Genomic DNA, 66,149 nt, shown 5'->3' with positions numbered 1-66,149 from the left:
ACACAAAACCGCAAGTTTTGAGCTAAAATTTTCAAATCTGAAACCCACCAAACCCACAAAAATATTTTGCAAACACCGGTAAAGGGTTATTCCGGAAAACTTATCTAGGGTAAAAACTAGATTTAATTTTCAAAAGATCAAATGCTTTCATAAAGATCCAATTTCCTTAATGGATCTAAATTTTTATAGTCATGTGGGACTGTAAACCATATAGTTACTACCATTGTTTATACCGCCGTATAGAAATCACTGATGTACAAAGTGTGAAGAATAAAGAAGTGATTCTAGTATTTCAAGACAATATTGCTTGAGGACAAGCAACGCTCAAGTGTGGGAATATTTGATAATGCTAAAAACGAACATATATTTCATAGCATTATTCCTCAAGAAAGACAAGCTTTTAGTTGCAATTGTTCTATTTACAAGTAATATTCGTTTAAATAATAAAAGGTGAAGACAAAAGACAGATTCGACGAATTGAAGACGCAAACGACCAAAAAGCTCAAAAGTACAAAAGACAATCAAAAAGGTTCCAATTATTGATAAGAAACGTCTCGAAATCACAAGAGTACAAGATTCAAAACGCAAAGTACAAGATATTAAATTGTACGCGAGGACGTTCGAAAATCCGGAACCGGGACCAGAGTCAACTCTTAACGCTCGACGCAACGGACTAAAAATTACAAGTTAACTATGTATATAAATATAATATAATATATAATTAATTATATTAATTATATATATATTATATATATATTATTAAAACCGTCGGCAGCAAGAAACTCCAAGGGTGTGAGCTGTAAATACATCCTCCGCGACTCGCGGAGTTTGGAGAGGCTTTTGCCGCGAGTCGCGGAGCCCCAAAAATCAACTCTGGCTATAAAGCCAACCGAATTCTGATCAAAATTCATCATCTTTTTCTTCCTCTTCATACGTAAAATTTATATTTATATTTATAATTTATATTTTAATTTTAATTATAATTCTAATAATAAGGGTATGTTAGCGAATGTTGTAAGGGTGTAAGTCGAAATTCTGTCCGTGTAACGCTACGCTATTTTTAATCATTGTAAGTTATGTTCAACCTTTTTATATTAATGTCTCGTAGCTAAGTTATTATTATGCTTATTTAAAACGAAGTAATCATGATGTTGGGCTAATTACTAAAATTGGGTAATTGGGCTTTGTACCATAATTGGGGTTTGGACAAAAGAACGACACTTGTGGAAATTAGACTATGGGCTATTAATGGGCTTTATATTTGTTTAATTAAATGAAAGTTTGTTAATGTTAATATAAAGATTTACAATTGGGCGTCCCTATAAATTACCATATACACTCGATCGGACACGATGGGCGGGATATTTATATGTACGAATAATCGTTCATTTAACCGGACACGGGAATGGATTAATAGCCACTAGAATAATTAAAACAGGGGTGAAATTACATTCAAGGGTAATTGGTGTAATTGTTAACAAAGTAGTAAAACCTTGGTTTACACGCAGTCGATAACCTGGTGTATTCATTAAACAAAGTATTAAAACCTTGTTACAATTCGAATCCCCAATTAGTTGGAATATTTAACTTCGGGTATAAGAATAATTTGATGAGGACACTCGCACTTTATATTTATGACTGATGGACTGTTATGGACAAAAACCAGACGGACATATTAAATAATCCAGGACAAAGGACAATTAACCCATGGGCATAAAACTAAAATCAACACGTCAAACATCATGATTACGGAAGTTTAAATAAGCATAATTCTTTTATTTCATATTTAATCTCCTTTATTTTATATTTAATTGCACTTCTAATTATCGCACTTTTATTTATTTTATTTTATCGCACTTTTATTTTATCGTACTTTTTATTTTATCGCACTTTTATTTTATCGTAATTTTATTATTCGCAATTTCATTATCGTTATTTACTTTACGCTTTAATTTAAGTCTTGTATTTATTTTATATTTTACATTAGGTTTTAACTGCAACTAAAATCTTAAAATCGACAAACCGGTCATTAAACGGTAAAAACCCCCCTTTATAATAATAATATTACTTATATATATATTTGTATTTTTATAAAAGTAAACTAATATAGCGTTGAGCTTTGTTTAAAGATTTCCCTGTGGAACGAACCGGACTTACTAAAAACTACACTACTGTACGATTAGGTACACTGCCTATAAGTGTTGTAGCAAGGTTTAAGTATATCCATTCTATAAATAAATAAATATCTTGTGTAAAATTGTATCGTATTTAATAGTTTTTCCTGCTAAAATTTAATAGTATTTTATACCCCTTAGCTTTGACATCAATAAGTGTGGGGTGGTGTCAATTTGGATGATCGTTTTTGTGAACTTTTGATTGAATGGCATGTTTTAGGTTATCAATTGTTCAAGTATTTGTGAATTCTTAAGTTGATGCTTGATGTTCATGATGGTTCAAGTTGGTTAATTCTTATATTGAAATTGATTTTTAAGATTTGTCAAAGTTGTGCCTAGTTTTGTTTTGAATGATAATTCATGTTAAAGTGTCAACGTCATTCTTTTATGATGAATATTGTGAATGGTGATTACGAAATGTTTTATTGGTCATAGCATGGTTTATTTGGAAATAATTTATAAAGGAATGTGAAGATGAAATGAAAACGTGCGATTATTCTTATAAGCTAACTTTTATGTTTGCATTTGTTGTTGTTTGTTTGGTGTTTTTGGTTACAGAGGCAAAGAAACGCTCCCCGTATGACCACTTCTCAACAACGGGAGCAAGAAAGACTCGAGGAAATGCGTATGAATCCCACTAATTGGTTGCAAGCATTACGGCATGATGATTATGCTGATAGATTTAAGTAGATAAGAAGGCGTACGATTAATGGTACTTGGTATTTGGATTGGGCTCCACTAGAGTGAGAGGGGAGACACTTAAAGTCTCATTTTCAAAGCGTGCTCACATGCGTTAAACAACTCGGTAACCATTTCATTCGAGCATGGGAGCAAGCTTTTGCTTGCACTGATGAAATCTACGAGGAGTTGGTGTGGGAATTCTTTTCCACATTAAGTTTTAATCCTAGACGTGAACCAACGGATATAAGCTTTTTGAGGTTTCGGTTAGGAGGTGTTGATCAGGAGATGAATCGGATGCATCTTACCCGTGCGTTGGATTTGTACCCTGATATGGATGATTTTGTTTTGAGGCAGTTTTTGAGGGACACGAAGTTTTATGGCGCTGAGCAATTTAATGCACAACAATATTGGTTTGAACTTAGTGGTAAAAATCCTTTTTTTTTCAAGCGAATCAAAGGGGTCGGATATCAAAGATAAAGATGCAAGATTAAATCAGCGGTTTTTGGGTTGCACGTTTTGTGAGAGAATTAATGGGTACGATAAGGTTACAAATCACGATTTGTGGTTGATTTATCAAATTAAGCATGGGGAGTTTACAGATTTGGCTAATTTTGTTGTTGAATATTTTCGAAAGCATACACTTGAAAAGCAACGTTTCAAACCACTTCTGGGTGGTCACTATGTTACGAAAATTGCTTGGTTTTTCAATATCAACTTTAGTCACTGCACACCGGCTCGAGACACGATGAAACCTTTCGGGACATAGTTTTATATCAATTCACATATTCTAATGTGGAATTCAAATAGGTCGATGTTGGTTGAGTATCTTAAACCACCAAGTCGGGGGGTGAGTGGTAACGGAACACACCATGATGATGATGTCGCTGCTCACATTGAGGAGTGTTTTGGTCCAGAGACAGATGAACCGTATGTTTTAGGTAGTGGTTAGCCTTGGTCGGTTTTTGAAGAGGCTTGGAATAGTTTGGTTTCTGGGGTTGGTAATATTCAGATTGGGGTATCGAACAATTTTAACGAGTTTCAGAGAGATCAGCGATCACACAATGATCGCATGTGGCAAAGCCAACAACGCGTTAAAGCAAATACATTTCAGTAGGAGGAAATGATGCGGGAGTCACTGCATGATCAGCAGTGGATGGCTTACGGTAACGACTGGCAGAGTCACAATGTGCGCATTTACTATAACTACCCTAATGATAATATGAGTATGCCAGTACAAGAGCCGGTCTATTACCATAACCCGATTAGGCCTCGAATTTCTGCGCCAACCTACAACCCACGTGAGGCCATGGATGAGACCATGAGACATTTTCACGAGCATTTTCCGCAAGGCGACTGGCCTTTCGGAGATTTTTACTGATGAGGGCCTGCGCGCCCAATGATCATGTTGTATCTTTGTTTTAAAACTATTTCCTTTTGTTGGCTCTGTACAGGGATACTTTATTATTTGGTTATGTACTCTTGACACTTAATTAGGGGCAAGGCATTTAGGTTACCGGGTGGTGACACCTTGTTCCCGTTTATGTATTTATTTAGTTTTTCTGTTAGTAGGTTGGTTGGTGAAACGAATTTTCAATTCTGGCATTAAGTTCAGCAAAACTGCTTGATTGATGATATTGATGTGATGATCGGGAATGGAAGATGTTCTTATGCTGGCAGTCAGTTCAGCGCCATCTGTCACTGGCATTCCGCGATCAGTGGTTAAAATTCGATAAGTTTTTATTTTCTTTCTCACATTACCCTTTCGATTTTAATCTATTTTTGATCTCAAGTAATGGGGACATTACTTGTTGTTAAGTGTGGGGTGGGGATGTAAAACCTCTCGGGTTGGTTGTTAATTGAGTCATCATCATGTAAGTTTTGATCTAAAAAGTCTTGACGTTTCACGGGTTTTTGTAAAAAAAAATTAAAAAATTTAGGGGAAAACTAAAAAAAATAGAAAAGTTAGTTTAAAAAAAAAGTAGAAAAAAATCAAAAATTCGGCCAAAACCCTATGCTTTGAAAATGGCAAGTTGTTACCTACGAATTGACGGGCATAAAATGTCGTTTCCTGTGTTCTTTCCGCCCTAGGCTGAAGCCGGGTCTAGTTGGCTCAGAAATTACGCTTGTTCCATTTCGTTTCCCTAAAACCAAGGGGAACTGTGGGTGACACTTTCCAATACCCTTAGGATGTATGGTTTCAATCCTATTTAGGAAGTAAAGTCTTCCGAGTGTACGTTGTACTTAGTATAGCAGACTCCCTAAACTGTACTATTTCATACTAATATCATTTCACGATATAAGGTACTGTGGGAAGAGGAAGTCTTGAACTTCCAAAACACGTTCATTACCATTGAACGTGAAATCCTACGAATTCTTCAGAATTCAATCGTAGGTCACCTGTACCAAAATGGGTGTCAACCGTATGAACGATGATTGGATCGCGTGGTCAAAATCGGGCCATGCGCTAGATTGAAACATTTTTAATAGGGCGATCCTCATTATTTCTCCTAACAAGGACAATGTTGCGTCCGACCATCTTTTATGACCCATATGATGTATCCATTCCATCCTTAAGGGAGTCAAGTCTCTCGACCGACACACTTGCTGACTTGTTTCAGAAGTTGTAGTCTAGACCAGCTGTAGGTTGACGAACAGTCCTGAAAAGTCATCTCTAACATCGACTGGAAATCCACCAGGCCGCAACATCAAACAGGGAGCTGGTGGTCAGACTTATCTCGATGAGGGAGATCTGTATCGTAAAATGGGAGGGGGGCACCATGCATACACAAAATGCCAGTGATTTTTCAGATTCCCGGAAGGATGATCTCCTTAAAGACCAATCAGCTTTTAAGACTGATGAACCTCAATCTTTATGATTGACTTAACGGATTAAACAGTTACCTCATGATTGTCGATGATATCTAGACGTAATTTGTATCCTCCAAAGCACATTATTTTCTTACCGACATATCGCGATGTTAGGTACTGTGGGAGGCATTGGCTTGACCAATCGTGGGGTAGCCCGTATGGTTCGTTGTTTCACCTTCTTGGCTCATGGCTCCACTTGCTTCCTAGTTTATTTTGAAGACTATATTACGAGGTTTGAGATTCTTTTGCTTCAAGATATGATATAAGTTGTTCGAGATGTTACTTTTTCTTCAAAGTTCAAGTTATTATGGTTCGTTCATTGTTAAGAAGATCATTTGGTTACTTGTTAGTATTCACTCAATATTCGTACCCACGCTAGTTGATATTTGGTTTTTGGTTCCTTGTGTCTACACTTGTATTGAAGACAATATCATTTATTTCGAGTTAAGTTGCTTGAGGACAACCAAAACTCTAGTGTAGGGTGGTTTGATATTGCTTAATATGCACATGTTAATTCGTGCAATATCGGTCGCATTTTTGTCCATTGAATACGAATTGGAGCTATTTTGGAAGATATTTGATATATTTGGGTTTTGAGAGTCGAGAAGATTATTGGTACGATTTTTGGTTCATTATGAGGTACATTTTATGCAATCATACCATCGTTACCTTAATATTATGTTTGGGGTTGATTTCGAGCAAGTTTATTTAAGTTACAAAGTGGATTCTGCAAAAGAGGTAAGCCGCGGCGCAGCTGGAGGGCCCGCGGTGCGGGTTAAAAGACAAAAGCAAGGTCGACAGTTCAAGTTAAAATGGGAATCTGAGAACATGTTAAGCCGCGGTGCGGCTAATAAGCCCGCGGCGCAGGATATAAGGGAAAAAGAAAGTCGACCGATTTGATAGAAGTTGGAATTTTGGCATATGTTAAGCCGCGGTGCGACTAATAAGCCCGCCGTGCGGGTCGTCACTGTAGACGGGTTTGAGGGTATAAAAAGGGAATTTTAACCCTAACTTCCACACACTTTATCCTGGACGAATTGCAGCAGCTTTTAGGTGATTTGAGGTGATTTTTGGGGAATCCCAGCATCATCCAATCAATCCAATCATTCCGGAAAAGCTTGTCGATTCTTTCATCATTCAAGATCACTATTTTCATTAGGTTTAATTCTTTATCAACATAATGAATTCTCCTATTTATTTATTTATTTATGATTTTGTGTTTAGTCATGATTGTTGGCTAAGTTTTCAATGCTTATCTAGATTAATAACCGAGGTTTTGGATGTTATGATTTATGATTTATGAACTCATGCATGTTTATTTCAATAGTTTGAAAAAAAATATCAATTCTTATGTTTGTTTAACTTGATGATTTCAATTGATTAGTATATTTGTTTGATAAAGAGAACACTTGTCAATTTAATGTATTGATTTACAATCGGTTTGTCTTAATTGGTTGTTTGCTAACTGGACCAAGATGGTAAATTGAATTCAAACAGATTGACATCATAGGGGTGAATTGTGTAGAGCGAACGCAAAGGCAATTGTTATTCAAATCTTTGATCTAGTTAATTAATTAGTCACAAACGAAAAGGTCTTAGGTTCCAGGGAACCATACATCTAGTAATTTGAGTTTGAGTACTTGCTAAAGAGAACTCTTGGCGGGTCGACTGAGTAATTTGCATGTATTGAGTCTTAAATCGGGCTAAAGTATAAAAAATATCCAATTCCGAGGGTAGAAGGTCTAAACGAGCATTTCCATTCCATTTGATATCAAAACTATCTTAATTGCTTTCTTGTTTTAATTTTATAAATCTAAAAACCAAAAATATTGTTTTTACGTTTTATCAACTCTTGATTCGGCTAATCGTTAAATAGCCACAAAAACCATTAACTCGTATTTTCAATTTTAATAGATTAATGTAGTTTATTGTCATTAGTTACAATTTTAATTCTCGCGCGTAAACTATTATTGGAAAGATTACCAATATCTATACCGCTACACGATCGGATACACTGCCTGTTAGTGTGTAATCTTTTAATAACTGGTATTTTCCATTGATAAATAATATAAACGATTTTACACATCAGAGGGTATGCTTGAAGACCCTCATTTTGGATTGAGATGTGGTTGACGAGAGGTTGGCAAAAGGTTCTTACGATATCACCTTTTGACACAAATATGGGAAGACGATTAAGGTTTGGGCTATGGTTGAAGAATTTAACTCATTCACAGGGAACACACATTATTGTTGCAAACTCTTGAAGAGTCATGGAGTATTCGCTATGAAACAAACATAACTTGATTTCGTTTGTAGTAGTTAGTTAATAGTTGGCGTAAAATTCGCGAACAATGGTAGGGTGAACGGGACCATTGAGGGTTAAGAATGCATCCCATTGAGTTGTTGCTAAGTTTTCGACGAGAAATTCAGGAAAGTGGTCAACTATGACTTGGCTACCTTTGGCTATTGGTCATGAGCTAACTAATAGCCTATTTTGGTTAACCAAATTCTTAACATCTTCGGTCAAGACAAAGGAAGGTTGTCGAATGAATCAGAAACCGACTAGGTTAAGTCGATTAGAAAATGATCATTGGGTGATTTGTTTGAATGATTCATTGTGAATGATAGAAATGTGAAGAACTTGCATGTTGATACCTTCTTTATAAAGAGAAGAGTCTTTCAAGCATTTTTCCTTTTTGAAGTAATTGAATCTTTTAAGAAAATGAATCATAGTTAAGAATGATAGATTATGTTCATTATGATTCAGCCTATTGAATGCACACAAATCTTTGTTTGAAAAATTTATTGTGCATTAAATTCTTTTCCAAAGAAAGAGACAAAGAAAAATGACAGATGGTCTGCGGTCTTGACTGCGGTCGACCGTGGGGTTGACCGCACAGTATCTGTTAATTTTTTAAATCACTCATTCAAGTAACAACTATTTATTAAGACAAACTACTGAATGTTTAAAGAAACAATTAGTCATTACATCATTAGAAAACATGATTTTACTATATGCGTTTTCGGCTTCCCTCTCCAACATGCCTTGAATAGCTTACATCATCATTCCTTTGGCATGATATAGCTTTCATGACATTCTTTATCAACTTCTTGATCTTGGATTGGTATCTTTCACTCTTGAGCTGATCTAAGTAAATTCTCTCCATTTTTGAATCGGGGCCTAAACCTTAGAAAGGATCTCTTAATTCTTCTAAGATTTCTTCCTCATCACTGTCTGATATGTTGTCTAAGTTGACACGAGCATTCACCATTACTTCATATACTTGCTCGATTATATCAGAATCATTATCTTCAATGTGTCCTTCTGACTCATACCCCATTTTGTGATTGTACTTCTGCTAAGTGGCTGAAGAGATGGAGGATGTTGATCATTATCGGTGATCTCAAAGTAACCAAATAACTTGTTGAGATGCATTCTGTAGTGACCCGAACTTTTCCATGTTTATATATATTAATTGAGATTGATATTTACATGATTAAATGTTTCCAACATGTTAAGCAATCAAACTTGTTAAGACTTGATTAATTGAAATATGTTTCATATAGACAATTGACCACCCAAGTTGACCGGTGATTCACGAACGTTAAAACTTGTAAAAACTATATGATGACATATATATGGATATATATATAGTTAACATGATACTATGATAAGTAAACATATCATTAAGTATATTAACAATGAACTACATATGTAAAAACAAGACTACTAACTTAATGATTTTTAAACGAGACATATATGTAACGATTATCGTTGTAAAGACATTTAATGTATATATATCATATTAAGAGATATTCATACATGATAATATCATGATAATATAATAATTTAAAATCTCATTTGATATTATAAACATTGGGTTAACAACATTTAACAAGATCGTTAACCAAAAGGTTTCAAAACAACACTTACATGTAACGACTAACGATGACTTAACGACTCAGTTAAAATGTATATACATGTAGTGTTTTAATATGTATTTATACACTTTTGAAAGACTTCAATACACTTATCAAAATACTTCTACTTAACAAAAATGCTTACAATTACATCCTCGTTCAGTTTCATCAACAATTCTACTCGTATGCACCCGTATTCGTACTCGTACAATACACAGCTTTTAGATGTATGTACTATTGGTATATACACTCCAATGATCAGCTCTTAGCAGCCCATGTGAGTCACCTAACACATGTGGGAACCATCATTTGGCAACTAGCATGAAATATCTCATAAAATTACAAAAATATGAGTAATCATTCATGACTTATTTACATGAAAACAAAATTACATATCCTTTATATCTAATCCATACACCAACGACCAAAAACACCTACAAACACTTTCATTCTTCAATTTTCTTCATCTAATTGATCTCTCTCAAGTTCTATCTTCAAGTTCTAAGTGTTCTTCATAAATTCCAAAAGTTCTAGTTTCATAAAATCAAGAATACTTTCAAGTTTGCTAGCTCACTTCCAATCTTATAAGGTGATCATCCAACCTCAAGAAATCTTTGTTTCTTACAGTAGGTTATCATTCTAATACAAGGTAATAATCATATTCAAACTTTGGTTCAATTTCTATAACTATAACAATCTTATTTCAAGTGATGATCTTACTTGAACTTGTTTTCGTGTCATGATTCTGCTTCAAGAACTTCGAGCCATCCAAGGATCCATTGAAGCTAGGTCCATTTTTCTCTTTTCCAGTAGGTTTATCCAAGGAACTTAAGGTATTAATGATATTCATAACATCATTCGATTCATACATATAAAGCTATCTTATTCGAAGGTTTAAACTTGTAATCACTAGAACATAGTTTAGTTAATTCTAAACTTGTTCGCAAACAAAAGTTAATCCTTCTAACTTGAATTTTAAAATCAACTAAACACATGTTCTATATCTATATGATATGCTAACTTAATGATTTAAAACCTGGAAACACGAAAAATACCGTAAAACCGGATTTACGCCGTCGTAGTAACACCGCGGGCTGTTTTGGGTTAGTTAATTAAAAACTATGATAAACTTTGATTTAAAAGTTGTTATTCTGAGAAAATAATTTTTATTATGAACATGAAACTATATCCAAAAATTATGGTTAAACTCAAAGTGGAAGTATGTTTTCTAAAATGGTCATCTAGACGTCGTTCTTTCGACTGAAATGACTACCTTTACAAAAACGACTTGTAACTTATTTTTCCGACTATAAACCTATACTTTTCTGTTTAGATTCATAAAATAGAGTTCAATATGAAACCATAGCAATTTGATTCACTCAAAACGGATTTAAAATGAAGAAGTTATGGGTAAAACAAGATTGGATAATTTTTCTCATTTTAGCTACGTGAAAATTGGTAACAAATCTATTCCAACCATAACTTAATCAACTTGTATTGTATATTAAGTAATCTTGAGATACCATAGACACGTATACAATGTTTCGACCTATCATGTCGACACATCTATATATATTTCGGAACAACCATAGACACTCTATATGTGAATGTTGGAGTTAGCTATACAGGGTTGAGGTTGATTCCAAAATATATATAGTTTGAGTTGTGATCAATACTGAGATACGTATACACTGGGTCGTGGATTGATTCAAGATAATATTTATCGATTTATTTCTGTACATCTAACTGTGGACAACTAGTTGTAGGTTACTAACGAGGACAGCTGACTTAATAAACTTAAAACATCAAAATATATTAAAAGTGTTGTAAATATATTTTTGAACATACTTTGATATATATGTATATATTGTTATAGGTTCGTGAATCAACCAGTGGCCAAGTCTTACTTCCCGACGAAGTAAAAATCTGTGAAAGTGAGTTATAGTCCCACTTTTTAAATCTAATATTTTTGGGATGAGAATACATGCAGGTTTTATAAATGATTTACAAAATAGACACAAGTACGTGAAACTACATTCTATGGTTGAATTATCGAAATCGAATATGCCCCTTTTTATTAAGTCTGGTAATCTAAGAATTAGGGAACAGACACCCTAATTGACGCGAATCCTAAAGATAGATCTATTGGGCCTAACAAACCCCATCCAAAGTACCGGATGCTTTAGTACTTCGAAATTTATATCATATCTGAAGGGTGTCCCGGAATGATGGGGATATTCTTATATATGCATCTTGTTATTGTCGGTTACCAGGTGTTCACCATATGAATGATTTTTATCTCTATGTATGGGATGTGTATTGAAATATGAAATCTTGTGGTCTATTGTTACGATTTGATATATATAGGTTAAACCTATAACTCACCAACATTTTTGTTGACGTTTAAAGCATGTTTATTCTCAGGTGAGTATTAAGAGCTTCCGCTGTTGCATACTAAAATAAGGACAAGATTTGGAGTCCATGTTTGTATGATATTGTGTAAAAACTGCATTCAAGAAACTGATTTCGATGTAACATATTTGTATTGTAAACCATTATGTAATGGTCGTGTGTAAACAGGATATTTTAGATTATCATTATTTGATAATCTACGTAAAGCTTTTTAAACCTTTATTTATGAAATAAAGGTTATGGTTTGTTTTGAAAATGAATGCAGTCTTTGAAAAACGTCTCATATAGAGGTCAAAACCTCGCAACGAAATCAATTAATATGGAACGTTTTTAATCAATAAGAACGGGACATTTCAGTTGGTATCCGAGCGTTGGTCTTAGAGAACCAGAAAATTTACATTAGTGTGTCTTATCGAGTTTGTTAGGATGCATTAGTGAGTCTGGACTTCGACCGTGTTTTCTTTAAAAATGATTGCTTAACATTTTTTGTTGGAAACTATATATTTTTAACATATGAATATTATGTGATATATTAATCTCTTAACGTGTTTGATATTATGTGATAGATGTCTACCTCTAGAACAAGTCCCATTGACTCACCTAATAATAATGAAGAGTCAAATGTAAATTGGAATGATTTGTGGACTGATTCACAAGTTCCCGAAGAGGAACCGGAAGAAGAGTCGGAACCGGAAGAAGAATCGGAACCGGAAGAAGAATCGGAACCGGATGAAGAAATAGAACCGGTGGGGGAAATAATAAAACGGTTAAGTAAAAGAAAATCCTCAACCAACCGACCAAAGTTAATTATGGTCAATGGTGTTTCCGCCAAGGAAGCAAAATATTGGGAGGATTACCAATTCTCCGATGAATCGGATTCCGACGAGAATTCCGATGATGTTATAGAAATTACCCCAACTGAATTTAAAAAGGCAAAAGAAAATAATAAGGGAAAGGGCATAAAAATAGAGAAATCTAATTCCAACCCCGATGAACTTTATATGTATCGTCAACCCCCGAAGTCCTTAAGTTGTAACAATGACCCGGGAACCTCTAAACCACCAGGTTTTTCTAAACCAATGTGGACAACGACGGCTCGTATTAGGGGAACATCATATATCCCTAGAAACTTGGCAAAACGAACCAAAACTGAAGAAGAAGAAACGAGCGAGTCGGAATAAGATAGTTGTATTCGTGTGGTGTAATATATGTAATATAGTGTTCTTATGCTTTATGATATATGTAAAAATTGCTTGTATTAATAAGTATTTTTTTTTGAAACTAACTCTTGTCTATTTTACAGTTTAAAAACACAAAATGGATAGACAACCCAATATTTTAAGAGACCTACCCGGAGACATGATTGATGAAATCTTGTCTAGAGTCGGCCAGAATTCTTCGGCACAACTATTTAAGGCGAGATCAGTTTGTAAGACATTCGAAGAACGTTCCAAGAATGTCTTGGTTTATAAGAGATTTTCGTTTGAAAGATGGGGGATATCACATTGGGAAACCCATAAGTTACGATGTGTTTACTTTGACGCATATATTGCGGGGAACCCAAATGCTATTTTACGCAACGGGTTAAGAAATTATTTTGACTCAATATATCCGAATATTGGACTTCGTGATTTAGAAAAAGCGGCTAACATGCAACATAAAGAAGCATGTTATGCTTACGGATTAGTAATGTTCGCTTCTCACCAAAGTGAGAACAAGAACATCGGGCTACAACTATTAAACAAAACGTTTCCACAAGTGACGGAGTCGGTAATTGGGGTAAGAAATGAGGTTTTTAGATTATTACGGGACTGTTGGACATTACGTAACCCTCGTCCCTTTGATGACGTTACAACACGCTGTCTTATCAACGGCCATAACGGTTATGTTGCACAAGACCAAGGATGGGAAGTAGTCCTAGTAAAACCAGAATGCATGACTTGTTTCTGGACGTATGAATTACGTGTCTTTATTGCCTTTGCTGAACGACTTGTGTACTAGCTAGAATTGTCTTCACAACTATCTTGTATCAAAGTTATTGTGTGCTATATTTCATGCTTTATGTAAAATAAGCGGTATTGTAAGTTTGTAAAATATTGTATAAAAGTTTGAACGCGAAATATTATTACAATCAGTTTTTCATATAGAATTGTAGTAGTTGAATTGTATATTAGCTACTAAGTATGAACTTAACGGGTAGGTACTACCCGAATTTAAACTTATAAAATGCTAATATGAAGAAAAAGCTTTTATAAATGAGTTCATATTATGCTACGAAATACTATTAACTACTCTTAATATTCGGTATGATTAACTTGTTCCATTTAACTATTTTGAAGGAAATGGCACCGACTACTCGACACACCGTGAATATGAATGAAGAGGAATTCCGTACTTTTCTAGCTTCAAACATAGCCGCAGTACAGGCTGCGCTACATACCAACAATAACCTTGGATCTAGCAGTACAGGAAATCGTGTAGGATGCACCTACAAAGAATTCACTGCCTGCAAACCTTTGGAATTTGATGGAACCGAAGGACCGATCGGATTGAAACGGTGGACCGAGAAGGTTGAATCGGTGTTTGCCATAAGTAAGTGTACTGAAGAGGACAAAGTGAAGTACGCTACGCATACCTTCACAGGTTCTGCGTTAACATGGTGGAATACCTATCTAGAGCAAGTGGGACAAGATGATGCGTACGCACTACCGTGGTCAGCATTCAAGCACTTGATGAACGAGAAGTACCGTCCCAGAACCGAGGTCAATAAGCTCAAGACAGAACTTAGAGGGTTACGAACCCAAGGATTTGATATTACCACGTACGAAAGACGATTCACAGAATTGTGCCTATTGTGTCCGGGAGCATTCGAAGATGAGGAAGAGAAGATCGACGCGTTTGTGAAAGGATTACCGGAAAGAATCCAAGAAGATATAAGTTCACACGAGCCCGCCTCCATACAACAGGCATGTAGAATGGCTCACAAACTAGTGAACCAGATTGAAGAAAGAATTAAAGAACAGACTGCTGAAGAGGCCAATGTGAAGCAAGTCAAAAGAAAGTGGGAGGAAAACGGTGATAAGAATCACCAATACAACAACAACAGCAATTACAACAATAATCGCAACAATTATCCCAACAATCGCAACATCAATCGCAACTACAACAAACGGCCCAACAACAACAACAACAACAACAGCAACTACAACAATCATCCCAACAACAATAATAACCGCAACAACAACAACAATCAGAAGCAGCTATGCCAAAGGTGTGAAAAGAATCACTCGGGGTTCTGCACCAAATTTTGCAACAAGTGTAAAAGAAATGGTCATAGCGCGGCGAAGTGTGAGGTCTACGGACCAGGGGTTAATAGAACGAAAGGAACAAATGGTGTCGGAACGAGTAATGGCGGAGCAAGTAGTGTCGGAGCAAGTTATGCCAATGTAGTTTGTTATAAATGTGGAAAACCAGGCCACATTATTAGAAATTGCCCGAACCAGGAGAACACGAATGGACAAGGCCGTGGAAGAGTTTTCAATATTAATGCGGTAGAGGCACAGGAAGACCCGGAGCTTGTTACGGGTACGTTTCTTATTGACAATAAATCTGCTTACGTTTTATTTGATTCGGGTGCGGATAGAAGCTATATGAGTAGAGATTTTTGTGCTAAATTAAGTTGTCCATTGACGCCTTTGGATAGTAAATTTTTACTCGAATTAGCAAATGGTAAATTAATTTCAGCAGATAATATATGTCGGAATCGAGAAATTAAACTGGTTAGCGAAACATTTAAGATTGATTTGATACCAGTAGAGTTAGGGAGTTTTGATGTGATAATCGGTATGGACTGGTTGAAAGAAGTGAAAGCGGAGATCGTTTGTTACAAAAATGCAATTCGCATTATACGAGAAAAAGGAAAACCCTTAATGGTGTACGGAGAAAAGGGCAACACGAAGCTACATCTTATTAGTAATTTGAAGGCACAAAAACTAATAAGAAAAGGTTGCTATGCTGTTCTAGCACACGTCGAGAAAGTACAAACTGAAGAAAAAAGCATCAATGATTTTCCCATTGCAAAAGAATTTCCCGATGTATTTCCGAAAGAATTACCGGGATTACCCCTACATCGATCCGTTGAATTTCAAATAGATCTTGTACCAGGAGCTGCACCAATAGCTCGTGCTCCTTACAGACTCGCACCCAGCGAGATGAAAGAACTGCAAAGCCAATTACAAGAACTTTTAGAGCGTGGTTTCATTCGACCAAGCACATCACCGTGGGGAGCTCCTGTTTTGTTTGTCAAGAAGAAAGATGGTACATTCAGGTTGTGTATCGACTACCGAGAGTTGAACAAACTTACCATCAAGAACCGCTACCCACTACCGAGAATCGACGACTTATTTGATCAACTACAAGGCTCGTCTGTTTATTCAAAGATTGACTTACGTTCCGGGTATCATCAAATGCGGGTGAAAGAAGATGATATTCCAAAGACTGCTTTCAGAACACGTTACGGTCATTACGAGTTTATGGTCATGCCGTTTGGTTTAACTAATGCACCAGCTGTGTTCATGGACCTTATGAACCGAGTGTGTGGACCATACCTTGACAAGTTTGTCATTGTTTTCATTGATGACATACTTATTTACTCAAAGAATGACCAAGAACACGGTGAACATTTGAGAAAGGTGTTAGAAGTATTGAGGAAGGAAGAATTGTACGCTAAGTTTTCAAAGTGTGCATTTTGGTTGGAAGAAGTTCAATTCCTCGGTCACATAGTGAACAAAGAAGGTATTAAGGTGGATCCGGCAAAGATAGAAACTGTTGAAAAGTGGAAAACCCCGAAAACTCCGAAACACATACGCCAGTTTTTAGGACTAGCTGGTTACTACAGAAGGTTCATCCAAGACTTTTCCAGAATAGCAAAACCCTTGACTGCATTAACGCATAAAGGGAAGAAATTTGAATGGAATGATGAACAAGAGAAAGCGTTTCAGTTATTGAAGAAAAAGCTAACTACGGCACCTATATTGTCATTGCCTGAAGGGAATGATGATTTTGTGATTTATTGTGATGCATCAAAGCAAGGTCTCGGTTGTGTATTAATGCAACGAACGAAGGTGATTGCTTATGCGTCTAGACAATTGAAGATTCACGAACAAAATTATACGACGCATGATTTGGAATTAGGCGCGGTTGTTTTTGCATTAAAGACTTGGAGGCACTACTTATATGGGGTCAAAAGTATTATATATACCGACCACAAAAGTCTTCAACACATATTTAATCAGAAACAACTGAATATGAGGCAGCGTAGGTGGATTGAATTATTGAATGATTACGACTTTGAGATTCGTTACCACCCGGGGAAGGCAAATGTGGTAGCCGATGCCTTGAGCAGGAAGGACAGAGAACCCATTCGAGTAAAATCTATGAATATAATGATTCATAATAACATTACTACTCAAATAAAGGAGGCGCAACAAGGAGTTTTAAAAGAGGGAAATTTAAAGGATGAAATACCCAAAGGATCGGAGAAGCATCTTAATATTCGGGAAGACGGAACCCGGTATAGGGCTGAAAGGATTTGGGTACCAAAATTTGGAGATATGAGAGAAATGGTACTTAGAGAAGCTCATAAAACCAGATACTAAATACATCCTGGAACGGGGAAGATGTACAAGGATCTCAAGAAACATTTTTGGTGGCCGGGTATGAAAGCCGATGTTGCTAAATACGTAGGAGAATGTTTGACGTGTTCTAAGGTCAAAGCTGAGCATCAGAAACCATCAGGTCTTCTTCAACAACCCGAAATCCCGGAATGGAAATGGGAAAACATTACCATGGATTTCATCACTAAATTGCCAAGGACTGCAAGTGGTTTTGATACTATTTGGGTAATAGTTGATCGTCTCACCAAATCAGCACACTTCCTACCAATAAGAGAAGATGACAAGATGGAGAAGTTAGCACGACTGTATTTGAAGGAAGTCGTCTCCAGACATGGAATACCAATCTCTATTATCTCTGATAGGGATGGCAGATTTATTTCAAGATTCTGGCAGACATTACAGCAAGCATTAGGAACTCGTCTAGACATGAGTACAGCCTATCATCCACAAACTGATGGGCAGAGCGAAAGGACGATACAAACGCTTGAAGACATGCTACGAGCATGTGTTATTGATTTCGGAAACAGTTGGGATCGACATCTACCGTTAGCAGAATTTTCCTACAACAACAGCTACCATTCAAGCATTGAGATGGCGCCGTTTGAAGCACTTTATGGTAGAAAGTGCAGGTCTCGGATTTGTTGGAGTGAAGTGGGGGATAGACAGATTACGGGTCCGGAGATTATACAAGAAACTACCGAGAAGATCATCCAAATTCAACAACGGTTGAAAACCGCCCAAAGTCGACAAAAGAGCTACGCTGACATTAAAAGAAAAGATATAGAATTTGAAATTGGAGAGATGGTCATGCTTAAAGTTGCACCTTGGAAAGGCGTTGTTCGATTTGGTAAACGAGGGAAATTAAATCCAAGGTATATTGGACCATTCAAGATTATTGATCGTGTCGGACCAGTAGCTTACCGACTAGAGTTACCTCAACAACTCGCGGCTGTACATAACACTTTCCACGTCTCGAATTTAAAGAAATGTTTTGCTAAAGAAGATCTCACTATTCCGTTAGATGAAATCCAAATCAACGAAAAACTTCAATTCATCGAAGAACCCATCGAAATAATGGATCGTGAGGTTAAAAGACTTAAGCAAAACAAGATACCAATTGTTAAGGTTCGATGGAATGCTCGTAGAGGACCCAAGTTCACCTGGGAGCGTGAAGATCAGATGAAGAAGAAATACCCGCATCTATTTCCAGAAGATTCGTCAACACCTTCAACAGCTTAAAATTTCGGGACGAAATTTATTTAACGGGTAGGTACTGAAGTGACCCGAACTTTTCCATGTTTATATATATTAATTGAGATTGATATTTACATGATTAAATGTTTCCAACATGTTAAGCAATCAAACTTGTTAAGACTTGATTAATTGAAATATGTTTCATATAGACAATTGACCACCCAAGTTGACCGGTGATTCACGAACGTTAAAACTTGTAAAAACTATATGATGACATATATATGGATATATATATAGTTAACATGATACTATGATAAGTAAACATATCATTAAGTATATTAACAATGAACTACATATGTAAAAACAAGACTACTAACTTAATGATTTTTAAACGAGACATATATGTAACGATTATCGTTGTAAAGACATTTAATGTATATATATCATATTAAGAGATATTCATACATGATAATATCATGATAATATAATAATTTAAAATCTCATTTGATATTATAAACATTGGGTTAACAACATTTAACAAGATCGTTAACCTAAAGGTTTCAAAACAACACTTACATGTAACGACTAACGATGACTTAACGACTCAGTTAAAATGTATATACATGTAGTGTTTTAATATGTATTTATACACTTTTGAAAGACTTCAATACACTTATCAAAATACTTCTACTTAACAAAAATGCTTACAATTACATCCTCGTTCAGTTTCATCAACAATTCTACTCGTATGCACCCGTATTCGTACTCGTACAATACACAGCTTTTAGATGTATGTACTATTGGTATATACACTCCAATGATCAGCTCTTAGCAGCCCATTTGAGTCACCTAACACATGTGGGAACCATCATTTGGCAACTAGCATGAAATATCTCATAAAATTACAAAAATATGAGTAATCATTCATGACTTATTTACATGAAAACAAAATTACATATCCTTTATATCTAATCCATACACCAACGACCAAAAACACCTACAAACACTTTCATTCTTCAATTTTCTTCATCTAATTGATCTCTCTCAAGTTCTATCTTCAAGTTCTAAGTGTTCTTCATAAATTCCAAAAGTTCTAGTTTCATAAAATCAAGAATACTTTCAAGTTTGCTAGCTCACTTCCAATCTTGTAAGGTGATCATCCAACCTCAAGAAATCTTTGTTTCTTACAGTAGGTTATCATTCTAATACAAGGTAATAATCATATTCAAACTTTGGTTCAATTTCTATAACTATAACAATCTTATTTCAAGTGATGATCTTACTTGAACTTGTTTTCGTGTCATGATTCTGCTTCAAGAACTTCGAGCCATCCAAGGATCCATTGAAGCTAGGTCCATTTTTATCTTTTCCAGTAGGTTTATCCAAGGAACTTAAGGTAGTAATGATGTTCATAACATCATTCGATTCATACATATAAAGCTATCTTATTCGAAGGTTTAAACTTGTAATCACTAGAACATAGTTTAGTTAATTCTAAACTTGTTCGCAAACAAAAGTTAATCCTTCTAACTTGACTTTTAAAATCAACTAAACACATGTTCTATATCTATATGATATGCTAACTTAATGATTTAAAACCTGGAAACATGAAAAACACCGTAAAACCGGATTTACGCCGTCGTAGTAACACCGCGGGCTGTTTTGGGTTAGTTAATTAAAAACTATGATAAACTTTGATTTAAAAGTTGTTATTCTGAGAAAATAATTTTTATTATGAACATGAAACTATATCCAAAAATTATGGTTAAACTCAAAGTGGAAGTATGTTTTCTAAAATGGTCATCTAGACGTCGTTCTTTCGACTGAAATGACTACCTTTACAAAAACGACTTGTAACTTATTTTTCCGACTATAAACCTATACTTTTCTGTTTAGATTCATAAAATAGAGTTCAATATGAAACCATAGCAATTTGATTCACTCAAAACGGATTTAAAATGAAGAAGTTATGGGTAAAACAAGATTGGATAATTTTTCTCATTTTAGCTACGTGAAAATTGGTAACAAATCTATTCCAACCATAACTTAATCAACTTGTATTGTATATTAAGTAATCTTGAGATACCATAGACACGTATACAATGTTTCGACCTATCATGTCGACACATCTATATATATTTCGGAACAACCATAGACACTCTATATGTGAATGTTGGAGTTAGCTATACAGGGTTGAGGTTGATTCCAAAATATATATAGTTTGAGTTATGATCAATACTGAGATACGTATACACTGGGTCGTGGATTGATTCAAGATAATATTTATCGATTTATTTCTGTACATCTAACTGTGGACAACTAGTTGTAGGTTACTAACGAGGACAGCTGACTTAATAAACTTAAAACATCAAAATATATTAAAAGTGTTGTAAATATATTTTTGAACATACTTTGATATATATGTATATATTGTTATAGGTTCGTGAATCAACCAGTGGCCAAGTCTTACTTCCCGACGAAGTAAAAATCTGTGAAAGTGAGTTATAGTCCCACTTTTTAAATCTAATATTTTTGGGATGAGAATACATGCAGATTTTATAAATGATTTACAAAATAGACACAAGTACGTGAAACTACATTCTATGGTTGAATTATCGAAATCGAATATGCCCCTTTTTATTAAGTCTGGTAATCTAAGAATTAGGAACCAGACACCCTAATTGACGCGAATCCTAAAGATAGATCTATTGGGCCTAACAAACCCTATCCAAAGTACCGGATGCTTTAGTACGTCGAAATTTATATCATATCCGAAGGGTGTCCCGGAATGATGGGGATATTCTTATATATGCATCTTGTTATTGTCGGTTACCAGGTGTTCACCATATGAATGATTTTTATCTCTATGTATGGGATGTGTATTGAAATATGAAATCTTGTGGTCTATTGTTACGATTTGATATATATAGGTTAAACCTATAACTCACCAACATTTTTGTTGACGTTTAAAGCATGTTTATTCTCAGGTGAATATTAAGAGCTTCCGCTGTTGCATACTAAAATAAGGACAAGATTTGGAGTCCATGTTTGTATGATATTGTGTAAAAACTGCATTCAAGAAACTGATTTCGATGTAACATATTTGTATTGTAAACCATTATGTAATGGTCGTGTGTAAACAGGATATTTTAGATTATCATTATTTGATAATCTACGTAAAGCTTTTTAAACCTTTATTTATGAAATAAAGGTTATGGTTTGTTTTGAAAATGAATGCAGTCTTTGAAAAACGTCTCATATAGAGGTCAAAACCTCGCAACGAAATCAATTAATATGGAACGTTTTTAATCAATAAGAACGGGACATTTCACATTCCCTGCGAAAGTGCCCTAGATATATCTTTGGGAACATCACTCATTTTCGTTGCCATGAGATAAGCCATGTTAACACGTACTCCTTTTTCTAGGCACCAGAGAAGAGCAATTTGAGTGGCATGAACATTTGAGTGATTTCCTAGTTTACAGTAAATGTTGTAATCAATCACTTTGTTCCAAATGTCATACTTTTGACGTAAAATGTCTCCCAAGAACCCCATGCTCAAGTAAGTTACTTCTTGACACGTTCTTTAAACACAGTTTCTTAATTGCTTGATCGACATTTATGAAGGATGGAAGATGAGCAAGACCATGGCCAGTGTTGAAGAAACATTTTTTGTCCATTGGAACTTCCAGTATGTTTCCAAAGTCTTCAAGTGAAAGTGTATATCATTGGTCACTGATTCTGAATGAAATTAATCCTTCATCAAAGGTGAAGGAAGCATAGAATTCACGAATCAAGGAGGTGCATATGGGACCTTCTAGAATAAGGAATGCATTCCAACCTAGATTTGTAAATAGAACCGTTTTAGGAAAATCTTCACATTTGATCATTCTTCCTTGTGCAATTTTTAGTGTGCTTATGAATTCACGATTGTACATCGATCTTTTTATGTTTAGAGGAGGATTGTAGATTCCCTTCCCTTTGCTAGTCATTTCCCGTGCAACAACACTTTAGTAAATCAAAGTAATCGTGCACATGACTCAATTGTGTAATCAAAGCTTTTGCAAACTTAGCTAACATAAGCACAAGTGTGTTCCAATGTTAACTATCTTCACATTCTTACCCTCTTTTGGCAAGAAAGTGTTTGCAAATATATGAATACATATTTTTCACAATGTTCATATAGCACAATGATTTGCAAACTTAGTTATCATCAATACCTAGTGTTTTTGATGTTAAGTTTCTTCACATTCTCACCCTCTTTTGGTGACAATGCATTTGCACTTTAGATTATTAGTGGTTTTCATAATGTTCACATGGATTCGTGTTTTGCAAATTTGAGTTTCATCAATACACAATTGTGAACTTGATCTTCATCCACATAAGTGTTTTGATGTTACCATTTTCTACATTATTACTCTTCATTAGTGACAATGTATTTGAATCATGTGAACAATGAGCTTATGAAAAACTAATCTAGTTGTATGATGAACCCTAGAATTCAAAGTCTTAAATTGATGCAATATTAATCATGATTTCAAAGGATTTAGAGTATTTCATGAACACAATTGATTATTAGCATCAATTTGAGTGGGGTTTTTGAATTAGGGTTTCTTCAACCAATTTTTGAAGAATTCATCATACTAACACAATTGAATGAGGAGAATTTATAGATTAATCTTACTGAGATTGAAGATTAGGGATGAGAAGGAACAGATACGTTGGTGTGCGGTCGGAGATCTTGAGCCATGGAGGAGAGGGAAATAGAACAATATCGAATGAAATACGGAATGAGGCAAGAATAAGGTAAAAGACCCGTTAGTAGTTGTACGGTCGAACTACGGTCGACTGTAGGTTGGGCCGTGGTGAATTTTTGTGGTTGATCATGCGGTTCGCCGTGGGTTGACCGTGCAGCATGGAATAGTGGATTTCTTGTTTGTTTCTTCTTGTTGAGGGCGTTTTGGCGAATTTTTCATTTCTATAGAATACTTGAGGATAAGTTTTCTTTGCTTAACATTGTATGATCACATCCAACTGATAATTCATCATCAATGACATGTATGTAGGCATGTATGTATATTTATATATATAGTTGCACATATTTTATACAAATAAGGCACATTGTCCTACAACTAACATGTAATCCATTCAAGTAAGCATTTTTTCCTAAGGTAAGCATAACCTTATTGAGCCATCCTTTTAACTAATTGGAGGATGTGCAATTTTTGAATTAATGACACATTATCTTTTAAAAGCACAATCCTCTTTTCTTAATGTTTTATCATCAATTCTCATTTATCCTAAGACTACCCAACCTTTGACTTATCTCTCCTATAGATTTGCTAGATTTATTTACCCTTTCTAGGTTTTCAACTTTCTTGATAATTGACCTTAGACTTAGAGTACTTTATTTGTATTTACTAGAATTGTGACTAGTTTCCAAAACAATTTTATCTTTAAAACAATTTTTGTCATTTAAAGATCTTTTCAAATAATTGTTTTCATCACTTAAAATTTTGTTGAGTTGATTTACCTTTTGTAATTCTTTTTCCAATAATTTTACTTTGTACAACTTCTAGTATACATAAAATTTACCCCTTTGTACTCATCTAGCAAATTGTCATAATTTGAAGGATCGAATACATGTACCTCATCGCTTTGAACGCTTGAGCTTTCGTCTTCTTCTTCTTGGTAGCACGATTTAGCCTCATCTTCACTACGAGCATCTTAACTTGGAGAGTAACTTGAACCCATAAAGCAAAAGTCTCCATCTTCATCTCCATCTTGATCAACCAACCAATTCCCACCAAGACATTCAAGTCTTGTTACTTTTTCCTCAAACCCATTATTCATTGAGCAACTAGAGGCTTCTTCTACTTGAGAACATAGTGTATCCCAACATTCCTTCGCACTTTCACATGAAAGCATTTTAACCCTTTCTTCACTAGGAAGATCTCTATGAAGTAGTGATATAGCATTAAATTGCTTTAGCATTTTATTTGATACTTCGTCATTTTCGAATGTTGGTTTCACCATTGTTGAAGATTCTTGAGAAACAAGGTTTCCTCACTTGATGATTCTTTACATGTCATAATCCTTTGATTTGACATAGATCTCAAATCTTATCTTCCACACATAGACATCCTCTTTATCAAATATTGGTGCTTCTTTAGCCAATCTTTCAAGGTATGCCATCGTTTGAGTTGATCCCAAGAACGTTTGACTCAGGTTTTTGCCCAAAATAATTTTTGACTCAATCAAAAATGTTTCTAGAACAAAAGTACAAGCAATCGCTCTGATACCAATTGTAAGTACCTAGAGGGGGTGAATAGTTACTTAATACGATTTTTAAAACTTTTTCGATGATCAATAAGATTTGAACAATACTTCATCACCTTAATCAACTCAAACCAATGTGTGGTGTGTTTATGTTTGTAATAGTGCAGAATGTAATGCAAAGGACATAAACGCAAGGATTTATAGTGGTATAGGTGGATGTTAACTAATCCAATTTAATCCACTCCCCGATTCACTAATCGAGATTTCTTGCTTCACTAAGCACCTTTCTCCAAATTCAGTGGAGATCCGATTTACAAGCCTTGTACTTCTTCTTAAACAACAAACCTAATCCTTCTATCCATTTGAAAGATTACCTCTAACTTGTATCAACTTGTCTTCACCCTGGACAAGTATTAATCCCCAATGAGATTAATCAACTCCCTAGTTCCCTTTAAGGAAGATGATAGCTAAACTAGCATATGCTTCTAATTACAAAGTACAAAGACTCACCTTTTTCTAGTGATGACAATCCTAAGACAATTCTAAGGATTATTACAACACTATGCTAACTTACAAAGATTAGAATTTGAAAGTAAGTTTACAAACACCCATTTTATAATCTATGAGATTATAAAACTTCTCTTGCTAATCACAAACATTTATATGATTGTTATGTTCTTGTGATTCTCTGATAAATTTGAGTTGTAGCATGCAAGAGGTCTAAGTCTTCAAAGTTCTCTAAGCCTTGCTTTTTATATGGAGAGATAAAAATTCAGCCTTGTCTGCGGCTTGACCTACGGTCGACTGTGGGTCTACCGCACGCGGTTCAGTCCAAAATATGTATCCATTGTGTAGCCGTTTGAATCAATTTTGGTCATCACTCTTTGGACACTTTACTTCATTTATCACCTGCAAAAGATACTCAACATCCTATACAATTACTATATGCACTAAATGTCCATTTACCTTGGATATATTGCCTTGATAGTGACTTATCATGCTCAAAGTGAAAAGTCTTGCATTCTTGGATACAAGTCATGATTATCATTTGAGGCAATCTCCGTTTTGTCATAATCCTTTATTTATAATTAACACATTTGCTAAATCTCTATTGGTTGGTCAATATGTTATTGATGACACAAACCCACTTTAATCACAAAGCATGCTAGTATTCAAATTTGAACTTATTTGCAATTAATTAAGTGTGTTAATGATGTCTTGACAAATTAAGCAAATAATCAATTAAGTATTTTGCAAGACATCAAGTTAATCAAGTTTAAACTTATTCATAAACTTAATTTTAGACTTAAGCAAACCTATGTGTGTTATTTATTCATCGTCTTTTAAGATCACTAGATTATAACTTTTGAATCATTATCCAAGTAGCACAAGCATATAATGAAGTATTCCAAATACTAGTTGGTGAAATCCAACTTGTAACAGATAGCAAGACATGGTTCATACATATATTAAATAACTACATATCATTTAGCACTTAACACATAGTCAAATAATACACATGTACTAATAGCAAGTAGTCAAGTAATATTCATGTAATGACTAGCAAGAGATCCCAAAGTAATCTTAGAATTAAGCACATAGTGATAACATAGCCTTAAACTAAGACTATGTAAGTGTTACTTGCATATTGGCATTTGCAAGATTAATGTATAAGTATACATTAATATCTAACACATGTACAAGGAAGGAGCAGTTCTAGGTTGGGGCTTGGTGACCATCCTAAAAATGTCTAGATATATTTTAGATGTAAATGTTTTCCTAAAACACTTATGTGTTTTCCTTAATCAAGGCTTAATCGTCATTAAGGTGCCATTAGGCGTGATTAACCAAGATTAGTGTTCTAGTGACCAAAACTCCTTTGAGAATGACGGAGGCAACTATTCTAAGCATGTTTGAACATGTTTCATGAATTATAGATGCCCCGAAGTAGTCAAACCAAAATCGATGGATTTTGGGACAGAAGGTTCTACGGTCGATCCACGGTCGGCCGTGGAGTCGACCGTGCAACCCTGATTTTGTAAATCTGAGTGCAAGTCTCTATGGTCTAACCTGCGGTCAACCGTGGTCCTAACCGTGTAGTTTACGTTTTCCGTTTAAAGCTTTATTTGGTTTTTAGGCTTTCGCTAGAGTAAATGTGGATTAGTGAACTTGTATATTTATGTCAAGATGTCTACCATCATCTTTAGTTATGTGCATATGTCATCATTAAAACACTTATTGTTATGGGTTAAGATTAGTATAGTCATTAAGCATAATCCCATTTTAACCCACATTCTCCCCCAACAAGTTGTTTTATGCTTGTCCGTATGCATTGGAATGTATGAAGGAGCTCCATGTTCTGAGACTTAGAACAACCATTTCATACTGGAATATGGCACCATTTTCCAGGTGAGGTGGTAGATCAAAGACCATATCGCAGATTTCATCACGAGGAACTGCTTCTAAGAATGAGATATAATCATAGTATTCCCGAAAAAGTTCGATTCCGTCATAGGGACACCAAGAGCTTCTCCAAACTCTTTAATTTTTTATGTGGTACAACGTGTCTCCCACATAAAATCTCACATTATCTCTCTTGATTAGTTAAAAGGTAGCGTAAAATTTTCGAATGAGCGATGGATAGACACTCCCTATAAGAAACAAGAATCTGTACCATATCCTTTGTAAGCAGGATTGTGTGATGGCTGGGTGTACAGTCATCTTTTGTAAGATTTTAAGTTGAGATTTTATTTATAACCTTTGAAATTTGATTTAGATTAGATGTGTGCTTAGCTAATATTTGCTTGAGGAAAGTAAAGCTTAGGTGTGGGAGATTTGATATCGCCTATTTTATACATGTTTGAAATATCAATTTAAGGCGATATTATATCTTTTTTTAAGCTGAATTCTGTCTATTCTATGAACAAATTAATGGTTTATGTGTTTGGAATAGTTAAAGTAATTTTCTATGAAAATTGATGAAAAATGATGTTAAAAAGACTAAAGTTGATATATGGACGAGATCTGAATAAAGTACAGATGAAGAACGAAGTAAAGTTGAAGACAGTGAAAATAGCCCCCATCTGTTCTACAGCTGCCCGATATTATATTGAAGGTCATAATTAAATTCCAGAAAAGAGCAAAACAGCTGATGGCTGAAAAAGAGCCACAGACTTTCAAGAAAAAGAGCCCCCGGCTAAAATAAGGTCGGCGACTATTATGATGAATGTTTGAAGATCAAAAAGAACAACAACAACAACAACAATAAAACACAATCTCACATAAGTGGGTATGGGGGAGGTAAGATGTAGACAATCCTTCCCCTATCCTAGAATAAAAAGAAGTCATTTCTCCGCCCAGAGTGAAGCACCTCAAGAGTAGAGAAAGTCCTCCCTCCCAATGTTCTATGGATAGAGAGATTGCTTCCAAATGGACCTCCGGCTAATAAGTAGGTTAAAGTGTGAGATGCCATGAAAATGGTATAATCAAATTTCCATGAGTTTTCAACATGCATGAAGTTCAATTAAAGATCTATGCGATAATCAAGGTGCCAATAAATCGACGCTTGCTATTAACTCGATTAATAGAGCCAATCTTTGAAGATGAAAAAATCTGAAGAAAATAATTTGAGATGCCAACTATAAAAGAGCCGTCAGCTGGGCATAGAAGTTTCTGGAAGAATTGAGAAGGAGCGCCGACTATACGCCCCAGCCGCCAGAAAAATTGCAGAAGAACCGCCTCCGGTTCAAACAGCCGCCGACTCAAATGAAATTTGAAGTTTTTCAAGGTTTTTCACGATAAATAGAAAGCTTGTGTTTCATTCTTATATGTACCCAAAACGAATTCTCTCTGTTTTTCTTAGTTTTTCAATCCTTTTTGGGGTTTGGAATTTTCGTTTAGATTTTGGTGTCGAGGTTCAGCTCGAACGCTTTCTTTTCCGCTTTTGTTAGGTATGTCTCCTTTTGATTCAATTATTTCTTTTAATTCTATTTCATTTATGTTATAGCTTTTATTTATTAACTTTACTTTATTTGTTGTCTTTTATTTATTTATTATTGATTTTATTTAATAAAATATCTTTTATTTATTTAATGTCTTAATTACGTTTATCGCTTACTTTTATTATTTGCTTTCTCTAAACCGATTATGGGCTAGTTTGGTAGTGCTCACTTGGCGCAACATGAACCCTAGTTATGATTATGATATTATTTTGACACTTGTTTGGTTTATGATTATTATGTCTAAATAAAGATTCATAGTTTATCTAGATGGTTGAGATAGCATTGTATGCGTAGGTTAAGAGTTGGATTGGTGAACCTAGTCAATCCACGAACTTGCCTCTGCTAGTATTTTTATATGTAAACTAGATAGTAATGACATTATTGGACGTGAACCAACCGAAAATAGTTGATTTTATAGTATACAACTAAGTCTTAAAACCTAGATGAACTATGCAATTTGTGTACTTACCGGTACATGAGACTGATGATTTGATAAACCTAGTCATGTCACCCTTTTAGGTGGTATTTATCAACTAAACCTGGTTTTGATTATTTATATCACTTATTGGTCTGACTTAGTGTGTAGATGATTAAACTAAAGTACAAGTAATCTTAAACCTTTCATGATTTCTAATTTGTATGCCTAACTAAATAAACCCCCATTTATTCAAGATTTTAGTAATGATTCGTATGCGTAGATGATTGAAGGTTATTTACCATTTATATCCAACATATTATCTTTACTAGTATGTCTATATGTCAATCTAGGTAGTGTGCTGGAACTGAGATTGCGAACTAGCAACTTAGGATTCTTGCTAGTATGAGAATCATAGTAAAGTCTAAGTAAATTGTGTAACCTGTAAGTTGTCTTGCTGTGTGGTTAGGTTTTAACTACAATTAGGTCATATCTATTCATAATCCTGTTTTACTTATTTATTTTTCTTGGTTGGTGTAATCTAATAATGAAACTATAATTATAGGTTGTCTCCAAAGTTAATCTGAAGCTAGGGGAATTGAAGGTCCAAGTGAATACTCTTTAAATAATCTGTCTTTAGTTTACTATTTTATTATTCAGAATTTCTTTCTCAAACCCCCAAAACAACTTGTTTAACTATTAGTAACTAAACTATTGAATTACATGTTCCCTATGGAACGAACTTGACTTACAATTATCTATTACTACAAGGATCGAGACCAGTTGTCCGTAATGTGTCAAAGTATTTAGTGGTTAGTTTTATTTATAAATTTAAAGGTTGTTTATCATGCATTAGACTACACCAATGGGAGTTTAAATTACCATGTTGTCTCAAGAATGATCTACAATCTCCACGACCTCTTTGTTCTCTTAGCAAAGATGATTTCGAAAGCATAAAATATATCTATGTAACATTATATCACCATGTTGGCCTAATTATTGGCGAGTTTAGATAAGTAGTAATGGAAGAAGAGACAAGAAATAACCCATTCTCTCATCTGGATCCTACTCGAGTTGGTCTGCCTACATTCGTGTCAGATCAACTCAAGAGTATCTTCAATGAGTCAGTATATCCTAGATTTACTTCCAGAGTTGGATGTCTGAAAATCTTCGACAAATCAGTAACTCTGCTACTAGAATCATGATTGTTCTTCACTCCTCACCAGGTACAGCTCATTCACAACCTGTGCTGATCCACACACTCTTTCTGCAGAATCCAAACGCATAAGATTTTGAAGTATTGAAGATACAGTTTCTGACACTTTTTGAAGACCTTGGAAATGAACATCCGAGACGTGAAATTATCACACTCGCACTGACTCTATGATTGACATGTAAGGTAAAATCACTAGAGCCATCAATTTCATCTAACTAGACTTCGAGACCTGCCAAGAGCAACCACAACTCACTAGTTAGCCTTCACTAAATTGTCAATGGAAACATCGAACCTTATCCCACTTTCCGACACTTTTTAAGGATCTACCCGCTAAGATATAGTAACCCTAGGCCACGCTATGGAAACGGCAGGCAACAGGGCATGTGTACATCACCTTAGCAGGCATGATGACAGTCGAGCCAAAGACTTTAAACAAAAATGCTTATCGGGAGGTAGTTATTGTCAAGGACTAAACATCAGGGAAACTTTCACTTCAGTGGCACATCCTCAAGCCAATGGGCAGTGTGAAGTCATGAATAGAGATATAGTTCATGCCATCAAAGAAAGATTAAGGATGTAGCATAAATGTTGGGTGGACGAACTTCCCAAGGTACTTTGGGCAGACATTACAACACCCAAGCATAGGACAGGGGAAACACTGTTCAGTCTGGTATATGATGTTTTACCGGCAGAAATTGATGTTCCCACAGAAAGAATCTTATCATTCGATGAGGGTATGAATTCCGAAGGTTTGCGCACTAATCTCGATTTGTTAGACGAACGCATAGAAATGGCTCAACACTATATGCGTAGCTAATAACAAACAACAATCGTGAAGTACTATGATACGCGGGCCAACTCCCTGGCGTTCGCCGATGGAGATCTAGTCTGGCGCAATAACTAGGTGAGCCGAGCTAAAAATATAGAAAACTAGGCCCAATCGGGAGGGCCCTTACAAGGTTGTTGGAATCAGTAAAACCGGATCCTACAAACTGGCATAGCTTACCGGGAAACGGCTAAAACGCATTTCGAATGCTACCATACTGAAAATATGTTATATGTAGTTAAGGAAGTAGAAGAACTGATCATTTAGCAATTTTGTTTTAATTTAAGGATACGGAGATTTACGACGGTAGAACAACCTTCTTGTAAAATATTATGTATACATTAAGTCATTTTCAATCTAAAATCTCTTGTACCATAATAAAATCAGAGTAGTTATTTGACTTGAACTGTACGCGCATAGTAACATACTAGCACGTTCCTGCTTTCAAAGGGATATCTTCTTTAACTCCCGCGCGGCAGAAGCCTGTTTGGTGACAGTCTAGACCATTTTACCGGAGGATGATGGACATTAGGTTGTCCTAGCCCCACCCACGCAGAACTACATATTTTCAAGTCATGACTATAAGCAATAGTGTTGGTCGCGCTTGACCTCAATGTTAAGTGTTGGCACACTTAGAAGACTCATGTACGCACAAACGAGTGTGAAATCAAAATGCATACTGTGTGCACGACAATATACATGGAGGTTGACACTAGCATGCCTTGAGTATAAATACGATTCAAATCAAATTTATTACGCCAAACATAAAACATGTACAACAAACCTTACGTGCATGATTGCAATACTTAGCAAATAGTCGTTTAACACACATTAAAACTTCGTCCGTGAATATTTATTAATATGGTTAGTGTGTATATTGATGAAGTGGTTTATAGTCATAATATACCACATATTGTGTTGATAAAATGCTCACGGTAGTAAGGCGCACGTGTTTTCGCGCTAGCAAAAAACAAAAACTTACAATGCAGTTTGATTCTAATAAACTGTAGCGTTACTATAGCATATGTAAATGCGCAAAATACTAAATGAACAAAGCTTATATTATGAGGTGTTATGGCAGAATTACATATCGTCATACAAATCATAGAAGTTACAAACATACAATTAAAATTACGCATCTAACAAATCGTGCACGGTCACCCTAGGATAGCAGCTTTAGCTAGGGATGCTAATATGCTCCAAAGACATGACTGACAACCTAGTGATAGCCTCAGCATTGGGAACAATGTGAGCCTCAATAGTGGCTGAAACCGGTTTATAGAGTCGCATGTTCTTCTTGATAAAATCCCAAAAGCGAGCGCACTCTAAATTCCAAAAAGCTTTGACGACAGTCTTATAAGAATTATTCACAGGCTTGCAGATGAAGGCGTGATCCACAATTTTAGGGAGCCCGGCCGTGAGGGGACTGAATTCACGCTCGGAACTTTGAGTGCTACGCTCTACCACTGCATGATGCACCATTAAACCAAGGTTTCCATATCGGTATTCTCGGATAGAGCAATCCAATTTGACTTGAAGATCATCTTTCTTGGAAGACATTCTTTCACGGGCAGTGCAAAGACGCTGGTTCTCCTCCTGAAGCGCAGACATCTAATTGCTCGTTTAGCGAACATATATTTAATTTCTAAATTTATACTTAAACGTGTACTTAAACGTGTACTCAACTATGTGACAAGAATACGAGAAATTTTGACTCGGTAGTTGCAATTATTAAGTTTTCCGTTTAAGGTTCGTCCCAAGAGAGCGGTAGTTGCTAGTTGAATCTATGTAAACTCATAATCATCCTAGTTTGTGTTTGATTGGGGGGTTTTGAAGTTTAGATATTAAGAAGACTAAATTAAATTAAATTAAATTAAATTAAGAACTAAGTGATTAAGTAAATATCAATAATAAAAGCATGCACACTTGTTTAATCCACTTGAAGCATTCGGGTTGTTCTTTTGTTCACTTAAGGTCTAATTGTGCTCAAACATTAGACTAGTATCCTTACTAGATGTTATAGTGATCAAATGAATACTTACGAATTCCCATAAGCTTATACCAATTGATCTTAGTTGAATCATGCAATTATCACAAGTACTTAGCCAAGGTTAAAGTCCCCTAAAACCCTTTGGTGATCAAAATCCCTTAAGAAAACCAAACTTTCACTATGTTGACTAAGGACCAATTGATTACCAACCTAAACCAAGACCCCAATCCCTTGAAAGCCTTAATTTGATTGTCTAGATCACCTAAGTGTTGAAGTAAAAATTGCTTCACTAATCAAATCCTTTTGAATGCTACAAAACTCATATAATCAAAGTCAAGTCCAAAACAATCATAACAAAGGATCTTGTGACTAATTCTAGTGACAAATTACAATCATCAACTATAAATTCATCTAAACACAATCATAAATCATCAATATAAACAACCCATAGCATTCAAGCTTCATAAACAAGTGCACATAGTAAAATCTAGCCAATAATGGTTAGAACAAGATCAATACAAGCTTAATAAAGTAAATCTAAACATGATTAAACAATAAGCAAGAGTAAATTGTACCAAACTTAAGAAATTACAAAAGTGACAAATGAAGAAGATGAAGATGATGAAGAACAAGCCTTAGATCTTGATTCAATCTTCAAATCCTTGATGTTGAATGGAATAGATGATAGAAACTTGATGAAAACCTTAATAAAATAGTTAAAAAACCCTAATTTTGATCAGCCACCACAAACTATGAATGATTGATAATTAAACCCTTAATCTCTTCCTTTTTATACTCTTCAAAATCTGCCCAGAAAATGCAGGTGGAACGTCGTTCCTCTTTAAGGAACGTCGTTCCTTGTCTTCATGCTTGGAACGTCGTTCTGGAGTTATGGAACGGCGTTTTTGAATCGTGCTAGAATTCCATTTTCTTTTGTTACCATTTTCTTGTAAATTTCCCAGATAGAACGTCGTTCCTGGATTTGAAACGGCGTTCTTGATGATGGAACGTCGTTCTTATAGTAGAATGTCGTTCTTGTTGCCAGGATAAGCACTTTGCAGTTTTCTTAATCATTATGCACACTTTGGTCAATTTTACACTAAATTTACATTTAGAACTGCAATAGCACTCATACATAGCTTTTCGAGCACTTTGGTAACGAAAACCGAGTAAAACGAGGTAGATATTACGTGAGAAACATAGCGTGAATGAGCAATATCAAACCCCCTACATTTGAACCTTGCTTGTCCTCAAGCAAGCAAACCATAAACAAGCCTTGGAGATAAAGAGCAATAAGATGATCAAAGCCAAAGTGCAAAAAGTTTGAGTAACAATTGATACCTTCATGAATACGCACTTCGATGGCTAGAGTGATCTCCAAAAACTTTCATTTGCTTAGGACCAAGCATAACCTTTCTCCTCTTCCTCTTCTTCTTTCAAACATCAACAAAAACTCGAACATTAAGCTCTAAACCTCTACAACTCATTATTTCATCAGATGGAGCAATGGTGGGGTGGCAATTCTTGACCAAATCTTCAATTGAACCTCAAAATTACACACTAATATTCAAAATCAAGCTCCTAGTCTTCAAACATCCTTAAATCACACAAATTCATGCCTAGGCTAAACTTCTACACATCTTCATTCACTTTGAAACAAACTAACAAACACATGCTCCATAGAAAGGCTCAAATATCCACAAGATTTGCAATTAAGAGCAAACATAGCAAGATTCGAGCTTTTTAGTGCAAACCCTTCTAGGAGCATTCAATAGACCATCACAAGCAAAGACTTCACCTTTTTCATCCTAAATTCATCACCACCTACTCAAGGATTTCCTGCACACTTCTTTTGAGTACAATGGAGCACCAAGTCACATGAGTTATCCAAGAAAAAAGTTTTAGCCTTAAGGAAGACAAGGCTTTAAGAAAACCATTTTCATTTTTGAAAAGGGAAAACGAGCCAAGTTGTGGAACGAGACAAGTTTTCCGAAAATTTTATGGTTTAAAAGCTTTGTGCATTCTAAAGTCATCCCGGTTTTGGGACAACCGCATGGATAATTAATGCCCCGGTATATCACCGAAGTGAACTACCTTCTTGTATTGAAGGCGATGAGACAATAACTATTTTGGGCTCATAAATGCGATATGCATACAAGCAATCCCATTGGTGGGACGACCACACGGATAGTTACTTTCCCGGTATATCACCGAAGTGACCTACCCCCGGTGTCGGAAGCGATGAAAAAGAAACTACCTTGGGTGTAAGATTGGCGGTGGGTCCATTGCTGGATACTGGAAGACTTTACTTCCAAGCTTAGGTCTTTTTGGAACAAAACTTAACTTGAGAGACTTTACTCCTAAGCTTGGAACACAACATAACTTGGAAGACTTTACTTCCAAGTTTAGAAGACTTGACTTCCAAAACAACAAATGGGAGGACTCGACTCTCCCGGGAGTGTCAAAGCTTAAAGCTTTTATTCACCCATCTACTTCCCACATAACAAGCTTTTATGCTTATGTTGAGAAAAGGTAGGAAGTAGTTACTACCTTTCCGTTAATTGATAGCACAAGGGTGCCATAGCTTTTGGCTATGGCGTGTGTTGTCTAGCAACACTAGCATGAAGCCATTGCTATTCATCAAGAAGATAGCACATGGAGAAGCTCGGTGGCTCCTCTTCTCACGGTACTTTTCATCTTAAATTGATGCAAGTATGAAATGGTGTGGATTAAGAAGTCTCCTACACCAAGTAAAATGAAATATCTGGAGACTTTACTCCCTAACAACAATGGATGGACTTGAGTCATCCGGATGTGTTAAAGCATGGAGCTTTAAACACTTGGTTTTTGTGCAACATGGAAGACTTTAACTTCCATACAAAAGTTTCGATTTTTCTTTTGATTTCATCATTTTGAGCACAAAATCTTTTGAAAGTGAGAGACTTTACTCCCACTTGAGAATTGCAAGAACAACACAAAGGGAAGACTTTACTTCCCTAAGTTTTGAAATCACAAGAAAAAGACTTTACTTTTCCATAATTTACAAGCTCTAGCCATGTAAATGTTTATGATTTGTGTTGATGTAATGGCTAGAGACTTGTTCCAAAAATTATATCAACATTGAAAGTTTTAATCTTTATAGTGTATGTGACAAGTTTAATCCGACATGTTCAAAATGACTCGAGATTTTAACTCTCCTCCCTAAATTTAGTTTGATGCAATGCCCTCATTGCATTTAAACGATAAGATAATTAAAAATGAGGGGCATTTTTAAAATAGAATAGAATAAAGAAGAAAGTAAGACCGGAATTAGATTAAATGATCTTTGTTGTCATCAATCGGAATAAACGTAGTCGCCAAAGAATGCAAGTCGATGAGCTTGACGCCTGAACTTAATGCCAGGCCTGGATCAATCATCAAAAAGTGTATCATGCCACTAAGATGACAAACAAGCAAAATATACCACATACAAATCCACAAGCAATCACAAAATTATTAGAATCATAGCATGATATTGTGCGAGAATAGCAATACAAGTGTACTACCTCGCACCAAATCAATGATCTGAAGATCCCACACAATTATCAAAATAGTTTAAATTACAAACCAAGTCATAAGATTGTTTTATTGAATCACGATGAATCAATAGTTACCCACTCAATCTTTACGAGACGAGGTTCTTTCACCTTCACAACGAGTTATCGAATTGCGTGATCTTGCCCTCAAAACATGCCTTTGCTTGAACTCCTTGACACCAAAGCGCGTCATTGGAAGTTTCTCCAACCCATATAAGTTAATCCCTAGGTACTTAGAAATGCGAGTAATATAGTGACCACCAACACTTGGGAGCTTAGTTTTATCTCCGGTTGCATCAAGGAGGTAGCTTACATTGAGGTTAGGAACATGGATGTGTTTTTACTTATGAATCTTATGAATCAACCAAATATCGAACGATGTCATCTTATCCTCATCCTCCATGCGGTGGAAAACCGTATTTGCAAAGAAACCTTGAATACATCTAAGTGTAGGATTTGAAAGTGCTTGAGGCACTAAGTTGGCGGGCGTGAACTCGGCTTTACTAATCTTATGACAAACCTTCTTTTGATCGAACTCATTCGGATTGAAAGTCATACAATCGGCCAAGTACATGTAAGTGATGTTAGGAGAGGCATCATTGTAAAGATTTAAACTTGACATGAATTGCACCATACTCAATTTCCACTCTTCGCCCCTAACCTAAACGTGAGGTAATCCTCTAGCCACGGCGAACGTACTCTAAAATGAACCCTCAAGGTTGTAAGAAATTCTCGAGTTAACAATGGGTTGACATCCTCACGGATATCAAGCAAAGGACCCCATGGGTTCGTGCTTATGCGGTATTCCTCAATCTTAAATGCGTCCCTAATCTCACTAATCATCCCCGTGTGTTCTAGTGGAACCCAATCAATATACTTTGCCCGGTACACTGACAATTGAATCTATTAAGCATTCGAGACTTTAAAGCTTCATTTTGAAGAACCTCTTGTAACCATTCATCGGCATTGGATGCTCGCTTTGTAGATCACCTAAAACACAAGCACAAAAACACAACAAACGCATTTCCAATTTCATAGCATTAGCAAACAACAAAATTCTCCCAATCAAACAACAATGGGGCATACGCCCCCTACATTTAATCCATTAAAACAAGCTTCACAATTGTCATGTTTAGGCTAAAATGATCAACATGCAACGATGGTACAATGGTCAAATCGAGTCAAACTAGATAAGTATAATTCTAGAAAACCTAAATAACCTTGCAAGCATACCGAAAGCACATATTAAAATCACTAGCCAGAGTGTTTCATGCTTCAAATTACAAATTCAATGTCAAAAACTCAACGCCGGTCAAATCCTAAAGTAATTAACCCTAATCTCAATTACATAGCGAAAGAAACACTAAATTTAAAGGGTACATGACAATAGCATGTTGGTTAACTAGCAAAAAACCTTAGATAACACCCAATTTCATCCCTTACATCCAAACTTAAAAAGTCCTAATTTTTAGAAAAACCTAGAATTAAAAAGTTGAATTTAGTGCATCTAAACATGGGAAACATGTAAATCAACAACATTGCAACCTAGAATCTACAATATATCATCATAATCAACTTAGATGTAGCATAATTGACAAGCATGGCATATAAGGTAAAAAGCATGTAGATTTCACAAATAAGTGCAATTAAGTGAAATAAGTGCAAGATCATACTTGAAACATTTTTGATGTTGATAAATTAGCAAGATCCTTGAAGAAAATAGATGAATTAGATGAAATAAATCAGGTTTTTAAGTGTGCAAGTCAGAGGTAAGAAAGTTATATGAGTGTGAAAGAGTAATTTAAATAAACTTTAAAACACATTCAAAACAGGGCCTGTAATGTCGTTCCATATACTGGAACATCGTTCTAGTTTACCAGGAAAATGGAACATAGTTCCTGAAATCACAACGTTGTTCTGCCTAAAAGAGGAACGTCGTTCTTTAATTAAGAACGTCGTTCCTGAAAGTGCCTAAAACTGCTTCTGTTCAAAGTTGAGAAAAAGAACGTCGTTCTATCGACAGGAACGTCTTTCCTGAATCTATCTAGAACTTGTTCTATTTATGTATGAGATAAAGAACGTCATTCCATATCTTGGAACGTCTTTCCTGGAGCAGATTTCCAGTTTTTCAAAGTTTAAGTTCAAGCAAGCACCTTCCTACCCAAATTACCAACTGTTTTTGGTCTATTCAAATTTCTAAAATGCATGAAATGCAACTATATGCTAATGCAAGCTAACAAAAACGCAAAAAAAAAAAAAAAAAACAATTCTACATGAAATGCAAACTAGCATGAACAAATATACACAAACGTGATCATTTTTGGTCTAGGGTCTATCACATGACCCATTTAAGCACAAGAGTATCACTTATGGTAGAGCTTGATGTCATCAAGCTTGAAAGCCTTGATTTCATCAAAGTAAAGCCTTAATCGGTGACTATTCCCATGAAAGTATCCTTATCTCCATATAACTCGACATAACCCGTTGGGTAAGCTTTCTTAAATATATAAGGACCCGACCATCTTGACTTTAACTTACCGGGCGAGAACTTAAAACATGAATTAAACACTAAATCCTTGTCGTTTGGGTGAAATTCCTTGGAACCTTTAAGTCGAGCGTCATGCCATCTTTTGGTCTTCTCTTTGTATGTCAAAGAGTTGTCGTATGCCTCTAACCTAAGCTCCTCTAATTCGTGTAATTACATCACCCATTTTTCCTTAGCTTGTTCTAGGTCTAGGTTTACTTCCTTCAATGCCCAAAATGCTCTATTCTCTGCTTCTACCAGGATGTGACATGGTTTCCCATAAACTAGACAAAATGGTGTTGTGCCTATTGGTGTCTTATAAGAGGTTCTAAATGCCCATAAGGCATCATCAAGCTTGCTTGACCAAACCTTAGGTAACCGTATTTTCCAAAATTCTTTTCAAAGCACGATTCGTGTTCTCGACTTGACTACTAGTTTGGGGATGGTAAGGGGTTGAAAAACGATGTGTTACACCATATTTTTCCATTACTCTCTCCATAAGACTATTAGCAAAGTGTGTGCCTCGATCCGAGATCAACGCCTTTGGCACTCCAAACCTAGAAAGCAAATTCTTCAAAAACTTAACAACTACCCTAGCGTGATTGGTTGGCAAGGCTTTGGCCTCGGACCATTTCGAAACATAATCTACCGCAACCAAAATATAGAGACACTTGTTCGAATTCGGAAATAGACCCATGAAGTCTAGGCCCCATACATCAAATATCTCACATATTTGAATGCCGGTTTGAGGCATTTCATCCCTCTTTGAAATGGAACCGGACCTTTTGCAAGAATCACAACATTTCACCAACTCATGGGCGTCCTTGAATATTGTGGGCCAATAGAATCCGGAATCAAACACATTTTTAGCGGTGTGATTCGGCCCAAAATGCCCCCTCCCCCCGTTGGTCCACTATGACAACTTCTCAATATATCTCGGGCTTTGATGGTATGAAGTGTGGGTCTTCCCAAAAGTGATATCGTAAATCGTTGAAAAACTTTTTCTTTTGTTGGTATGAAAAACCTTATTGTAAAACATTTGAGGCCAAGTAGTTTGAAAAATCGGAAAATCATGGGACTTCATCGACTAGGTCAACTCTCATTAAATGTTCATCCGGGAAGGTATCCCAAATTTTTGACTCGTATAAAGGTTGAAGCCTGGGATTGTCTAACCTTGACAAGTGGTCGACCGCCACATTCTCCGCTCCACTTTTATCCTTAATTTATATGTCAAACTCTTGCAAAAGTAACACCCAATGAATCAAACGATGTTTCGCGTCTTGCTTTTGAAAAAGATACTTTAACGCGGAGTGATCCGTGTAGACGATTGATGATGTAGCGTGAGGGTACGAAATAGTATTATTTTTAATACAAAATACTACAAAATATGACACAAGTTTTATTAATTTACGGATGGGATATACCTAAACCTTGCTACAACACTATAGGCAGTGTACCTAATCGTAGAGTAGTGTAGTTTTTAGTAAGTCCGGTTCGTTCCACAGGGAGCTGGTGATACTTACTATATTTTTAACTATATTTATACAAAATATATATAATTATATAAGTAGTAATATTATTATAAAAGGGGGGTTTTACCGTTTAATGACCGGTTTGTCGATTCTATATTTTAAGCGTAAAGATAAATGACGATAATTAAAGTGCGTAAAATAATGACAATAAATAAAATGACAGTAAATAAAATTGCGAGTAATAAAATGACAGTAAATAAAGATACGATGAGAAATATAATAAAAGAATTATGCTTATTTAAACTTCCGTAATCATGATGTTTGACGTGTTAATTTTAATTTATTACCATGGGTTAATTGTCCTTTGTCCTGGTTTATTTGATACGTCTATCTGGTTTTTGTCCATAATAGTCCATCGGTCATAAATATAAAGTGCGAGTATCCTCGTCAAATTACCCTTATACCCGAAGTCAAATATTCCAACTGATTAAGGATTTAAACTGTGACGCAGCTATCACTTCTGTCAACAATTATACCAGTTATCACTGTATGTAATCCACCCCTGTTTTAATTAGTTTATGAATATTAATTCATCCACTTGATCAGAATGAATAATCAATTACCCAACCCAATTGATTAATTAAATGATTATAACAGATTCCATATGAACGTCACTAAATAGGACAACCATAATCATTATTAATTATTAGGTTAATTAATTTGAAGATAGGTTCGACAGACTCCAATGAGTTGTCACTCAATTAGACAATACCCCCCATCTATTAATAGTCAATAGTCCAATTTCCACAAGTGTCGGTCTTTTGCCCAAACCTTAATTATGGTACAAAGCCCAATAACCCCTTCTTAATATTTTAGCCCAACATCACGATTACTTCGGCTCAAATAAGCATAATAATAACTTAGTTACGATACATTAATTTAAAAAGGAAGAACATAGCTTACAGTGGTGATTAATCGCGTAGCGTTGCACGGACAGAGTTTCGACTTTAAAACCCGTAAAATATTTCTTACAATAACCCAATTATTATTAAACTTAAATTAAACTTAATATTATAAATATAAATATATATATATTCTTACAGAGGGAAAGAAAGAAAAATGAAGTGAAGGTGTTCTTTTTTATTACTACGTGAATTCCATTTTATAGGCAAATGTTGATTTGAAATTTTCACTTATGACCCCTTAACTATGCTCAATTAACAACTTTTTATTATTTATTATTATTTTTATTATGAATTATTTAAATATTATATTATATTCTTGTGCATAGTTGACTTGTACTTTCAGCTCCGTTGCGTCGAGCGTTGATAGTTGGCTCGGGTACCGGTTCCGGATTTTCGAACGTCCTTTCGTATAATTTAATATCTTGTACTTTGTGTTTTGTAACTTGTACTCTTGTCATTTTTAGACGTTTCTCATCAATAAATTGAACCTTTTGAATTGTATCTTGTACATTTGAGCTTTTTGGACGTTTTGGTCTTTCAAATCTTCGTTTTTGTCTTTAAATCTTCATTTTCGAGCGATTTGCGTCTTTCGTCTTCGCACTTATTTATTTAACTATTACAACTAAAAATAAGGAAATTACATTTAAAAACTTTACATATTGGAACGATATTGCTACTAAATATATGTTCATTTGGAGCACTATCAAATATCCCCACACTTGAGCGTTGCTTGTCCTCAAGCAATACAGAACTTGAAATAAAAACATACATGAATCACTTTTTTATTCATCACATTTTGTACATCAGTGATTTTGATATAGCGGTATAAACAATGACAGTAATGATGGTTAAAGGTGGGTGTGTCATCCACAGTTGCCTTGGGTTTAGGTCAACGACACTTGCAATCAAATAGCCGATTTACTTTCGGTTTCCAAAGCAAAGTGCACATTTGAAAGGCGGTTTACAGTTCCACATGACTATAAAAATGTAGATCCTTAAGGAAATTGGATCTTTATGAAAACATTTGATCTTTTTGAAAATTTAATCTAGCTTTTACCCTAGATAAGTTTTCCGGAATAACCCTTCACCGGTGTTTGCAAAATATTTTTGTGGGTTGTGTGGGTTTCAGATTTGAAAATTTTAGCTCAACACTTGTGGTTTTGTGTTACCCACTTGCTAACCTTGTATTAGGAAAGCAACACGTCCAGTTTACTTGTCCCGTATATTACCTTTCGGCAAACTACCGTCCGGTTGTAGAGGAAAGCGATGAACAAGAAACTGTTAAGGCAATGTCCCGTGACAGGCTTTTAATTATGGTCTTAAAACGTGTCGGATGCTAGTACTATCCTTTGTAGGAGCAATAGTAAAGATCATCCTATGATTTTTCGGTCTGGCACAAGGTCCTGTCTCCGACCATGCTATGCAACCACCGTTCTTACGGTTGACACCCGATTTGGTTCAGGTGACCTAATGAATTTCAATGAATTCTCAGGATTTTACGTTCAATGGTAATGAACGTATTGAAAATAGGTTTTCAGAAAACAAATCGGTTTTATTTTTGATCAAAATATTTTCTCGTTCAAGCTCGAGTTTAGATATCATTGAATTCCATGAGTTTGTAATTCTCAATCTTTAAGGTCAATCTCTAGGATTGAGTAATATCAGTCTTAAAAGCTGATTTTTGATCTTTAAGGAGATTATCCTTTCTGGGGATTTGATTCATTAGTCTTATCAAGCTAATTTGCACGGTGCCCCCCATTATGCGAGATAAATCCTTCTCATGGTTAGGATAAATCTGACCACTTGGCGACCCTGTTTGATGCTGAGGTCCGTGGATTTCCTGCTGATTTTAGAGATGACTTTTCTAGATTTTTCGTCAACCTACAGCTGGTCTGGACGACAACTTCTTGACCTAAATCAAGAAGCGCGTGTCTTTTTCGGAAGACTTTACTTCCTTTTAATGATGGAATTGATTCATCGTGTAGATCCATCTTTCTTTAAAATATATTACAGTAAACCGGGTAAAACTGATTAGTATCGTCCAAAGCAAAAGTACCTGCAATAATTCTTATACAAAAATGTGATAGATAGTTTTTAATTGAATAACTTGGTACATTCTCCCCACACTTAGCTTTTATTTATTCTTTTCTTTGCCTTTTTATTCTCTTCTATCCCATTTTAAATGAATTCAAGCGTTTTGGGTTGTTTCTCAATTTATGTCCTCGAGGTAACAATAATTTCGGCATTAACACCTAGTTTTATCGTTCATAAATATGTATAAACATGATTTTGAATTCATTTAGTAGAAATTTTTTTCAAATTTTCACAAAATTTGGCAATTAAAACAAGTGTAAACCCGAAAGAATTTATAACCCTTCCCCACACTTGAGATCATGCAATGCCCTCATTTGCATGAAATCAGACTATAATTATAAATTCATGAGGGTGATTAGTGTAGAAAAGTGATTAAAAATACCCAGTTTGTAAGCATATTATTTTACATCACATTTGATATTTTGCGCCTTGTCATCAAAATTAGTAGCTTTTTGTTGAACTTAATGACAGTCTTTGAAAGTGCGCTGTTTTACCCTGTTGTGTACATAACATAAAATACAAACATATATACATATTTTTGAAGTTTGGTATATAACCCCACGTTCAAAAATTAATATAATATTTTTTTTGCATACTTTAGATCAATAAAATTAAATGATAACAAAATTTGTCGCCCCGCCCTCGGGTAAAGCAATTTCGGCTCAACGACCTAGTCTTCAACTCACGACGAATTTTAGAAATCATTTTTTTTTTCAACTTAATGAAATAAAGTAAATTTTTTGTTTTTTTTTAAAAAAAAAAACACAAAACTTAAATTTAAAAAGCATATTAATTATATATAAAACCTAAAAAAAACAAAAATTCAGAATGGGGGGAGAAAACTAGTTCTTTAGTGTCTGCTAGCGGAAAAGACCAATCGGATTCCATTCTCGGAACTACACGAGAACAGAACAACTAACTCTAGATAACATTTTCTTTTTAGAACACTTGAATCTCCCCACACTTAGGTAGCTGTGGTGTCAAAATTGTGATTAACTTCATCGTCAATTTCTCTTGGTCCATAATCAACTTGCATATCTGTGACTTTCTCTTTAAGCCATTGGTCGGATTCCTGTGTAATATCCACAATTTCAACTAGCTTCACCTTTTCTTTAGGCGATAGATTGGATACTAACCGGTTACATAACTTAAAGTTCCCCTTGGTTATAGCATCGCGAATCCGTTTAATAAGTTTCTTCATTGAACTATTAATAACGGGGTCATTTAATTTCGTATCAACAACGGGGTTCTTTGTTATCATGTCATCATTAGGTGTTACTTCATTTTCCCCACACTTAGGCGTTTCATTATTGCTAAGTATTACCGTTGGAGTTGGTAAAACAACATGGTTCTTACCAATCGTTTTTGCTGGTTCAATGGTTTTGGTTGGTGGAGATTTAGTCTTTCGAATCATAAAGGTGATTGATTTGTCATCACTACTAAGTGTCATTCTACCATTTCTTACATCAAATAACGCCTTGGTGGAAGCTAAGAATGGTCGACCTAAAATTAGAGGAATGTTTAGGTCCTCTTCTATGTCAATGACAATAAATTCGACTAGAAAGGTTAAATTACCTACTTGAACGGGTAGGTTGTCAGCAATTCCAACTGGGTGCTTAATGGTTTGATCAAGGAGTCGAACACTCATATCCGTTGGAGTTAACTCACCTACACCTAATCTCTTATATAATGAAAGAGGCATAACACTCACACTTGAACCTAAATCTGCTAGTGCATCATACATGACACAGTCACTAAGTAGACAAGGAACAATAAATTCACCCGGATCACCTACTCTAGGTGGAGGTTTTGGTGGAACTGTATTCACCGGGTTTATCTTTACGGTTTTTGTTTCTTGTACTTTCTTATTCTTTTTCTTCTTCTTCTTTCCAGAGGTATCACAATCTTTATTACCTATCACTTGCTCATACTCAACTCCTTTTCTTGGAAACAGGATAGGTGGTCTGTATGGTGCCACCACTGGCTTTACATACTCGGGTGGTGGTGGTGTTGGTGTAACTTCTTCATTGTTACTCACATCTAAAATCTTCCCATCTTCTGGTGCAGGTTTTTCAGAATTTGTTGACACCATATTAACATTCTCATTCCGAGGATTTACTTCAGTATTACTCGGTAGCTTTCCTTGTTCCCTCTCACTCATCATGCTAGCAAGAGTACCTACGTGTTTTTCTAGATTTAAAATGGAAGCTTGTTGAGTTCTTAATGACTGGTCAAACCTCTCATTCGTTTGGGTTTGAGATGTAATAAATTGTGTTTGAGATTCAACTAGCTTTACCATCATTTCTTCTAGATTTGGCTTTTTCTCTTCGGTTTGTTGTGGTGGTTTATACAAGTTAGGTCTTTGTTGATTGAAAGTGTTGTTTTGAGTTGGTTGGTTATACGAGTTATTGTTGGGTCCATTTGGATTGTAAAGAATGTTTTGATTTCGATTGAAGTTCAGCTTTGGCGGTTGATAATTATTTTGATAATTATTTCCCGGCCTTTGGTTCATATAGGAAACATTCTCTCGTTGTTCCATCGTTGGTTCAATGTGACAATCTTTCGTTAAGTGTGGTCCACCGCATTGCTCACAACTGATTCGTATTGCGTGAATATCTTTATTCATCTTTTCCATTCGCCTTTCGAAAGCATCTATTTTTGCGGAAACGGAATCAAAGTCATGGCTAGAATCGGCTCTAGCAGCTTTAGATGAACGAAAAATATCTTTTTCTTGATGCCACTCATGAGAGTGGGAGGCTGTGTTATCAATAATTTTGTAAGCTTCAGTTGCGGTTTTCTTCATAATTGAACCACCAGCTGTTATGTCGATGTCTTTTCGTGTAGCAACGTTGACACCTTGGTAGAATATTTGTACTATTTGGTAAGTGTCTAAACCGTGTTGAGGACATCCTCTCAACATCCTTCCGAATCTTGTCCACGCCTCATATAATGTTTCATTTGGCTTTTGCGCGAACGTAACAATTTCTCCTTGAAGTCTCACGGCTTTAGATGCCGGAAAGAATTGTTTAAGAAATTTTTCAACTAAAACATCCCATGTGTCAATCGCCCCTTCAGGTAACGATTCTAACCAATCTTTGGCTTCTCCCTTTAAAGTCCAGGGAAACAACATGAGATAGATCTGTTCATCCTCAACTTCTCGGATTTTAAATAGTGTACAGATCCTATTAAACGTACGAAGATGTTCGTTTGGATCTTCCTTCGGCGCACCACTATATTGGCACTGATTAGTTACCATGTGTAGGATTTGTCCTTTGATTTCATAATCTGGCGCATTAATGTCTGGCTTAATAATGGCGTGACCTTGGCCCGTGCGTGTGGCTCTCATTCGGTCTTCCATACTTAGAGGTTCCAGATTTTCCATAATTGAATTTGTTGAATACGAATCACTAGAAGATTCTGATTTAATGGTTTGTGGTTCAGGAGGAATGATTAGTGGTTCTGGATCTTGGAATTGTCCTTGAATATTTTTCGAATTCTCAATTGTGAGGTCGGGTTCAAAAGATGGATTATCGGAAATTTGAGTTGGAGTTCTTGGTCGACTAGATGATGATTCTAAAGAAAAATCAACGGCGACAATATTGGCTAGATGTCTTGATCGAGTTATAGGTGGTGAACGTATGAAAGGTGGTGAACGTTTTACTCGGTGCATTCACTGAATATCCTATTAGTTTTTAAAAGGAAAGAAAAATTATATAAGTTATCCAATTAATAGACTTTTCTGATTTTGCCCACGTTTCGAATAGCCAAAAGATGCAGCAGAGGGGCAGGATTCGTTTGGTCTCAATATAATTGAGTACTGTTTGGCTCCAATAACCCGGTCCACGTACAAATCCAACTATTACTACGAACCAGAAAATTTTGATGTCTATTAATTTAACCACTTAAAATAAATTTTCGTAATTTTAAGAAATTTAGATAAGAAGTAGAATAAAAATCTATGTCCTAAAACTAGAATAGCGAGAAATAAGAAAGAAAAAGAGTTCGTCGAAAAAGGTCGAAAAATAAAAGGTCGAAAAATAGGCGTCGAAAAATAAAAATAAGAAAGTAGTGCGAAATACGGCGTCGTAAAATTCTAAAGCACCTAAAACTTGGTCTAAGGAATAAGCACTTAAGGGATTTTACGGCAAACCTAAAAATTCTAGAAATAAAAATAACTATGGCAAAACTAAACTTAATATTAAAAATTGTAACTAGAGTCTAAAAATCTAAAGGTAATAAAAAAAAAAACTTTTTTTTTAATTTTTTTTTTATATATTTCGTTTTTTAAGGATTTTAAATTTTTTTTTTTAAAAAAAAAATTTTTTTTTATATAAATTTTTTTTTAAAACTTTTTTTTTTAAATTTTTTTTTTTAAAAAAACGATTTTTTTTACAATTTTTTTTTTTAAAAACGAATTTTTTTTTTTAAAAAACGAATTTTTTTTTTACACAAAATTTTTTTTTTTTTTTAAAAACGAAATTTTTTTTCTTAAAAAAAACGATTTTTTTTTTTTTTAAAAAACGATTTTTTTTTTACAAATTAATAATTTTTTTATAATTATAATTTTTTTTCCAAAACTTTTTTTTAATTCATTTACTATTCATGAATAGTAAATGAAAATAAATTAATTATTTTACTATTCGCATGAAAGCGACATGATAGAAATTATTAATTATAAGTTACATAATATACCCCTGAAGTATTTAATAAATACGACTTTTTAAAACTTTACGTAACAATTGATTCTAAAATATTATTATATTATTATATTCTATTTCAATATTATTATATTATTATATTCTATTTCAATATTATTATATTTTATTTCAATATTATTATAATTAAAAATATAGCGTTTTAGCGCTCCCCGGCAGCGGCGCCAAAAACTTGATGATGTAGCGTGAGGGTACGAAATAGTATTATTTTTAATACAAAATACTACAAAATATGACACAAGTTTTATTAATTTACGGATGGGATATACCTAAACCTTGCTACAACACTATAGGCAGTGTACCTAATCGTAGAGTAGTGTAGTTTTTAGTAAGTCCGGTTCGTTCCACAGGGAGCTGGTGATACTTACTATATTTTTAACTATATTTATACAAAATATATATAATTATATAAGTAGTAATATTATTATAAAAGGGGGGTTTTACCGTTTAATGACCGGTTTGTCGATTCTATATTTTAAGCGTAAAGATAAATGACGATAATTAAAGTGCGTAAAATAATGACAATAAATAAAATGACAGTAAATAAAATTGCGAGAAATAAAATGATAGTAAATAAAGATACGATGAGAAATATAATAAAAGAATTATGCTTATTTAAACTTCCGTAATCATGATGTTTGACGTGTTGATTTTAATTTATTACCATGGGTTAATTGTCCTTTGTCCTGGTTTATTTGATACGTCTATCTGGTTTTTGTCCATAATAGTCCATCGGTCATAAATATAAAGTGCGAGTATCCTCGTCAAATTACCCTTATACCCGAAGTCAAATATTCCAACTGATTAAGGATTTAAACTGTGACGCAGCTATCACTTCTGTCAACAATTACACCAGTTATCACTGTATGTAATCCACCCCTGTTTTAATTAGTTTATGAATATTAATTCATCCACTTGATCAGAATGAATAATCAATTACCCAACCCAATTGATTAATTAAATGATTATAACAGATTCCATATGAACGTCACTAAATAGGACAACCATAATCATTATTAATTATTAGGTTAATTAATTTGAAGATAGGTTCGACAGACTCCAATGAGTTGTCACTCAATTAGACAATACCCCCCATCTATTAATAGTCAATAGTCCAATTTCCACAAGTGTCGGTCTTTTGCCCAAACCTTAATTATGGTACAAAGCCCAATAACCCCTTCTTAATATTTTAGCCCAACATCACGATTACTTCGGCTCAAATAAGCATAATAATAACTTAGTTACGATACATTAATTTAAAAAGGAAGAACATAGCTTACAGTGGTGATTAATCGCGTAGCGTTGCACGGACAGAGTTTCGACTTTAAAACCCGTAAAATATTTCTTACAATAACCCAATTATTATTAAACTTAAATTAAACTTAATATTATAAATATAAATATATATATTCTTACAGAGGGAAAGAAAGAAAAATGAAGTGAAGGTGTTCTTTTTTATTACTACGTGAATTCCATTTTATAGGCAAATGTTGATTTGAAATTTTCACTTATGACCCCTTAACTATGCTCAATTAACAACTTTTTATTATTTATTATTATTCTTATTATGAATTATTTAAATATTATATTATATTCTTGTGCATAGTTGACTTGTACTTTCAGCTCCGTTGCGTCGAGCGTTGATAGTTGGCTCGGGTACCGGTTCCGGATTTTCGAACGTCCTTTCGTATAATTTAATATCTTGTACTTTGCGTTTTGTAACTTGTACTCTTGTCATATTTAGACGTTTCTCATCAATAAATTGAACCTTTTGAATTGTATCTTGTACATTTGAGCTTTTTGGACGTTTTGGTCTTTCAAATCTTCGTTTTTGTCTTTAAATCTTCATTTTCGAGCGATTTGCGTCTTTCGTCTTCGCACTTATTTATTTAACTATTACAACTAAAAATAAGGAAATTACATTTAAAAACTTTACATATTGGAACGATATTGCTACTAAATATATGTTCATTTGGAGCACTATCAACGATCGTCTTTGAAAGTACAAGATAAGGCCGAAACTTATCGAAAGCAAATACCACCGTGAGAAGCTCCTTCTCGGTAGTGGTGTAATTTAATTGGGCCCCATTTAGGGTCTTTCTTGCATAGTAAATCGATTTAAAGTGGGTAGTGGTGTAATTTAATTGGGCCCCATTTAGGGTCTTTCTTGCATAGTAAATCGATTTAAAGTGTTGGTCAACTCTTTGACAAAAAACCACACCTAGTGCATAATCGCTCGCATCGTACATTAATTCAAAGTCTTGATCCCAATTGGGAGAAATAAGAATTTTTGGGTTAATGAGCTTTTCTTTCAACAAGTTAAATGCCTCTATGCGTTCATCATCAAACAAGAAAGGTTGGTCTTTTTCTAACAACTTGGTCACAGGCCGGGCGATTTTCGAAAAATCTTTTATAAAACGACGGTAGAAACCCGCATGCCCAAGAAAACTTTAGATTGCTTTTACATCCGATGGTTTAGGTAAGTCTTTTATAACACTAATTTTAGCTTTATCTACATCAATCCCCGCATTTGAGATTTTATGAACCAACACTACCCCCTCGTTGACCATGAAGTGACATTTTTTCCAATTTAGAACTAAATTTGCATTTTCACAACGGGTCAACATTTTATCAAGGTTTTTAAGACAATGGTCAAACGAGTCTCCGAACACCGAAAAGTCATCCATGAATACCTCCATAGTATCCTCAACCATATCCGAAAAAATAGCAAGCATGCATCTTTGGAAGGTCCCCGGGGCATTACATAGCCCAAAAGGCATCCTTCGATACGCAATTGTACCATAGGGGCATGTAAAGGTCGTCTTTTCTTGGTCCTCGGGATCTATCGGGATTTAGAAGTATCCCGATAGCCCATCAAGAAAGCAATAGAACTCTCTCCCGGCTAGACTTTCGATCATTTGATTCATGTAAGGGAGCGGAAAATGGTCTTTCCATGTGGCATCGTTTAAACGCCTATAGTCAATGCATACCCGCCATCCCATGATGGTTCGGGTAGGGGAAAGCTCATTTTGGTCATTTAATATTATCGTGGTCCCTCCCTTTTTGGGCACCACTTGGACGAGACTCAACCATGGTGAGTCGGCTATTGGGTAGATAAGGCCCTCATCTAGCAATTTGATCACTTCTTTTTTAACTACCTCTTTCATGTTTGGGTTAAGTCTTCATTGTCGTTGGACAACCGGTTTATAATTCTCTTCCATTAGAATCTTGTGGGTACAATATGATGGATTGATCCCGAGATATCAGTGGTCTTCCCAAATGTTTATGGTAACACGCTCTTCACCATCTCCAATGTTGAGTTAATTGCGTTGTACCAAGCTGATGGTGTCGGCGGTCGCAAGAAATGGTCTCTACAAAATGAGGGGGACTTAAAGATCCTCCTTCATCTCCATGATAACAAAATCAACCGGGAACACCAAGGTGTCAATGTTAACCAAGATGTCCTCAGCGATACCAATAGTGCTGTCAAATGAATGATTAGCCAATATTATCCTAATACGGGTCGGTTTAAGAGTTCCAAGGCCGAGTCTCTCGCGAAGTGAATGGGGCATTAAGTTAATGCTTGCACCCAAATCAGCAAGTGCATTGAAGACTTCCGAGTTACCAAACTTACAAGGGAAAACGAATTTTCCTGGATCTCCCAACTTCTTAGGAATCCTTGGCCTTGATGCAAGAATCTTATTGCAATCCTCTTCAATAAAGAAAGATGTTTCATCTTGATATTTAGCCCTTTGAAATATTAGCCCCTTGATGAACCGATCGTAGTTTGGCATTCCTTTAAGCACATCGGTGATTGGAAAGTTGATCGAGACGTTTTTCATCATATCTTGAAACTTTTTATATTAAGCCGCCAACTTGTCCTTCCTTAAAGATTTTGGATATGGCACCGGTCTCGTAGCCTTCAAAGGCTCATTACCCTTTTTCTTACCCGTTTCATCATTACCCGTACCCTTGGTCGCGTCTACCTTTTCTTTACCCTTCTCCTTACTAACCCCGATCTCCTCTTCAATAAAGCTTGGTAGTGGTTCTTGGGTGATAAAGGGTTGTGGATGGGGATCTTCAATCCCTTGAGTGGTTAATGTAGTGACCCGAACTTTTCTATGTTTATATATATTAAATGAAATTTATATTTATATGATTAAGTGTTTCCAACATGTTAAGCAATCAAACTTGTTAAGACTTGATTAATTGAAATAGGTTTCATATAGACAATTGACCACCCAAGTTGACCGGTGATTCACGAATGTTAAAAACTTGTAAATACTATATGATGACATATATATGGATATATATATTGTTAACATGATATTATGATAAGTGAGTATCTCATTAGGTATGTTAACAATGAGTGATGTACATAAAAATGAGTTTATTGAATTAAGAAACTCGAAATGATATATATAACGATTATCGTTATAACAACGTCTTACTAAATACATATGAATCATATTAAGATATTGTTACACTATGTTTAAATATGATAAATGATAAGTAAACATATCGTTAAGTGTATTAACAACGAACTACATATGTAAAAACAAGACTACTAACTTAAGGATTTCGAAACGAGTCATATATGTAACGATTATCGTTGTAACGACATTTAAATGTATATATATCATATTAAGATATATTAATACATCATAATATCATGATAATGTAATAATTTAACATCTCATTAGATATTATAAACAATAGGTTAACAACATTTAACAAAATCGTTAACTTAAAGGTTTCAAAACAACACTTACATGTAACGACTAACGATGACTTAACGACTCAGTTAAATGTATATACATGTAGTGTATTATGTTGTAATAATATACTTTTGGATGACTTCAAGACACATATCAAAGTACTTCTATTTAACAAAAATGCTTACAATTATATTCTCGTTCAATTTCATCGACAATTCTACTCGTATACAACCGTATTCGTACTCGTACAATACCCAGCTCCTAGACGTATATACTATTGGTATATACACATAATAATTCAGCTCTTAACAGCCCTAGATAGTCAACAAACATGTGGAACCAACAATTAGACAACTAGCATGACTTATGAGCAAAGAAACAAAAACAAGAACTCCTTTTAACCCCACTCACCTTCACCACTCACCACCTACTCCATTTCACTTCCAATTTTCTTTCCAATTCTCTCTCAAAACACACACACTCTTCCATGAACATCTAAGTTACTATTTTTCCAGAAAAAATCATCAAATACAAGCTTTGGTTATTACCTATAATCATCATAAAAACAATTACTCAAGAACACATCAAGAACACTTCCAAGTTTACAAGTTTACTTCCAAGTTTCCTAATCCATTCCAAGCAATCATCTAAGATGAAGAAACCTTTGTTATTTATAGTAGGTTATCTTTCTAAATCAAAGTAATATTCATATTCAAGCTTTGATTCAATTTCTATAACTATAACTATCTTAATTCGAGTAATAATCTTACTTGAACTTGTTTTTATGTCATGATTCTATTTCAAGAACTTCCAAGCCATCAAAGATCCTTTGAAGCTCAAGTTAATTTTTCATCATTTCCAGTAGTTTTACCTACTAAACTTGAGGTAGTAATGATGTTCATAACATCATTCGATTCATATATGTATAACTATCTTATTCGAAGATTTGAACATGTAATCACTAGAACATAGTTTAGTTAATTCTAAACTTATTCGCAAACAAAGCTAATCCTTCTAACTTGACTTTTAAAATCAACTAAACACATGTTCTATATCTATATGATATGCTAACTTAATGATTTAAAACCTAAAAAACGAAAAACACCGTAAAACCGGATATACGCCGTCGTAGTAACACCGCGGGCTATTTTGGGTTAGTTAATTAAAAACTATGATAAACTTTGATTTAAAAGTTGTTCTTTTGGAAAAATTATTTTTCTTATGAACATGAAACTATATCCAAAAATCATGGTTAAACTCAAAGTGGAAGTATGTTTTCCAAAATGGTCATCTAGACGTCGTTCTTTCGACTGAAATGACTACCTTTACAAAAATGACTTGTAACTTGTATTTCCGACTATAAACTTAAACTTTTTCTGTTTAAATTCATAAACTTAAGTTCAATATAAAACCATAGCAACTTGAATCACTCAAAACGGATTTAAAACGAAGAAGTTATGGGTAAAACAAGATTGGATATTTTTGCTTGTTGTAACTACGTGAAAATTGGTAACAAATCTATATTAATCATATCCTAGCTAACTTATATTGTATTATACATGTATTCTAATATATTATGTAATCTTAGGATACCATAGACACGTATGAAAATGTTTTGACATATCATATCGACCCATGTATATATATTATTTGGAACAACCATAGACACTCTATATGCAGTAATGTTGAAGTTAGCTATACAGGGTTGAGGTTGATTCCAAAAATATGTATACTTTGGGTTGTGATCTAGCCTGATACGTGTATACACTGGGTCATGGATTGATTCAAGATAATATATATCGATTTATTTCTGTACATCTAACTGTGGATAACTAGTTGTAGGTTACTAACGAGGACAGCTGACATAATAAACTTAAAACAGTAAAACGTATTAAAAATGTTGTAAATATATTTTGAACATACTTTGATATATATGTACATATCTGTTATAGGTTCGTGAATCGACCAGTGGCCAAGTCTTACTCCCCGACGAAGTAAAAATCTGTGAAAGTGAGTTATAGTCCCACTTTTAAAATCTATTATTTTTGGGATGAGAATACATGTAGTTTTATAAATGTTTTACAAAATAGACACAAGTGATCAAAATTACATTCTATGTTGAATTATCGAACCGAATATGCCCCTTTTTAGCTTGGTAACCTAAGAATTGGTGTTTATTATAATTGCCACCAATTGACGCGAATCCTAAAGATAGATCTATTTGACCCAACAAGCCTCATCCGAGTTACGGATGCTTTAGTACTTCGATTTATCATGTCTGATGAGAGTCCCGGAATGATGGGGATATTCTATATGCATCCTGTTAAGGTCGGTTACCAAGTGTTCATCATATGAATGATTTTTATGTAGATTGCATGTTGTTTATGAGAAATGAAAATATGAAATCTTGTGGTCTATTATTACGATTTGATAAATATGTAGGTTAAACCTATAACTCACCAACATTTTTGTTGACGTTTAAAGTATGTTTATTCTCGGGTGATTATTAAGAGCTTCCGCTGTTGCATGCTAATTTATGGACAAGAGTTGGAGTCAGCATGCATTTATAATATTGTTTAAAAACTGTATTCGAAGACTTAAATTGATATGTAATATTATTGTAAACCATTATGTAATAATCGTGTGAAAACGCTATATTTTAGATTATCATTATTTGATAATCGTCGTAATATTTTTAAACCTTTATCGATAAAATAAAGGTTATGGTTTGTTTTAAAATCGAATGCAGTATTTGAAAAACGTCTCATATAGAGGTCAAAACCTCGCAACAAAATCAATTAATATGGAACGTTTATAAATCGATATGAACGAGACATTTCATTAGACCACTTCTAGTAGTTATGGCATTGACATTTTCATTTCGGTTTGGGTAGTTAGGGTTTTGGTTGGTGCTTTCGATAGGAATCACTCTTGTGTTGTTGTTTTGTTGGTTTTGGTTTTGTTGTCGGTTATTGTTGTAATTGTTGTCCGAGTTGACTTGTGTGTTGGATGGTAAGTTGCCTTGAGGTCTTTCGGCAACTTGATTAGAAAGTCTCCCAACGTTGCTCTCAAGGTTTTGAAAAGAAGCTTGTTGGTGCTTCAATTGTTGCTTTAAGAACTCGTTCTCCTTTAACAAGAATGCTTCGGTTGTCTCCACCTCCTTTATGTAATTTTTCATGATTTCTTCTAGGCTCTTTGAAGGTTGGGATTGTTGAGTGTTTTGTTGAGGTTGTTGATTGTAACCATGGTTATTTTGTGGTTGACTATACACTTGGTTTTGATAGCTTTGATTTCCTTGGTTGGTATAAGGTTGGTTGTTATAGGATTGGTTTTGGGATTGGTAATTGTTGTTTCAGTTTTGGTTATAGCTTGAGTTGTAGCCTTGGTTTCGGTTTTGATTGGTAAATCTGGGTGGTGGATTGGTTTGATTGTTGAACTGTACTTGTCTTTGGTTAGGGTTGTAATAGCCTTGGTTTGATCTTCCACTCCTACGGGTTAAATGCAATTTTATGCTACGGGTTAAGAACCTATTTTGACTCAACATATCCCAACATAGGATTTCATGAGTTAGAAAGAGCTTCTAACATGCAACATAAAGAAGCATGTTATACTTACGGGTTATTGATGTTCGCTTCTCACCAAAGTGAGAAAAAGAACATCGGATTACAACTATTAAATGAAACATTCCCACAGGTGACGCATTCAGTAGTTGGGGTGAGAAATAAGGTTTTTAGATTATTACGGGGCTGTTGGACATTACGAAACCCTCGTCCTTTTGACAACATTACAACATGCTGCCTAGCCAATGGTCATAACGGTTGCTTTCCACAAGACCAAGGATGGGAAGTCATCTTAGTAAAACCAGAATGCATGACTTGTTTATGGACTTATGAATTACGTGTCTTTATTTCTTTTGCTGAACAACTTGCTTATTAACTAGAATTGCCTTTATAGCTGTCGAGTAGCAAATTTTTTATGTGCTTTATTTCATGCTATATGTAAAATAGCGGTATTGTAAGTTTGCTAAATATTGTATTTAAGTTTGAATGTGAAATATTATTGTAATCAGTTTTTCATATAGAATTCTAGTCGTTGAATTGTATATTAGCTACTAAGTATGAACTTAACGGGTAGGTACTACCCGAATTAAAACTATAAAACGCTAATATGAAGAAAAAGCTTTTATAAATAAGTTCATATTATGCTATGAAATACTATTGACTACACTTAATATTCTATATGATTAACTTAATTCTTTTGGCTATTTTTGAAGGAAATGGCACCGACTACTCGTCAGAACTTGAACATGAGCGAGGAAGACTTCCGTGTTTTCCTTGCTGCGAACATAGCTGCGGTGCAAGCCGCAATGCAAAATAACAACAATAACTCTGGTTCTAGCAGTGGAACAAATTCCACAAGAACTCGTGTAGGATGCTCCTACAAAGAATTCACTGCATGCAAACCTTTGGAATTCGATGGAACAGAGGGTCCAGTCGGATTGAAACGGTGGACCGAAAAGGTTGAATCGATGTTTGCCATAAGTAAATGTACTAAAGAAGACAAAGTAAAGTACGCTACGCATACCTTCACAGGTACTGTTTTAACATGGTGGAACACCTATCTCGAGCAGGTGGGACAAGATGCTGCTTACGCACTACCGTGGTCAGCATTCAAGTACTTGATGAACGAGCAGTATCGTCCCAGAAACGAGGTCAATAAGCTTAAGGTAGAGCTTAGAGGATTACGAACGCAAGGTTTCGACATCACCACGTACGAACAACGATTCACAGAGTTGAGCCTATTGTGTCCAAGAGCGTTCGAAGATGAAGAGGAGAAGATTGACGCATTTTCAAAAGGGTTACCAGAAAGGATTCAAGAAGATGTGAGTTCACACGAGCCCGCCTCCATACAAAAGGCAAGTCGAATGGCTCACAAACTCATAAATCAGATTGAGGGAAGGATTAAAGAACAGGTGGCCGAAGAGGCCAACACGAAACAAGTCAAGAGAAAGTGGGAGGAAAACAGTGACAAGATTTACCCATACAACAACAACAACAACAACAACAACAATCACAACCACAATCGCAACAACTATCCCAACAACTGCAACATCAATCGCAACAACAACAATAGCAATCCCAACAACAACTACAACAAGCGTCCCAACAACAATAACTTCACCAAACGTCCCAACAACAATAACAACCACATCAATCCCAATAGCAATCTCAATAACAACAATGACAACAACAATCAGGAAATTCCATGCTATAGGTGTGAAGGATATCATCCGGGTAAATTTTGTGAAGTAGTATGTACCAAATGTAATAGGAAGGGTCATGCTGCAACGAAGTGTGAAGCATTCGGACCAGTGACTAAAAGAACAAATAATGCCCACATTATTTGTTTCAGATGCGGAAAGAAGGGCCACTACAAAACTACGTGCCCAAACCAGGGAAATAATAATGGGCAAAGTCATGGGAGAGTTTTTAACATTAATGCGAAAGAAGCGCAGGAAGACCCGGAGCTTGTTACGGGTACGTTTTTTATTGATGAAAAACCTGCTTATGTTTTATTTGATTCGGGTGCAGATAGAAGCTATATGAGTAGAGATTTTTGTGCTAAATTAAGTGGTCCATTGACGTCTATGAATAATAAATTTTTACTCGAATTAGCAAACGGTAAATTAATTTTGGCAGATAAAATATGTCGGAATCGAGAAATTAAACTGGTTAGCGAAACGTTTAAGATTGATTTGATACCAGTAGAGTTATGGAGTTTTGATGTGATAATTGGCATGGAATGGTTGAAAAAGGAGAGATCAGAGATCGTATATTACAAAAATGCAATTCGCATTGTACGAGAAGAAGGAAACCCTTAATGGTGTACGGAGAAAAGAGCAACGCAAAGCTAAATCTTATTAGTACTATGAAGGCACAAAAACTAATAAGAAAAGGTTATTACGTCATTCTAGCACACATCGAGGAAGTTAAACCTGAAGAAAAGAACATCAGTGATCTTTCCGTCGCAAAAGAATTTTTCGATGCATTTCCGAAAGAATTACCGGGATTACCCCCACATCGATCCGTTGAATTTCAAATAGACCTTGTACCAGGAGCTGTACCAATAGCTTGTGCTCCATACAGACTCGCACCCAGCGAAATAAAAGAATTATAAAGTCAGTGACAAGAACTTTTAGAGCGTGGTTTCATTCGACCAAGCACATCACCATGGGGAGCTCCTGTTTTGTTTGTAAAAAAGAAGGATGGTACATTCAGATTTTGTATCGACTACCGAGAGTTGAACAAACATACCATCAAGAACCGTTATCCACTACCGAGAATCGACGACTTATTTGATCAACTACAAGGCTCGTCAGTTTATTCGAAGATCGATTTACGTTCCGTGTATCATCAAATGCTGGTGAAGGTGGATGATATTCCGAAAACTGCTTTCAGGACGCATTACGGTCATTACGAGTTTATGGTTATGCTGTTTGGGTTGACTAACGCACCAGCTGTGTTCATGGACCTCATGAACTGAGTGTGTGGACCATACCTTGGCAAGTTTGTCATTGTTTTCATCGATGACATACTTATTTACTCAAAGAATGATCAAGAGCACGAAGAACATTTGAGAAAAGTGCTAGAGTTGTTGAGGAAAGAAAAACTATACGCTAAGTTTTCAAAGTGTGCATTTTAGTTGGAATAAGTTCAATTCCTCGGTCACATAGTGAACAAAGAAGGTATTCAAGTGGATCCGACAAAGATTGAAACCGTTGAAAAGTGGGAAACCCCGAAAACTCCGAAGCATATACGCTAATTTTTAGGACTGGCTGGTTACTACAGAAGGTTCATCCAAGATTTTTCCAAAATAGCAAAACCCTTGACTGCATTAACGCATAAAGGGAAGAAATTTGAATGGAAGGATGAGCAGGAGAAAGTGTTTCAATTGTTGAAGAAAAAGTTAACTACGGCACCTATATTATCATTGCCTGAAGGGAATGATGATTTTGTGATATATTGTGATGCCTCAAAGCAAGGCCTCGGTTGTGTATTAATGCAATGAACGAAGGTAATTGCTTATGCGTCCAGACAATTAAAGATTCACGAGCAAAATTATACGACTCACGATTCGGAATTGGGCGCCGTTGTTTTTGCATTAAAGACTTGGAGGCACTACTTATATGGGGTCAAAAGTATTATATATACCGACCACAAAAGTCTCCAACACATATTTAATCAGAAACAACTGAACATGAGGCAGCGTAGGTGGATTGAATTATTGAATGATTACGACTTTGAGATTTGTTACCACCCGGGGAAGGCGAATGTGGTAGCCGACGCCTTGAGTAGAAAGGACAGAGAACCCATTCGAGTAAAAGCTATGAATATAATGATTCACAAAAACCTTACTACTCCAATAAAGGAGGCGTAACAAGGAGTTTTAAAATAAGGAAATTTAAAGGATGAAATACCCAAAGGATCGGAGAAGCATCTTAATATTCGGAAAGACGGAACCCGGTATAGGGCTGAAAGAATTTGGGTACCAAAATTTGGAGATATGAGAGAAATGGTACTTAGAGAAGCTCATAAAACCAGATACTCAATACATCCTGGAACGGGGAAGATGTACAAGGATTTCAAGAAATATTTTTGGTAGCCGGGTATGAAAGCCGATATTGCTAAATACGTAGGAGAATGTTTGACGTGTTCTAAGGTTAAAGCTGAACATCAGAAACCATCAGGTCTACTTCAACAACCTGAAATCCCGGAATGGAAATGGGAAAACATTACCATGGATTTCATTACTAAATTGCCAAGGACTACAAGTGGTTATGATACAATTTGGGTAATAGTCGATCGTCTTACCAAGTCAGTACACTTTCTGCGAATGAGAGAAGATGATAAAATGGAGAAGTTGGCACGATTATACTTGAAGGAATTTGTCTCCAGACATGAAATACCAGTCTCTATTATCTCAGATAGGGATGGCAGATTTGTTTCAAGATTTTGGCAGACATTGCAACAAGCATTGGGTACTCGTCTAGACATGAGTACTGCTTATCATCCACAAACTGATAGGCAAAGCAAAAGGACAATACAGACCCTTGAAGACATGCTACGAGCATGTGTTATTAATTTTGGAAACAGTTGGGATCAACATCTACCGTTAGCAGAATTTTCCTACAACAACAGCTACCATTCAAGCATTGAGATGGCACCGTTTGAAGAACTTTATGGTAGAAAGTGCAGGTCTCCGATTTGTTAGAGTGATGTGGGGGATAGACAGATTACGGGTCCGGAGATAATACAAGAAACTACCGAGAAGATCATCCAAATTCAACAACGGTTGAAAACCGCCCAAAGTCGACAAAAGAGCTACGTTGACATTAAAAGAAAAGATATAGAATTTGAAATTGGAGAGATGGTCATTCTGAAAGTTGCACCTTGGAAAGGTGTTGTTCGATTTGGTAAATGAGGGAAATTAAATCCAAGGTATATTGGACCATTCAAGATTATTGATCGTGTCGGACCAGTAGCTTACCGACTTGAGTTACCTCAACATCTCGCAGCTGTACATAACACTTTCCACGTCTCGAATTGGAAGAAATATTTTGCTAAAGAAGATCTCACTATTCCGATAGACGAAATCCAAATCAACTAAAAACTTCAATTCATCGAAGAACCCGTCGAAATAATGGATCGTGAGGTTAAAAGACTTAAGCAAAATAAGATACCAATTGTTAAGGTTCGATGGAATGCTCGTAGAGGACCCGAGTTCACATGGGAACAAGAAGATCAGATGAAGAAGAAATACCGGCACTTATTTCCAGAAGATACGTCAACACCTCCAACTGCTTAAAATTTCGGGAAAAAATTTATTTAATGGGTAGGTACTGTAGTGACCCGAACTTTTTCATGTTTATATATATTATATTAAATTGATATTTATATGATTAAGTGTTTCCAACATGTTAAGCAATCAAACTTGTTAAGACTTGATTAATTGAAATAGGTTTCATATAGATAATTGACCACCCAAGTTGACCGGTGATTCACGAACGTTAAAACTTGTAAAAACTATATGTTGACATATATATGGATATATATATATATATATATATATATATATATATATATATATATATATATATATATATATATATATATATATCCATATATATAGTTAACATGATATTATGATAAGTGAGTATCTCATTAGGTATGTTAACAATGAGTGATATACATAAAAATGAGTTTATTGAATTAAGAAACTCGAAACGATATATATATATATATATATATATATAACGATTATCGTTATAACAACGTCTTACTTAATACATATGAATCATATTAAGATATTGTTAAACTATGTTTAAATATGATAAATGATAAGTAAACATATCATTAAGTGTATTAACAACGAACTACATATGTAAAAACAAGACTACTAACTTAAGGATTTTGAAACGAGTCATATATGTAACGATTATCGTTGTAACGACATTTAAATGTATATATATATCATATTAAGATATATTAATACATCATAATATCATGATAATGTAATAATTTAACATCTCATTAGATATTATAAACAATGGGTTAACAACTTTTAACAAGATCGTTAACTTAAAGGTTTCAAAACAACACTTACATGTAACAACTAACGATGACTTAATGACTCAGTTAAATGTATACACATGTAGTGTATTATGTTGTAATAATACACTTTTGGAAGACTTCAAGACACATATCAAATTACTTCTATTTAACAAAAAATGCTTACAATTACATTCTCGTTCAATTTCATCAACAATTCTACTCGTATGCAACCGTATTCGTACTAGTACAATACCCCGCTCCTAGACGTATATACTATTGGTATATACACATAATAATTCAACTCTTAGCAGCCCTAGATAGTCAACAAACATGTGGAACCAACAATTAGACAACTAGCATGACTTATGAGCAAAGAAACAAAAACAAGAACTCCTTTTAACCCCACTCACCTTCACCACTCACCACCTACTCCATTTCACTTCCAATTTTCTTCCCAATTCTCTCTCAAAACACACACACTCTTCCATGAACGTCCAAGTTACTATTTTTCCAGTAAAAATCATCAAATACAAGCTTTGGTTATTACCTATAATCATCATAAAAACAATTACTCAAGAACACATCAAGAACACTTCCAAGTTTACAAGTTTACTTCCAAGTTTCCTAATCCATTCCAAGCAATCATCTAAGATCAAGAAACCTTTCTTATTTATAGTAGATTATCTTTATAAATCAAGGTAATATTCATATTCAAGCTTTGATTCAATTTCTATAACTATAACTATCTTAATTCGAGTAATAATCTTACTTGAACTTATTTTTGTGTCATGATTCTATTTCAAGAACTTCCAAGCCATCAAAGATCCTTTGAAGCTCAAGTTATTTTTTCATCATTTCCAGTAGGTTTACCTACTAAACTTGAGGTAGTAATGATGTTCATAACATCATTCGATTCATATACGTATAACTATCGTATTCGAAGATTTGAACATGTAATCACTAGAACATAGTTTAGGTAATTCTAAACTTGTTCGCAAACAAAGTTAATCCTTCTAACTTGACTTTTAAAATCAACTAAACACATGTTCTATATTTATATGATATGCTAACTTAATGATTTAAAACCTGAAAACACGAAAAACACCGTAAAACCGGATATATGCCGTCGTAGTAACACCGCGGGCTTTTTTGGGTTAGTTAATTAAAAACTATGATAAACTTTGATTTAAAAGTTGTTCTTATGGGAAAATGATTTTTCTTATGAACATGAAACTATATCCAAAAATCATGGTTAAACTCAAAGTGAAAGTATGTTTTCCAAAATGGTCATCTAGACGTCGTTCTTTCGACTGAAATGACTACCTTTACAAAAATGACTTGTAACCTGTATTTCCAACTATAAACTTATACTTTTTATATTTAGATTCATAAACTTAAGTTCAATATGAAACCATAGCAACTTGAATCACTCAAAACGGATTTAAAACGAAGAAGTTATGGGTAAAACAAGATTGGATATTTTTGCTTGTTGTAACTACGTGAAAATTGGTAACTAATCTATATTAATCATATCCTAGCTAATTCATATTGTATTATACATGTATTCTAATATATTATGTAATCTTGGGATACCATAGACACGTATGCAAATGTTTTGACATATCATATCGACCCATGTATATATATTATTTGGAACAACCATAGACACTCTATATGCAGTAATGTTGACGTTAGCTATACAGGGTTGAGGTTGATTCCAAAAATATATATACTTTGAGTTGTGATCTAGCCTGAGACGTGTATACACTGGGTCGTGGATTGATTCAAGATAATATACATATTGATTTATTTCTGTACATCTAACTGTGGACAACTAGTTGTAGGTTACTAACGAGGACAGCTTACTTAATAAACTTAAAACAGTAAACCGTATTAAAAATATTGTAAATATATTTTGAACATACTTTGATATATATGTACATATTTTTTATAGGTTCGTAAATCGACCAGTGGCCAAGTCTTACTTCCCGATGAAGTAAAAATATGTGAAAATGAGTTATAGTCCCACTTTTAAAATCTATTATTTTTGGGATGAGAATACATGCAGTTTTATAAATGTTTTACAAAATAGACACAAGTGATCAAAATTACATTCTATGTTGAATTATCAAACCGAATATGCCCCTTTTAGCTTGGTAGCCTAAGAATTGGTGTTTATTATAATTGCCACCAATTGACGCGAATCCTAAAGATAGATCTATTTGACCCAACAAGCCTCATCCGAGTTACGGATGCTTTAGTACTTCGATTTATCATGTCCGGTGAGAGTCCCGGATTGATGAGGATATTCTATATGCATCCTGTTAAGGTCGGTTACCAGGTGTTCATCATATGAATGATTTTTATGAAGATTGCATGTTTTTTATGAGAAATGGAAATATGAAATCTTGTGATCTATTATTACGATTTGATAAATATGTAGGTTAAACCTATAACTCACCAACATTTTTGTTGACGTTTAAAGTATGTTTATTCTCAGGTGATTATTAAGAGCTTCCGATGTTGCATGCTAATTTATGGACAAGAGTTGGAGTCAGTATACTTGTATAATATTATTTAAAAACTGCATTCGAAGACTTAAATTGATGTGTAATATTATTGTAAACCATTATGTAATAATCGTGTGAAAACGCTATATTTTAGATTATCATTATTTGATAATCGTCATAATATTTTTAAACCTTTATCGATAAAATAAAGGTTATGGTTTGTTTTAAAATCGAATGCAGTCTTTGAAAAATGTCTCATATAGAGGTCAAAACCTCGCAACGAAATCAATTAATATGGAACGTTTATAAATCG

General features: G+C 34.9%; 1 protein-coding gene across 1 annotated transcript; it reads right to left on the bottom strand.

The window, feature by feature from the left end:
* Positions 1-52,386: 52,386 nt before the first annotated feature.
* On the bottom strand, positions 52,387-52,842 carry LOC139841867 (uncharacterized). Its single transcript, XM_071832059.1, has one exon. The coding sequence runs from the start codon at positions 52,840-52,842 to the stop codon at positions 52,387-52,389; it is 456 nt and encodes a 151-aa protein (XP_071688160.1).
* Positions 52,843-66,149: the final 13,307 nt, after the last annotated feature.

Source organism: Rutidosis leptorrhynchoides, chromosome 4 (assembly GCF_046630445.1).
Source record: "Rutidosis leptorrhynchoides isolate AG116_Rl617_1_P2 chromosome 4, CSIRO_AGI_Rlap_v1, whole genome shotgun sequence".
NCBI lineage: Eukaryota > Viridiplantae > Streptophyta > Magnoliopsida > Asterales > Asteraceae > Rutidosis > Rutidosis leptorrhynchoides.
This window is presented reverse-complemented; position numbering and strand designations above follow the sequence as displayed.

Bases quoted from the DNA above. Each gene is read 5' to 3' on its own strand.
- LOC139841867 (XM_071832059.1), bottom strand. From the start codon at position 52,842: ATGATGAAAAACGTCTCGATCAACTTTCCAATCACCGATGTGCTTAAA.